Raw genomic sequence first — 72,089 nt, 5'->3', positions numbered from 1 at the left:
CAAAACAGCAGCTTGATTCACAGCAAGTCAACGGTTCTGAGAGAAGACGAAAGATAGTATAGAATGATATCTTCAAGTGCTGGTTAAAGTCAGATCTAGAATTTCACATACTTCTCAACTATTTTCCAAGAATGAGCATAAAATTAAGGTAATTTCTGATAGCCCAAAAGAATTTACAGGTAACTTATGTGTGCTGAGAAAAACTACGCTGAATACACCACTTTCGTAAGGAGGATATTGAATGCTATGGAAACAGTGAAGAAGCAATGTTTCAAATAATAATTAAAATTGAAAAATGAAAGCAGGAAGGAGCAACTGCCCAAATGCAATACTCTTCTTATAATAATTTCCACTTATTCTCTATGGTCAGCTCTTCATGTCATTGAATTGAGATATCCACGTTGTCATTATTATTACTATTTTTTGTGTGAGAAAAGTCAGGCTCAGAGGAGTTAAGTGTCTCCCCAGCAGGCACAGTGCTAATGCCCAGGTCTGCCAGGCTCCGGTTCTACTTTTTACATTATACTGTGTCACCATATTTAAAAACCAAAATGTAGACAGTGACAAAATTACCTGTAATAACACCTAGAAACAACAACTATTTACATTGGCCTATTTCCTTCTGGTTTTTCTCCCATACATATATTTTATACAATTGGGATTTCTTTCATTTCATAAATACTTGCCAAAACCTTATTTTTTTTTCTTTTTTAAATTCCACATTTACCTTTGGGTTTTTCAAGTTTGGTGGTTGATGAATCTTTCCACTCTGTTGTCTAGAAATAACTTAACCAGAACTCTTTGGTCTGACTGATACATATAATGTATTTTCTTTATGTTCCTATTATGTGGTGCTGCTTTGAGCCAAAGTTAGGACAACTGACAGTCTTTACAATGTAAGTATTGTAGATCTTTTGAGAAGGACAGTGTGCAAAAAGGATCTCTGGTTGGCTTTCAGAAACCCGGTAGAAGTATTTGTTATCTTGGCTTGACTGATTTTCCCCTTTCCAGCCTTCACTTTTTTTTTTTTTTTAAGATTATTTATTTAGTTTTTTGAGAGAGAGAGAGAGAGAGAGCATGAACTGGGGGAATGGCAGGCAGAGGGAGAAGACAGGGTCTCCACTGAGCAGGGAACAGATTGCAGGACTCGATCCCAGGACCCTGGCAGACTCTTAACTGACTGAGCCACGTAGATCCCCCTCCCACCTTCACTCTTACTTCACCCATCAGCACTGACAGCAATAAAGGGTATTCCATGCATGGTTTCATGTCCCTTAGAACATGAGAAGAAAGAGTTACAGAGAGGACAGATGTCCTTTCCCAGGTCTAGGCCCCTTTCTTCAATTGGCTGGTGGCTTTTCCCTTTTGCCCCCATATCATTTCATACAAAGTGCTTCATAGATCCTGTCCTATAATAAGTACCTAATAGATGTTATCAATTTTAAAAATCATTCTGATTTTATAACTTCTGAGTTCCACTAGAAATGCCAGATGGTCTGGGGGGAGATTGGTTGTAAGGGTGAGAAGGAGAGGCTTAGGAAAGCTGTTTCCCAGTGTGAGTTCATTGTGCAAAAACATATATATTAAATATAACCAAATGATAAGCAAGAAAGATGGACAGATTTCTTAGAACAAAGGCATAGATGATGATGCAGCTGTGGAAGAGACAGAGCACACAACCAGGGAACCTAGAAGAAGGAGGCAAAGCATTTATCCAGTACAAACAATGTAGGGCATTTAGGGGAAACAAAGTGTAAGAGTAAGAGGTAGAGGTCGAATTTTTCCTTTTTGCAATTCAATATTCAATTCTTGTTCAAAGGCATGTCTACCATCTTTAAGGAGGTCTACACAGGCTCCTAACTGAAAGTATATAGGCCTACTTAGGGAGGTTATACTTTAAGTCATCACCCCTAATTTATGATTTTTTTGTAATGATATTATTTCTGCCAACTCTTGTGTAAGGCAATGGGGGAACACAGGTGACGAAAACTTCCATATTTTTCTTGATAAGGAGACGTCAGTGTTTAATGTAATCAAACTCTGGGATATTAAGAGAAGAACATGAAATATACATAGGGTAATGGTATGTGTGGTGGAAAGAGGCGGTGGAGGGTGGAGGATGAATGGAACCGTACCGCAGCGTGGGCCAAACTGGCTGGGAGATGAGGTGGGAATGTGTGCACCTCAGAGCGTGCCAGCGGAGCAGCTGAGAAGAGCTGAGCAGAAGACAGATCCCACCACATCAAAGTAGCGGTTGTCTCCGGTTACCATGTGTGCGCAAATTCCATTGCTTCCCTCCGTACTTCGAAATTACTGCAGATGCCGCCTGCAGCTAGAGACTATGCTGGATATCTAGGAAGTAAGTGGAAGAAAAACACCTGCATTCAAATCTACATGTCTTCAGAATACTTAGAATTGACCATGATTCAGTTTTCTGCCATCATATAGAATGGGGCTAGAAATAGAAACTAAGGTATCAACAAGAAAGCAATTCTATTTTTCAGGCCCCTGAATTGGAGGATTTAAAACTTCATACAACCAATACCTCCTTTAGAAATGATATTTCAGGGGCACCTGGGAAGCTCACTTGGTTAAGTGTCTTTGACTCAGGTCATCATCTAGGGGTCCTGAGATTGAGTCCTAGTGTCTGGCTCAGCGCTCAGCAGGGAACCTGCATTTCCCTCTCCCACTGCCCCTCCCCCTGCTTGTGGTCTCTCTCTAAAGTAAATAAATCCTTTTTTTTTTTTTTTAAAGAATTGGCTCACATGTTATGAAGGCTGGCAAATTCAAAATATGCAGGTTAGGCAGCAGGCTGGAGACCCAGGGAAGAGCCAATGACATAACTTGTATCTGAAGGCAGTCTGCTAGACAAATTTCCTCTTTCTTGGGGGTCTTTGGTCTGTTTTCTCTTAAAACTTTTTAACTGATTAGGTGAGGCCCACCCGTTCCATGAGAATAATCTTTATTCACCATCTACTGATTTAAAATGTTAATCTCATCTGAAAAATAACTTTATAGTAACCCCCAGGTGGTTCCAACCATATATCAGACACTGTGGCCTAGCCACTTTGGCACATAAAATTAACCATCACACCAAGCTTTGGGACCTGGTCAAAGTAAAGACCCCACAGGCCTATTCCCACAGTATAAAAGTGAAGTTGGGAGGGTGGAAAAGAATCACAGCTCTTCGGAGCACCCTGGGGATTGGAAGAAAACTAACCTGTTCAAGATGTTAGTATTATCAAGCACAAAATATAAAGTAGTTATGTTAGATACATAGAGGAAAGCTTAAGTATGAACAGGGAACATCTCCACAGCCACTAGGATGGTATAATTAACAAAGGTGGACAATACCCAGTGTGGGCAAAGATGTGGATAAATTGGGGCTTTTACACTGCTGGTGGAAATTGAAAATGATGCAGCCACTTGAAAAACAGTTCGGCAGTTCCTCGAAAAAGTAAAATAGTTACCATATGAGCCAATAATTCCACTCCTAAAGATATACTCAAGACACCTGAAAACACATCTGCACAAAATCTTGTACATGAATGTTCATAGCATTATTCATAATGGCCCTGAAGTGGAAGGGACCCAAATGTCAATCAACTGATAGATACAGAAAATGTGGTCTGTCCACATCGTGGAAGACTATTTAGCCATTAAAAGGAATGAAGTTGGGATATAAGCTACAACATGGATGAACCTTTAAAGCAGAGTGCTGTGTAAGCAGACACAAGAGGCCACGTGTTACAGGATTCCATTTATACGTAATACCCAGAATAAGCACATCAATAGTGACAAAATAGATTAGTGATTGCCAGGGACTGGGGGCTGGAGAAAAGGAGAGTGACTGCTTATGGGTACTAGGTTCCTTTGGTGTGATGAATGTGTTCATGGTCATACAACTCTCTGAAGATCTTAAAGTCCACTGAATTGCACCTTTTAAAAAGGATGAATTTTGTGCTAGGAAATTATATTTCAATAAATCTTATAAAAAATGAGCAGAGAACTAATAAATATATTATACATATACATATATAGATATATATTTTGTAAGTAGGCTCCATGCCTAGTGTGAGGCTTGAACTCACGATCCTGAGATCAGGACATGAGCTGAGATCAAGAGTCAGATGCTTAATGGGCTGAGCCACACAGGCACCCTGAGAAATTATTTCAAAAGCAAACTTCTTTTTTTTTTTTTTTTTAAAGATTTTATTTATTTATTTGACAGAGAGAGATCACAAGTAGACAGAGAGGCAGGCAGAGAGAGAGAGAGGGAAGCAGGCTCCCTGCTGAGCAGAGAGCCCGATGCGGGACTCGATCCCAGGACCCTGAGACCATGACCTGAGCCGAAGGCAGCAGCCCAACCCACTGAGCCACCCAGGCGCCCTCAAAAGCAAACTTCTAAAAATGAAAACTTGAAATGAGAAAACAGTGGTTGAGTTTAATGGCTGATTAGACATAGCTGAGAGAGAATTAGTGAATTGGAAAAAATTCTCCAGAATACAGTATAGAAAAACAAAGACAGGATGCATGAGAGAAAGGTTAGTGCCACTGAAGGAAAGGAGAACTAGCACATGTAATAATTGCAGAAGGAGAAGAGGGAGAAAATAGGGTAGAATTAATATCTGAAAAGAAATTTGCTGGAAATTTTCTAGAAAGGACAGAAGAACCATCTACAGATTCAAGAAACCTAACAACTCTGAAGCAGAAACAATACACAGTAAGTTTTCTAGGAAGAGCTGTACACATATTTGTTTACTTTTCGAGATTATTGAATAATCAAGCTAAAATGTCCAGAACAATCAGCAAGAGAATATATAAATTACATATATTCAGACCAGCAGAGAAAAAAAATAGAAGTCAAGAAAATATAGAAAAAGAAACAGAAGTAGACCAAAAATTAGCACAAAATAAGATGGTAGATCTAATTCCTGCTTTCCTCGTCCCTTATAGGAGTTCCTAGAACCAGGTCCCCCACCATGAACTTCCTACACAGGAATATTCAAATCTGTTTCCAGAGCAACCTGATTTGTGAAACTGGTACAATTGCTCTGGAAAAGGACTGAGTATTACCTAGTTAAGTTGGACTTGTGTGCGTCCTATATCACAACAATTTTACCATTAGAAAAAACCTCTAGAGATAATCTTGCATACATAGGCCAAGGGATATGTGTAATGGTTAACAGTAGACTGGATGAATAAATCATGTTATGGGCATCCTATGGAATCTTTAAAAAAGATTTTATTTATTTATTTGACAGAGAGGGAGCAAGTAGGCAGAGTGGCAGGCAGAGGGAGAGGGAGAAGCAGACTCCCCGCTAAGCAAGGAGCCTAATGCAGGGCTCGATCCCAGGACCCTGAGATCATGACTTGAGTTGAAGGCAGATGCTAAACTGAGCCACCCAGGGGCCTCGCATCCAATAGAATTTTTTTTTTTTTAAAGATTTTATTTATTTATTTGACAGAGAGAGATCACAAGTAGACAGAGAGGCAGGCAGAGAGAGAGAGAGAGAGAGAGAGGGAAGCAGGCTCCCCGCTGAGCAGAGAGCCCGATGCGGGCCTCGATCCCAGGACCCTGAGATCATGACCTGAGCTGAAGGCAGCGGCTCAACCCACTGAGCCACCCAGGCACCCCCAATAGAATTTTATAAAACATCAGCAAAAGGTCACAGCTATATGCATCAATATGGGTGCATTGCAAAACGTTAACAGCAAAAAAAGCAAGTCACGGAAGAATACAAGAAAATGAATCTAAAGTTCAAAAACAGACAAAATCGGGGGCGCCTGGGTGGCTCAGTGGGTTAAGCCACTGCCTTCGGTTCGGGTCATGATCTCAGGGTCCTGGGATCGAGTCCACATCCGGCTCTCTGCTCAGCAGGAAGCCTGCTTCCCTCTCTCTCTCTCTGCCTTCCTCTCTGTCTACTTGTGATCTCTCTCAAATAAATAAATAAAATCTTAAAAAAAAAAAAAACAGACAAAATCATATACTATGTCATTTTATGTATACATATGTATACCCACACACATATATATACACATATATGTACACACACATATACACGTATCTCTTTGGAGTCATACATAACTATAAAAATACAAAGGAAAAATTAATACAAAATTCAGAACAAGGATTTGCATGTGGCAATTGGGAAAGGGAGAAACACACAACAGAGGTTTCCAAAAGCACCAGTCATATTCCATTTATGAGTGGCGAGTCCCTGGATGTTCAAACTTATTTCCTTCAAATTATACACATCCTTGATATAATATTAATGTGTGGTATGTTCTACAATGATAAAAATTCATTTAAAATAAATTACTCAACAAAATTCATTCAAAGGAGGCTCTGGGGTACCTTAAAGATAGTTTCTAAAAATGTTGAAAAAAAACTTTGAAGAAAAATATGTGAGCACAAACTGAGGATTAAGGAAAAAAAACAACACTTTTCTGTGCTTCCTGAAATGCCCACCTTCCTGCCTCCTCGCCCCGAGAAGGTATACATTACCTGGGTTTTCTGTCTGCCTGCCTTTGAAAGTTGGGGTGGGTCGGGGTGAGGGAGGAGACAGCTGTCCATGGAGGCAATCAAAGGGAAGCTATTACCATTGCCTGTCTCATCTCTGGGTCTGTCTTGGATCTCCCAGACTGTATTCCTACATGGGGATTCCCAGCCCATCTCCTAACAGAAGCTTCATCATCTACACTTGCAGAGGGACTGGATCAGAGGAAGAGGCTGGAGGGAGGTGGTCAGAGGAGGCAAGGATGCTTTAAACCAGAGTCTTTAGCAGGAGTCCATCTGGGGGGAAAGGGAAGGACGCCGGTTAGTCAGGGGGATGTTGCAAAGGGTAGAGCTGCAGCACGGCCGGCCATTGTGGTCCCCAGCCATGAATGGGAAAATGCTAGCCTCCTGGGACACTGCCCTGTGAATCAGCCTGAAGAAATAGGACCTGCAACACTTGAAACAGGACCACAGCACTGCAGTGGTCTAAGGCGGTCATCCTTGGTCCCCAGGCACCCCACAAGCCGACTGGACTGGTCAGAGAGCTGCAGGGCTGGACGCAGTGCCCTTCCACAGAGGATAACATAACACAGCCTCTCCCACGGGGTTCACAACAGGGCAGTGCTCAAAACCAGCCAGGGGCATACAGCGTTGTATGACAATGAGAGGGAGCCTTTGCAAAGGGACTTCAGGAGCTCAGACTCACAGATGATCCACTCTGCTCTCTTAAAGCTGCAGTGTTCCTTTGAGCCTCAAGGTGGTACAGCAGCACAGTCTACGGCGGGTGAAAATCTGAAGTTAAGCTTTGCGAAAAGCTTCCTTGGGCACAATTAGCCTGACTGCTTGAACCATCTCTCAGTCTTGCAGGCATTCCTTGTTTCAGCTGGCCTGGCTCCTAATCTAGCCTCACTCGCAAGGTCTTTTCTTGCTGGTCCATCCTCTTAGAACTCCAGCCAGAACCTGGATCATTTTCTCAATTCTTAGGTCACTTCTGCTCAGGTTTGCCCCCCAGTTTCAGGTCAGAATGGCTGCCCTGTGTTCCTGGGGCCTGTCCTCCCAACCCATACCGTGCCAGGCACATAGGAGACATGTGTCCATGGGGCTCGCCAGACAGTCATATCCTGCTCGGCTGGGCAGACTGCAGACGCTCACCACCAGCGGTCCTTGTGTGCTCAGGCCACCCCCTTCTTCTCTTACCCATTCCCACCCACCTCGGTCACTCCTCATGACCTTTTAGGGAACTTTCTATTAGCATTTCATCATGTCTACGCCATTTAAAATTAGAGTTCATTCTAGGTGTACTCTAAAAACCACTCCCGATACAGTCTCTGTTCAAAATGGCACCTGCCATCACTTCTTATCCCCTTACATTCTATTATTGCATATCACTCGATTTTTCTTCTCAGCCCTTTTTCCATCTGAGAGAAGCAAGTATTTATCACCTGTTGGGCCCCCAGAGTGTAAGCTCCCTTAGAGCCTGGACTTCACCAGTTTTGTCTTCTCCTGTGCCCTCAGACCTAGAACCGTATCTGGCCTGCAGTGGGCACTCAACCAATGTTTGCTGAATGAATGGGTAGATGGGTGGATGGATGGGCAGGGGTTAGCCCTTCCCAATAAGTCAGTGGCAAAAGCGGTGTATTGGGAGTTTGCAGTCTAGAGTTGAGTCACGAGTCACTTGCAGGACTTGGAGCAAGTTGCTTGATCTCCCAGTGTGGCCTGTTTCCTAATCTGTAAAAAGACTTCATGATCAGACGTGCTCTCCGGTCTTGATAGTTTTGGTTTTATGAAAACGCTTTCAAAGGAGCCAAGGCCATAAACTAGGTGGCAAGCGTCATGCATTCTCGGTAGGAAACTATTGCAAATACTAACCTAGTATCAATGCATCAAAAGATGCATTTATATATGTGCATAAACACATAATTGTTTCATAATCTTAAAGTCTTTAAAAGATAATTTTCCTAAGAAAATCTTGTATGTATTGGTCTTTGTCTATATTCCCATTTTGGTCTCTGGCTCCACGTGTTAAGGATTCTGATTTTTCTGACAAAGCTTCTTTTTCCAAATTTTCATTCCCCATTTGGGATTTTACTATGTTATTTCTTCTCATTAGTAATTTCCAATTATCTAGAGTTGAGAATATCCTATAGTAGACACACCTATAGGTTCCAGATTTTGGAAAATTAGTAACATTACTTAGGGAAGGATGGCATGCTCTTAGTGTGCTTCCAACATGGTAAGTACATTTTAAATAATATTATTATTATTATTAATAAATAAGAATAAATAATATTGATACTAATAATATTAAGAGCCCTTTGGAAAAAGAACTATTACCTTATACCATGATTTTCCTCTTAGTACTTGGCTGTGGTTGTTTGGTAGAATTGCCACATCTAGAAAACCTTAAAATACTTTTTGAATGAGTGGTCAGTGACATGTGAGAGAAAATATTCATATCTTGAGGGTAGAACTTCATGAAAGTGGTTCTTATTCAAGGGAGGAACTCTAAATGAGCTGGAGGACAAAAGGCAGTGCCTTTCCAGTACCTTGATGGGTTCTCCAAGTCCCCAACTTTCAATGTCTATTCTTCTCTCTTTATAATAAAAAACAAAAACAAAAACAAAAAAAGTGATAACCAAAATAGGCAAAACAATGGCCTTCCCAAATATATCCAAGTCCCTATCCTCAGAACCTGAGAATATTTTACCTTACATGGCAAAAGGGACTTTGTAGATCTGATAAAGTTAAGGACCTTGAGATAGGGAGATTACCTTGATTTATCCAGGTGGGTCCAATCTAATCTTCTGAAGGTGGGAGACTCTTTTCTAGCTGTAATCAGAGGAAGATGTGAGTGAAGAGGAAGAGTCAGAGAAGGACCACATAGCTGGTTTTGAGGATGGAAGAAGGGGCCAAGAGCCCACAAGAGAGCAGCAGGCAGCCTCCAGCAGCTGGAAAAGGCAAGGAAATGGATTCTCCCTTGGAGTCTTTCAAAGGGACGTGGTCCTGAAGACACTGAGGTTAGCCCGGTGAGACCCCTGTCAGAATTCTGATCTACAGAGTTGTAAGATTATGAAATCTGTGTTGTGTTATACCACTAAACATGTAGTAATTTGTTACAGCAGCAATAGGAAACCGATACGTTACCTTCTTGTTTGAACGAAAACTTTGAGCTCCCTGGAGGAAAAGAAGAGAGGCCAGGCCTGGTGTCTAGAGCTGAGCCACCACCACATGGGGCCATGGAGCACTTGAAATGTGACTAGTTCAAGTTGAGGTGTGCTCTAAGTGTAGAGTCACATAGATTTCAAAGATGTAGCATGGAAAAAAAAAAACCCTCATTCATAATTTATTCATTCAATTACATGTTGGAATGCATGATTTTAGATATATTTATTTAAATGAAATATTATTTACCTGTTCTTTTTTAACTTCTAAAAATATGACCATTAAAAAATTTCAACTACACCACATGTATCTGTGGCCCACGTTATACTCTGATTGGCCAGCACTGCTATGAAGCATCACTGAAGGGCAGAGGGGGCTGATTTCAGGGTAGAGAGTTCTCCAGCCAAGTGGTGAGCTGTGATGAGAATCACCGGGGAGAGGCTTCCAAGAGGAAAGGTCAAGTTTTCTTGTGTCTTCCATCCTGTCCTGGACTGAAAGAGAGTCTGTCCTATGGGTCTTTATATACTCGGCACCAAGCAGAGTGACCAGCAGAGGCTCCATATTTGTTTGCTGAGCACACATTTAGGAGGTGTTCTGACGAGGCACAGCAAGACGATATGCTTGTCCTGAACAATAGTCCTGACAGAACTAGAAACTATGGTCTCACAGGAAACAAGATGCAATGAACAGCTTTTCCCATTTTGGCCAGTCTTTGTTGCCCAGCCTTACCTCTGGACAGAGCTAGTTAACATCTGCAGGGAAGAAAGACATCAAAAGGCTTAGAAACCAAACGGCAGCCTCAGCTTCTGAGCCCAAAAATCAAGAAGCATTCCATGGAGTGATTTCTGTCCAACGTATTTCTTATCTCGGTGGCAATTTTTCAGTAATGCAGAGATAAATGGCGTAAGCTTGGAATCAGGAGACAAATTCTTCCTCTGAACTTCTGGGTCTTCTCTGATTTGCCGCATGATCAACTTAGCTTCCCTGTGGTTTCCTCCATCGTGCCTGCGTGAAGAGGTACGTGCTAGTATTTATCAGTACAGAGCCCTGGGAGGATAATTTAGTGGCTCTAATTAGAAGTAATATTTTTTTAAATACCACGAATAATTTGCCTCAGAGACAAATGACCCTGGCACAGGATTTGGGATGCTGATCTGTTGCTTGGCTGCAGCCCTGACTTTGACATTTGCAGGATCATTCGTGGTTCAACAGTTATCACAGGCCCCACCTACCATATTTTGAGTGTCCAGCATGGTTATATGCAGTAAATGTTGCGGGTTATTTTTCCCGGTATGATGTCATTCGCTTAACTGAAATGAACTTTGTGCCATTAAAAATGGGGAAATACAATTGATTTCAATGCCATTTGAGTCTGTTTTGAGGTATTGTGGACGGAAATATCCTGGTTACTGGGTTGGGATGATTCATGTAGCAGAACAGTCTGGGGAATAAACTTTATCTTGTCCTTGTCTTTATTTTTGTTTTCTATATGGAAACTAATAATTTGAGGTTGGCAACGTGGATCTGGGCTGAATTTCCTCAATGAATTTTTTTCCATGGTTCTCTACTTCAGACCAACAATCTCCATCCCTATGCTGTTCTCCAAAGGCAGGCCTACACATGGGCCGTCTGCAGGACGACAAGCCTGTCAGCCACCACAGTCAGCCCTTCTCCAAGGTGGGTGAGGCTCAGAATTCACTGCATTTTCATCAAAAACATAGTGTCACAATTTATTTCCAGGAGCCCGAATGCGAGTTAGTCATGACAGTGTTGTCAGTGGAGACTGTTGCCTGGTACACAGGCTGAGCTCATTAGTCTGACCCCCATGCTGGGCCATGGGGTGTGTGACCAGTGAGAAAGTACCAACAGTCTGGCAATTGAAGACAGCCTGTGCTCATGTTCACAGCCCTGCTCACAGAGCTGTCTTCAGCAGACAGCAGGGCTGGTTGGTTGCACCCATGCACACACACACTCACAGAGGCAGAATTATGTTTTTCCTGATGCTTCAAGAAAGTCTGTAAGTTAAGACAAATGATATTGCCTGACAGTGACTGACCATCCAGTTATTGGGAAAACGCACAGGCATAGGAAATTAATAATATGGCGGCCAAAAAAACAGCCTATATTCATGAAGAGGTCAAGGCTTGGAGAAAATAATAAAGACACAATCCAACTATTTCCTAATAACCTATAACCACCTATTCTAATGCGATGGGTAAGATTGATAATACCCATCTATGTTTATCCTCTTCAACTAAACCATTTTAATGGTCCCAAGGCTCTGGTTTGAAACTGAAGACCACTCATTAGTTACAACTATGTTTCTTTTAGTTCACTAAATACAGAATAAACGTCTTAGAGTTCTGAAGAATACCAGCAGCCCATGTACTATGACTAAGCACGGTTGGATCCAGCTTTGAAGATGTGCATGTCACATCCCCTCCCCTGCTCCCCACATGGTGAGTGAATAGCTTTTGTCCATGTAATGTCATGTTCCGTTGAAGAGCCACTGGAAGCCGTGTCTTTTATTCCCCTTTTATTTCCTTTATTTTGCTAGCTTGCAGAGGCCATGGCACGGTCCGTTATCATCATCACTGTTTAAAGCTTATCTTTGTGGATGCGATTGTACTTGGGGTTGTCAAAACCTGAGGAAATGTGGCCTTTGGTGAATGGCCACGGAATAATATGACATTTTCAGATCGGCCCAGCACCGGGAATGCTACTCGCGGGCTGGGCAGATACGAAGTAGTTCTTTTTGTCCTGGAAGCCACCGACATTCCAGTGTAGAGGGAGGTAGATGGTTCAGGGGCCATCCATTTTTCTGCTTAAACAGATGTTTCTGGATTGTAGCCTTTTAACAAACCGTGTAGGCACCTGCTGTGGAATCATCTGCTTCACCTGCTATCCTGGTTGATAGACCTGTTGGATCATAGCTTCTGGGGATGGGGCAGCCAGCCAGCAATCCCAACTGCTTTATTTGTTTGTTTGTTTGTTATTATAGTTGTTGTTTTTAGAGAGAGAGCACACTAGAGTGATAACAGGGGAAGAGGGGCAGAGAGAGAGAGTGAATCTTAAGCAGGCTCCATGCCCAGCACGGAGCCAGACTTGGGGCTCTATTTCATGATCTTGAGATCATGACCTGACCCGAAATCAGGAGTCGGACACTTAACCAACTGCCCCACCAGGCACCCTGCCCCCTGGCTTCCTCCAATTGCTTTTTTTTTTTCCCTTTCTTTAAAAAAAAAAAAGATTTTATTTATTATTTGACACAGAGAGAGAGATCACAAGTAGGCAGAGAGGCAGACTGGGGTGTGGGGGAAGCAGGCTCCCGGCTGAGCAGAGAGCCCGATGCAGGGCTTGATCCCAGGACCCTGAGACCATGACCTGAGCCAAAGGCAGAGACTTAACCCACTGAGCCACCCAGGCACCCCTCCCAATTGCTTTAAATGAACTTTTCATTTTAGAATAGTTTTAGATTTACAAAAAGTTGCGAAGATAATACAGAGAGGTCCCATTCATAACACACCCAGTTTTCTTCATCAGTATCTTGTAGGAGTCTGGTACATTTGTTGTAATTATGAACCAGCACCAACACATTAGGAACTAAAGTCCACACTTTATTCGCATTGTGCCCTTTTTCTATTACAAGGTCCTATCCAGGGTCCCACATTATGTCGAATTGTCATATAGATATCACCTCAGACTTCTCTTTGCTGTGACAGTTTCTCAGACTTTCCTTGTTTTTTATGACCTTTGAGGGTTTTGAGGAGTTCAAGAGAGTTGTTTTTTTTTTTTTTTTTTTTTTAGAATGTTTCTCAATTGGGATTTGTTTGATGTTTTTCTCCTGGTGAGACTGGGGTTCTGGGTTTCTGGAAGGAAGACCACAGAGGTAAAGTGCCCTTCTTGTCACATCACCTCATGGGTTTGTACTATCAACATGACTCACTTTTGATGGTAACCTTGAGCCCCTGACAGAGATGGTTTTGACAGATTTGTCCACTGTAAAGTTGCTCTCTTTTCCCTTCTTTGTGCACTGTACTCTTTGCAAGGAAGTCATTGTGGGTAACCCACACTAAAGGAGTGGGGAGTTATTGTCCACCCTGAGGGGGAGAGGAGCTGCAGAACCGTTCGGAATTCTTCCACATGGGAGATTTGTCGATTTGATCATTTGTTTACCTCAGTATGGACTCAAGGATACTGGGTTATAAACCAATACTACTTTTGATCAAATTACTCCAGCTTAGTCCATGGGGAACTCTTTCAGTTGGCTCCTGTATCCCTTAGTACTCACTGTATCCCTTTGTTATATCCCCATTGTTGTGGGGGTATTTTCTGGCACTCTGGGACTTTCTGCACCTGAAAGACGCACCAAGAATTTACATCTTCACCAGGCTCCAACACATTCTAAAATTCAAGATTTATTGTTTTCAGCCATCAAAACCAGAAGTTTCCAAATGGCCTGGTTATTGGTGGATGTGGGACAAAGTCATTTTTAAAAAACAAATAGGATTACTTGTATCGTCAACATCTCTCTCAATTTATTCTATAACGTCTATAACCAAGGCATATACAAAGAAGCCGTTATTCAAACCCAGTCAAGAGTCAAGGACTCATCTGGGGAGAATCAGCCATAAAGAGTTTCCTGGGAGCTGCAGGGCTCCTCAGCCACAGGCACAAATCTGGGTGAGGGCAGCCGTTGCCCTGAGCTAGCCCAGTCCCTGTAAGAGAGGATCTGGAACCATCTCGGCTGCTTCTTTGGGACTTTCTGGTGACTTCCATGAGAGGGAAGGTCAGAACAGACCTGTGGACAGCAAACCCAGTGGCTGGCTATAGACTGGGGCAGAGTCACCCTTCAGGGAGGGGTTGTGTGAGGGAACAGTGGGGCTATGGGTGAGTCCGTGCTGTTGGAATGGGAAGAAAGGGACTCTGTTTGCCTAGGGCATCAAAAGTGTGTGTGTGTGTGTGTGTCCATGTGGACTTGCACACATGTAGGGAAACATTTCTTCCACCTACCTTCGTCACTATCATCTGACCTTTTAACCCTGGATTAGACTGAAAGCCAGTTGCTGCAGAATGTGTATGCTGTGTGGACACATCGAATATTTGGATGTACATCTAGTATTCACTTTATCTTTTTTAAAAAAGATTTTGTTTAGGGACACCTGGGTGGCTCAGTTGGTTAAGCAGCTGCCTTCAGCTCAGGTCATGATTCCAGCGTCCTGGGATCGAGTCCCGCATCGGGCTCCTTGCTCAGCAGGAGCCTGCTTCTCCCTCTGCCTCTGCCTGCCATTCTGTCTGCCTGTGCTTGCTCTCTCTCCCTCTCTCTCTGACAAAATAAATAAAATCTTTAAAAAAAAAATAAAATAAAAAAGATTTTGCTTATTTGTTTGAGAGAGAGAGAGCACGAGCAGGAGGAGGGGCAGAGGGAGAGAGAGAATGATTGACCAGACTTCCAACTGAGCGAGGAGCCCAACGTTGGTCTCCATCTCAGGACTGACCTGAGCTGAAGGCAGATGCTTCATGGACTGAGCCACCCAGATGCCCTGAGTACTCACTTCAGACTTTTTTTTTTAAAGATTTTACTTTTTTATCTGACAGAGAGAGACAGTGAGAGGGGAATACAAGTGGGGAGAGGGAGAAGCAGGCCCCCAGTCAAGCACGGAGCTAGATGCGGGGCTCGATCCCAGGACCCTGGGATCATAACCTGAGCCGAAGGCAGACGCTCAACGACTGAACCACCCAGGCGCCCCTTGCTTCAAATTCTTGTTAATCTGCCACAGTGATGACCAAAACGCAGCCTTGGCACCCAGAACCATCGCAGCAGGAAGGTAACCAGCCCCTGCTTTTCTTGGCTCTTCCTTGGTTTCCATATTTGCCTTGGCTCCTCTGCAGTGGCTGAACATCTGTTCACCTTCACAGAATGCTGCCGGTAGTGTTTCTAATCGGCGGTAACAACATACGACATGGAGTCCTTGACAGGAGGGCATTCTAAACGGCTGAATGCCCGATGTCACGGCTGGGAGTTGCTGACCTGTTGCTATTACACATACCCCCATATTGTCCATTTTGATTCTTCTTCCCCCTCTTTACCCAAATGCCGCTGCTTCTGCCCCCCCTCCTCCTGCGCACATCTTCACCCGGTGCTGTGGAGGACAAGTCAGGACTTCCTCCTCCAGCAGGCTACACCTCCGGCAACAGCCACCCTCCAGGTATGATTCTTGGCACACTTCTACCGCATTCTGGAAACACTTGCGGGCATTAGTGCTGCTGCCGCTATTGATTATTTTTATTGGGGATTGGGGATGTTGTATATTGTCTCGCAGGGCTTTTCCCCCATCTGTTGCTGGGCTCGAGTTTTTGGCAGAGATTCACTGGAAATGGGATGCGGTCTTTTTTTATTTTTTTTTTCCCATTTGAGGCAGGAATGCAGATGGGCTGTCTTTTTAATTCTTTTGCTGCCACCTGGGAGGAATGTGTCATTTCATTCCTGAAGTAAAGAGGAAAAAGAACCACATCTGAAATGATCTAATGTAAGTGCGTGCCCACACACTTCAGCTACTCCCCACAACCTGGCGGCTCTAGTGACACCCATAATGTGTGTGATTCTCTGTGCCTTAGGCTCTGCTGGTAAGAAGCTTTCCCTTTGAGCTTCCACTCAAGGTCTGGAACAATGATGATATAAGTCATGTCAACCACAACAGTAAGGTAACTTACATCAGTTGAATGGGTCTAGCTGCAAAAAATCCTTCCACATAACTCAGTTTTCACAATGACACGATGGGGTAGACGTACATCCCCACTGTACAGCTGAGGAAACTGATGATAAGGGTTTTCTTGTTTTTCTCCTTCAAACTCATGAAACTCCTAATGGTGTTCCACGATTCTTTCACTGGAGAAGCCACGTGAATAAACCAACAGTCGAATTACAAGAGGGCTAGTATCCCATGGGTGGAAACACAAAGCAAAAAAGGATCTTGGTGTATCTTTGTGGATTTGCAAAGCGCTAGGTGGAGCTCGGGGTCTTGTCTCTAGGATGGCGACCCAGGGTTCCTGCCTGGGATCTGCCTCCCCACCTCTTTCTCCTGGGCCCTCTCTTCTGGCCCCAGGCTGTGCTGCACTTCCCCTAGCCAGTTCCTCTCCAGGCCTGTCCCCCACTGAGAAGGTACTTTCCTGTCTGTTCCCCGAGGATTCTCATCTGGGCTCCCAGCCACCCAGAACTGACCTTGCAGTGACCTCCTTCATTCCCTTCCTCTGGGAGGTCTCAGTGGGATTCTGCGCTAACCCCTTCCCCATTTCTTCTTCCCAAACTGTTAGAGAGCATCTAGAATGCTACTGAATACTAAGGAAGGTTCTAGTTTTCCCTGAAGCCTGGCTTTTAAGCAATGAAATGTTGAGAACTGGCTATTGGGTCCTACCCCTCGATGACTGTCACAACTCATAGGCTGGCGTGGTCCATCATCAAAAGGGTCCCATCTTCCTTGTGACTAACCGGGAGCACACCAAGAGGCTGAAGGTGGTTCAGGCATGTCTCTGGGGGCTCGTCTTGGGTTTCCTATGGACAAGGGAAGCCGACACTGCACAGGCTTCCAGAAGTTCCTCTTCCTCTTGGCATTTTGTCCATTTTCCCTTTCCATCTCTCCCTTCAGGGTTCTGCCTCCTCCTGCAATGAGGATAGTTTCTCTTCTTGTTTGAGTGTGGACAACCTCCATTAACTCTGGATCCCTGAGATTCTTCCAAGCCAAGTATACACGAGATTTAAACCTTGCTAATATCAAAGTTGATGCGTCTTATGCCACTACCTTCCCACCCTAAATCCACACAACACACAAACTGGGGGTGAGGCTGGGAGAGTGAGTGTGAGCAGAGGCTCATCTTCCTCCATTGGCAATTCCTCAGTGGCCTTGAGGCCACTCTCTCTCTAGTTTTAGAGCCAGCGTTATGTAGGTTTCTCTAAAGCAGGATGCCTGTGCCCTCGGTTGCTTTCAAAACATGCCCTTCCTTTGGCAACAAGTTCCTGCTTCTCATGAGAGGGACACCTTCATCTCGTTAGAGCAGGAGTAACTAACATCCCAGAGCCCCGTGGTGACTGCTCAGACTTCCCGCGTTTCCATCTGCCCGGGTTTTCTGGATGACTCATGCCATTCCCTGTGTTCCATTTCTTGCAGACCTTCATTGAATAGTTAGTCAAATATTGTGCCAGACAGTGTGAGGGTGGTAGTGCAAATAATGGAAAGATTTAGTTCTTGCTCTCCCGAGACCCACAGTGCAAGGGGCAGGTATCTGCTGGATATACTTTTTCATAATTTACTTTTCCTTTGCATTAGTTATCTGTGCTTGTATTTCCAATGAGTGGAGCATTAAGACAGGTCCAGATGAAGGAGAGGTGGGCTTTCAGGTAGGGGATCAGGAGAGTCTTCTCGCGGGAGGTGGATTTGACCGTGACCTTGGAAGATGTCTACGTCTCTGGCTGATAGGAATATACATTGAAAGAACGGCTCAGGCAGAACAGAGCATAGGCATAGGGCATGTCCCCGGGGCCCCTCGCATAACTAGTTGGCACTTGGGGAGAAATGTGGGAGGAGGAATGGGAGGGGATACGGGAGTGAGGCTGTTGGGGGCTTCCACAGTAGAGGAGCGTTTTTCCTGTGATAATATCCTGTGATAATAATACAATATCACAATCCTGTGATAATAATACAAAATGTACTTGCTATGTACATTAAAGATATCCGGCATAATTCTCTGCAGGGGGAAGGCAGCTATACCTACCAGCACACTCTTGCCTCCGATTTTGAGCTTTTTAGAAGACGTGGAAAACAGTATGTACCGGTATTCTTGTACCTGTGTGGAACTTTTTTTGCCCCCACGTGAATAATTTATTTGTTTGAATCTGTTTTGACTTTGTAAATGGCTTTATGCCTTTTATTTTTGTTTTGTGCTCATAGCCTGTATATTTTGGGGCCAAAGAATGCAGGCTGGGCGGCCCGATCTGGGTTTCGATCTCAGCCCTGCTGCTTCCCAGAGGTTTGATGGCGGGCCAGGTACTTGACTCCCCTGTTTCTTTGTTTCTTTTTCCGTAGAATGGAGATAAAAGTATGCAGCTTTCGGGATTATTGTAAGGAATCAAGGAAATTATACCTGGAAAACCCTCACTGCCTGGCACAGAGTACATAATAAGTTTTTGCTGTTGTTATTATGCTTTTAGAAATTAAACCGATTATTCACATGGTTAGGGAAAGAACTGAAAGCATAATACATAGCCGTGGTGAAGCGACAACCACTACCACTGCTCTCTGTGAGCACAAGTGAGCAGTAAATGAAACTCCCCTGGCTCCAGGCTTCCCACCATTCCCCAGCCTGAGGCTGTCGCTGTTGTATTCTACAGGTATCCTTCTAGAATCCTTTGGAGTTTCTAGAAGCTAATATGTGTGTGTGCCTCCCTCTCTTTCTGAATCTGAAATACGTGTGTGCATGCATCTTTACACATACACACTTACATGTATCCCTTTATACCTTATAGTTTCACTTTATAATGTATCCTTGTGATTGTTCCATATCTACAACACGGACTACATAACTGTTTTAAATGACAGCACAGTATTTCATTTCATATATATAAAGCCAGGTTTTTTGTTATTGTTGTTAAGATTTTATTTATTTATTTGACACACAAAGAGAGAGATCACAAGCAAGCAGAACAGCAGGCAGAGAGAGAGGGGAAAGCAGGCTCCTTGCTGAGCAGAGAGCCCAATGTGGGGCTCGATCCCGGAACCCTGAGATCATGACCTGAGCCGAAGGCAGAGGCTTAACCCACTGAGCCACCCAGGCGCCCCTAAACCCAGACTTTTATAAATGGAATAGTGCATTGTCTGTGTTACAGACAAGGTACCAATGGTCATTTGAATATATTTTCATCTTGGTGGATAGTAACTCAGGAAGTACATTCTTCCCTTCTTTCCAGAAACTCTTCAGTGTGGTATACTTTCCGCTTATGGTTTGTGAGATGGATTCACTTTGGGGGATGTGATATGAAGTGTTGTATGCACCTTCGAGGTGGTAGAGAAAAACCAGAGGTGGCTCAGATGTGAGGTATAAGGAGAATTTTTTTTCATTAAAAGAAATATCTCTGATGGAGTATTTTTACCTTTAAAATGTTTCTTTTGAAAGAATTTTGTTATATGTAGCACAAAAAACAGAATACACCTACACCATTTATCAGTTCTTATGGCATCTGTTGCTTCCTCAATACACCTTAAATCCATGAGTTTAAAAAAAAAAAAGACAAGGAAGGGACATCTGTGTATGAGTTGGTGACTATTTTAAATTTTCCATTAATTTGAAAAAATTTTCATAGTTCTTTAAGTTTTATAGAATGAGCCTGTGTTATTTTCATAATTGAAAATAGGAAATAGGGCATACTTCCATTTTTTTTTTATAAAAGATTTATTTATTTGAGAGAGAGAGAGAGAGCATGAGCAGGAGGGGCAGAAGGAGGGAGAGGGAGAATCTCAAGCAGACTCCACACTGAGCGTGGGGCCCAATGCAGCACTTGAACTCATGACCCTGAAATTAAGACCTGAGCTGAAAACAAGAGTTGGACAATTAACCAACTGTACCACCCAGGCACCCAGGGAGGTAGAGAATCTCAAAAAAAATTTTTTTTAATTAACATATAATTTATTATTTGGCCTAGGGGTATAGGTCTGTGAATCATTTGCAGTCTTACACAATTCACGGCACTCACCATAGCACATACCATCCCCAACGTCCATAACCCAAGCACCCTACCCTCTCCCTCCAGCAACCCTCGATTTGTTTCCTAGGATTAAGAGTCTCTTATGGTTTGCCTCCCTCCCCCGTCCCATCTTGTTTCATTTTTTCTGGGAGGTAGAAAGTCTTCAGCAGGCTCCATACCCAACATGGAGCCTGATAAGGGGCTGATTCTGAGATCATGACCTGAGCCAAAATCAAGAGTCGGAGGTTTAACCGACTTAGTCTCCTAGGTGCTCCAAGACATATTTTTAAATAAGTATCAAATTAAAAGGGGAAAAAGACTGCTGGAAGAAGGCATACTGATAATTGCGAGAAAAGGGGACCAGAAGTGAAGAGGGTCGCATAAGAATTAAGAAAGCATAGCAGCTGGGTCTACAGAAGAAACCTAGGGACTCCAGTCAATCCTGTGGACTCATTGTATTACCCAAGAAATGTTTAACATTTGAAGTTCTTGAGTCATTGAATACAAGGGCTTAGGAAAGGCATAACAGATTGGCACAAGGAATCTAGCGAGGAAGTGTGTAGTACATATTAAAATAAGCTTCATCAAGGGGAAATCAGCTGCTATTTGGAAAATGCACGTATACTGGCAAACTCATTGCTTAGCAATGCTGGATGAATGAGGCCTTGCTGTATTTAGTCTGCTTAAATGCTTTAAAAAATTCTATCTTAAGACAGATCTGTTTGCTTATTGCTCCATTAACTGTCTTGGATTAGATCGTTCCCTCTTCATTCAAGTTGTTTAAGAAACTTCACTGTAAAATACTGACAGTGGCCATAGCAAGACTCAGATAAATGACCCACAGGTCTGATTCTTTTCCAAAGAATTCAAGGGACTTTCCAAATTAATTTATTTGAATTCCACAGGGAATTTGCAGTTCAGAAAGGGGCTGATAGAAGCTTATGTTTTTACCATGTTTAAGATAAGGTTTACAAAGTGAATGATTTAGGTTGAATTTTCTGGAAACAAACCTCTGAAGAGTCATTGAGTTTTGGTACAGGTGTCTGCTCACAAACAAATGGTGGGTGGTATCCAACATTACTGATTCAGCTAATCTTTTTATTTAACTTCCAAGGGCTTTACTTGACAACAGTCTATTAGTCTACTTGAAATGGTCACATTTGCTTTGTTTTTCAAAGTCAGATTTTTTAACTTCCTTAAGTTAGAACTTAAATGGGTCTGGATTATTGAGGTTAATACCTTATTTTAAGACTTTTCTGAATTTATTGTAGCAAATATTCTTGAAATGATGGGTCTTGACTTTCAGTCCTTTTTTTTTTTTTTTTTTTAATGTGGGAACTTTTTCACAATAGTTCCACCTTTGATCTAGATGGAGTAAGCAGCCATTTTGTACAGATTTCCAGCATGTTCTTACCCCAATGTTAGTGAGCATTCTGCAAAGCCTTACCACACTGCTGTTTCCCCCATTTTTTCTAACACCAAGTGCATAAACTACTCAAGAAAAGAAACCACGGTTTGTCTCTCATAGACGTATGATGATATACTTCTTACCACCTTCCAGGGAATGCCCAACAATGCCACCAGGGTCTGGCCCTTATGATTCCACTTGTTCTTTCAGATTAGGGCAGTCCATTTCTGCCCGAACTAGCTGACCAGTCCATCCTAGAGCTTCCAGAGCCTTCTCTGCTAGATGACTCCATTCCCGACTTTAAGCCGTGCTTAAAAAACTTTGAGCTGGATATTGGGACTCCTGGATATTTTTCCAGCTCTTGTCCCTGGGAGGTCATCTTACCTCTCTGGTCTTCCAATCTGCCAAGTTTGGTATAAGAAGGTGATAATTTAGGAGATCTTTTCCGGCTCTGAAATTCTATGATTCCTTTTTTTTTTTTTCAAGAAAAACAAAGAGAAGATCACAGCATAAGTCGGCATATATTTTTAAGCCTTGTTCTTGCTTATCATGACTTCCCAGATCTCTCTTTTCCTTCCTCCATCTTCCAGGGTTCACCTCGCCTTCCACTGTGTTCCCACAGGGCTTTGTCCTTAAGGCTCCCCATTGAGAGTTTGTCATGGGATATTATAATTATTTATTTATAATACCTGTCTCCTTCATGGGACCATGACCCCCTAGGGGGCAGAAACTATCTCCCTCATCTTTATAAATCTCTAGCCCCAAACTCAGAATCTGTCACATCAGGTACCCAGGAATGACTATTGAATAACCATCCATCTCTCAGAGTCAAAAGCAACAACTTTGAGATCCTGAGAGCATTTTCTTTATAAGAGCACTAGACAGTCACTCAAGAACCCCTGGTGTGGCAACAGACCAGCACTGGGCCCTTGGATTCCTCGCTTAACCTATTATTTGCCAAAATCACTGGGTTGTTCTAAGGATCAAACGATATTATGCACAAGAAAATACCTTGAAGAATAAAGTATTATTAATAGTCACCATTTCTTGAATCCATGCTAAACCCATTATTACCAGATCCATTTTATTGGTGAGGAAATAAGACTCAGAGAGGACTTGTGTCAAACACTAGAGTTGGCAGGTGGATGGTTTGGGATTTGAGGCTCACCCTCTTTCCCCTACACCATACAGTGTCTTACCATGCAGTGCATATTGGTAAGATGATGGATGTATCAATATCTGGTGAAGACAGGCTGTGTGCAAGGTGCTGTGTGCATATGCATTATTGGTGGCAATGAGGTTAGAAGTCTCTCATACTTAGAGGCCACATTTATAACCAATGGGGGATTGTTAGCCCTCATCCTATTTAATCTCTCACAGCCATTTGACCCTGCTGAGCACTTCCTTCTTGAAACATACTCTTCCCTTGCCCTTGGTAATGCAGCCCGCTCTTTGTGGCTACTCCTTTTAGGCTTTAAAAAAAAAAAAATTCCCTTTTTATCCAGCCATTCAGTGTTGGTGTTTTTTCTTTCTTTCTTTCTTTCTTTCTTTCTTTCTTTCTTTCTTTCTTTCTTTCTTTCTTTTTTTTAAAGATTTTATTTATTTATTTGACAGACAGAGATCAAAAGTAGGCAGAGAGGCAGGCAGAGAGAGAGGGGGAAGCAGGCTCCCTGCTGAGCAGAGAGCCCGATGCAGGGCTCGATCCCAGGACCCTGAGATCATGACCCGAGCTGAAGGCAGAGGCTTTAACCCACTGAGCCACCCAGGCACCCCAGTGTTGGTGTTTCTTAAGGTTTTGTCCTAGACTCCCAGTCGGGAGATTATTCCAGATTATCTGGATGAGCCCTAACTATAATCACTGGAGGGAGGCTGAGAGGGATTTGACACAAACAGCAGAAGGCAACGTGATGATGGAAGCAGGGACTGGTTTGAACATGCTATGATCTGGCCATGAAGATGGAGGAAGGTGGCCACAGACAGGGAATGCAGCACCAGAAGCTGGGAAAGGTGAACAAACAGATTCTCCTCTAGCACTTGGGCAAGAGCAACTGATTTGGGTCCTTTTCCTAAGAGTGGTGCAAATCCAGTGGGGGTGGGGAGAAGAATGCATCTGAATTTGATGGTGCTGCCAGCCTTTGCCCCAGCTATAGAAATGGGTGCGTGACCCAGATCTGGCCATTGGGTACCTATCCCCAAGGCCAAGGTAATGGGCCAATGGTCTAGTACTTGAGTCAAAACAATCAGGGGCTTCTCCAGGGATTTTACATGAACATGGAAATCATAAACTCTCTGTGTCCTCCAGAGTTGCTGAGCTGGGATTGTGCAAGATTGGAACTATCTGTGACCCGGCATGGCCCTTCTCCCTCCACCGGGGAGAAGTGCACCGACAGTGCACTGACACACAGGGAGAGGCAGAGCTGGGATTAGTGGGGCGGGTACAGAGCAATGGAATGACCTGATTACATTTTTGGAGTCTTCAGTGTCTCTTAGGCTGGTTTTATTCCTGAGATCAGAGGGGTAAAAAATCTCAAAGAGCTGGGTTTGCAGGAGACCATCTTTGCCACTCTGTGAAGTGAGCTTGCCAAGAATGAAGCCAGCAGGGAGGAAGGCAGAGCTGAAAGATGGGGAAAAGGAGCTGGCAGCCTGAAGGCAGCTCGTGAACTTCGGGGATCCAACGTGCATGACGCTAGTGTGACCCCCTAGATGCAAGCAAATGCATTCCCCTTTCCTCCCTAAATATTTTGAGTTAAGGTTCTTTCACTTGACCATTAGAGTATGATTCATGCAGCAAGATTAATTACTGTGCATTATTTGAAATAGATTTTTAAAAATTTATATTTGCACAGTGCAGAGAAAAAGAACTTATCCAGAGGTTCTTGAAGGAGGATTAGGCAATAGGAGCAGTAACCTGTTTTATAAAGCCTTGTAAAGGCTGCAGTAGATCACCTGCCTCCTCATTAAGTTTCTTTCCACCCGGAAAACCCCAGCCCCAGCCCCTTTCCCCAACCCCTAGCCTCCAGGCCCCGCCCATCTTCCCCAGCACCCCAACCCCCAGCTATTTGGTGGGAAGAGTTGTGAGGCCAAAGGAGGCAGAGTCCATGGTCCCAGCGCTTTCGTCTCTGTGTTATTGGTGGTGAATTGGAAAGTATTAAAATATAAGACCTACAAGGCAAGGATTTGGGGCTCTTTTGTACTCTGTTGTGTCTTCAGTGCAGAGCAGTGTCTTGCTCATAAGTGCTCAAAAGATATATATATATATATTTAAGATTTTATTTTATTTGACAGAGATCTCAAGTAGGCAGAGAGGCAGGCAGAGAGAGAGAGGGAAGCAGGCTCCCCGCCGAGCAGAGAGCCTGATGCAGGGCTCAATCCCAGGACCCTGAGATCATGACCTGAGCTGAAGGCAGAGGCTTAACCCACTGAGCCACCCAGGCGCCCCATCAAAAATATTTTTGATGAATAAGTGAATGACAGCACATTTACCTTGTACCTATTAGGTTAAGTACATTAAGAAAAGCATGCCGATTGCAGTTTGGAATGGTTTCCCGCCCTCAAAGAAGGCACAAATTAGTCTTTATTCTAATTCTTTCTTTCTTAATTTACAATAAGCCTATGAACTAAAAAAAATAATCGAATTTGCTTTCTTACAATTTGCAAAATAGGCTTAAAAAAAATCAACCTTCTTAGAGATTCTCACATTATCTGGTCCTGGCATTTCCTTGGGTGCTACAAACGTATCCAGATCAAATGCTTGAGAATTACGTACTCCTTGGAAGCTCCAGGCTTATCTGATGAGATAAAACCAACTTTTTGTTTTTAAAGTTAGGATATAGATAGTTGAAAGAGTAGGAAGATTTATTTCCACATCTGGGGTAAAAACATGGCAGTGCATTCTGCGTTACTCAAGGAGCAAATATAAGCCATTCAAGCAAGCCACGGAAATTGTGAATAAATGACCATAACAACTTCGAGATGGTGGTTTTCTGAATGCCACCAGTCAGTCCACAATGGGAGATCTGCCAGAGTCCCCTCCTCCGTAGCCCTGCTTCTGAACAGGGCTTGAATCCCAGCCAATGTGCTGTCATTCCCTGACCTGACTGCCAGCACTTTTTAGGGTAATCCACGTGGCCCCCGGGCCCTGCTCGGCCAATGCCCTGAGCACATGCACGGAGCAAGGGTAGCCTCCTGTTCTGTCCCCCTCAGTGAATACTGCCCATAGGTCTGGGCAGGGGTGCGGTGGATGTTTCACTACCCTCACCCCGTGCACAAAGTCAACGGTCTATAAAGCAGCCCACGGGGTCAGTCTGCCAGGGTCCTCCCAGGGAGAGGGTATTCACATGCGCTCAGCATCAGGCATTGGGTGCTGTTTATTTCTGTCAAGTTAAGGAATGATTATTAGCCAGAAAGGAACTATGACATCAGTTTGGTCTTTGTGGATTTCTTGATTCAGTGTTTACGAAAGAGACACACTCTCTATGGTCTAGGATATCTGGTGATGTATCTGGCCCAATCTGTATCATATAATAGTCATTTTTTAATTTTCCCCTGCTTGGGAGATTTGAATGGGCTCTCCTCTGTCTTGCCGTGGAAATAATACTGTGGAGGAGGATGGAGGGAGGTGGTGCCTTTTTCAGTCTTTCTTTCCCTTGGACCGACAGGGTGGGGTTAAAAAAAAAAAGCCCTCGGGCAGAGTCCGCTTGGAGAATCCTTATTGCCTTCTGATCCTGCCTGATAACAACAAAAGCTATAGTTTAAGTGTCCTCTGTGATGTGGTGGCACCCAGCCCTGAGGCAGGTGCGTTTCCAGGGTCTGAGTACTGGGCAGCTCTGGGAAGGGCCTGCACAGGAGGTCTGGGGTCCCGCTGGCCTCCTTTCCCAGCCCGTGAGGGAAGATCAGAGCCCTGAGCCCCACCGATGATCAAGGGGCCTAATAGCACCTGGGAGGCTCTTGGGCCTTTGAAGGCAGGTGCTGTGAGAATGTGAGATAAAAGTTTCTGGAGATGAAATGATGGTCAGGAGGTCGTTTGAAGGCTGACAGCATCAGTACACCTGATCTTCCTGTGTCTTGCCAAGCCCTCGGGCATTCGGTGTGTTGTAATGTAAGGAGTTAGTTCGGGGGTGGTGGGGAAGGTACTATCATCACCTGTAACGTCTGGGAGAGAAGAAGGGATGGAAAAGAGGGAAGGTCAGAGGGGACGGCCAAGGGATGGTTTTGATACTGATCTCTTTTTCAGAGCCCAGAAAGCGGAGAGAGCTCTGAAAGGGCCTAGACCACCTGGCGGTTAACACTTTGCAGGATGCTTCTGCTTCTTCGAGCCTCGATGCAGTTGTGGTTCTCCCAGCGGGGCCTCCCTTATCTCCTTCCTCATCCGGGAACCCCTGGAGCTTTCGTTGGTATTGGGGCCTGGTGGTTAGCCAGGCCTCCTTGACCCTTGCTGTCAACACTGATCCAGCACTCGGTGTTATTCTCCACCATTTGTGTCTGTCTCTCTCACTAGCCTGAATGACTTTTAAGGCCAGGAGCCAAGCTTTATCCATTGGACACCGCCAAGTGCTCAGAACCTGCCCAATAGTGAAGACTGATGGTTCAAGAAGAATGCCCCCGCCTCATGTCAAGTCCAGGGGAGTACCCGTCCTCTAGAATCTGAAAGTCCTTCTCACATGGCCATGCCACCAAGAGAGCTGAAATGTGACAATTTTGAAATATGAAGCAGGTTAATTGCCTATGCAGCCCTCATTTTTCCACATGTGTGTTCTGTACCACATCTGTGCCATGAACAGACATGCAATCTCATGCGTATGTATAAATTTTGTGCTTCCCAACACCTCTCTCCTGTTTAGCATAACACTCTGTACTTAGTAGGTGTTTCAAAATGTTTCTGTAATCTAAATTCCTTCAGCTTAAATAAACCTGGGTAATTGAGGTAGGTGGATTGATGGCTCCCCAATATGTTCACATTCTAATCCCTGGAATTTGTAAATATCACCTCTATATGGCAAGAGGAACTGGCAGATGTGACTGAGTTAAGAATGTTGAGATTAGCTGGGTGGATCTTGATTTGGCTCCTGATCTCAAGGTTGTGAGATGGAGCCCTGTCAGGCTCCGTGCTGGGTGTGGAACCTACTTAAGATTCTCTATCCCCCAGGGAGACAAACCATAAGAGACTTTTTTTTTTTTTTTAAGATTTTATTTATTTGACAGAGAGACAGCGAGAGAGGGAACACAAGAAGTGGCAGTGTGAGAGGAGAAGCAGCCTTCCCGCCTAGCAGGGAGCCCAATGTGGGGCTGGATCCCAGGACCCTGGGATCATGACCTGAGCCGAAGGCAGATGCTTAATGATTGAGCCACCCAGGCGCCCAAGAGACTCTTAATCATAGGAAACAACTGTGGGTTGCTGGAGGGAAGGGAGGTGGGGTAATGCGGTAACTGGGTGATAGGCATTAAGGAGGGCATGGGATGTAATGAGCACTGGGTGTTATATAGGATTGATGAATTACTGAATTCCACCTCTGAAATTAATAACACACTATATGTTAATTAACTGAATTAAAAAAAATTCTCTCCCTTTCCCCCCAACTCAAAAAAAGAATCTGGAGATGAGGAGATTATCCTGGATTATCTAGCGGCCAGATGGAATCACAACAGTCCCTATAACAGGCACACAGGAGGATTCTGTAAGAGGAGGAGGTGATGTAGCCACAGAGGCAGAGGTCAAATGTACTCTGAAGATAGAAGGGAGAGCGAGAAGCTGAAAACGTCAAGGAAATGGATTTTCCCTTGGAGTCCCCAAAAAGGAACTAACCCTACTGACACCTTGGCCTGTTAGCCTGGTGAAACTGGTTTAGGATTTCTGACTTCTCTCCAGAACTATAAGAGAATTTCTGTTCTTGTAAGGCATGAAGTTTGTGGTAAGCTGTGGCAGCAGCAATTGGAAACTAGATAGTGGTATACCTCTCCCCCGTGTGACCTCAGGGCAATGCAGAAGCCAAGGGACTAAGGAGTCAGGAAACGGGTGTAGACCCACTTGTTGACTTCCAGCCTTCCTTCTCAGCTTTGTGCCTCCCTAAGGATTTCAATGTCAAATTCTGGCTGGAGTAGTTGTGTGGTGAAGCAGCTGCAAATGGGAGAGAGCAGCCATGCTTCTATGGTGTCTGGGGCTCCCTGCGGGGGCCCCATGCCTCTTCCCCTTAAATTCACCCACAGTGACACAAACTAGGGCTTTTGGCTCTTCCCCAAAACACATTCCCTGAAAAAGGACCTCTTATCCCCAGGGGAAATGAGCGCTGAGTCACTGTAACTGCCTTAAAGACAAGTCAGACAGCATCCGCCATCCTGAACTCTCTCTGACACATTAGCATGTAATTAAATGCACCTGGAGAGAGAAGGGGGCACTGCAAAACAAGACCACAGAGTAAAAAAGAACAAAATGGAAGCAGGTATGAAAAACTGACTAGTTGAGATCAACATCGTGAAGGGATAGACACTGGGAAGGATACCGAGATTAAGTTTAGGAGTTAGAGTGTCAGATGAGGAGCTCTCCTTGAAGGAGAGGGTCAAGAGATAGAAAATTTAAAAGAAAAGCCAAACCCAAGGACCCAGAAGATAGAAGGATAAGTGCCATTATTCATCTGATAGGAATCCCTTCAAGAGAAAAATGTCAAAAAAAGGAAAGAGAAGAAGAAATGTTTGGAGAAACCAGGGAGATTAACTTCCTAGAATTACAGATGAAAAAAATAGGTTAAAAAGACCCATATCAAAATATAGAGAGAACCATACGTAGACACATTAGAAGAGGGACACCGGAGAAGTTCCACAAAGACAACAGACCATCTATGAAGCCATCAAGAAAGCTGTCAGAAATACCGAAGGATGAGTAACGTACAGACTGTGTTCTACATTTATGAAACGATATGAGCCCATTTCTTTTTTTTTTTATGTGAAACAATCATCTTCATATTTTATTTGTTTATTTACTTTTATTTCAAGTTTTTATTTAAACTCCTTAGGTAACATATGATGTAACGTTAGTTTCTGGTCATCTGTTACAGTGGAGGTAAGAAACAAAGACACCCACCCATACCCTTGGAGTAAGATTTAAACTTCATTTTTTATCTACATCTAATTTAGTTGGGAGGCTCTGAGTAAGTTGTATAACCGTCTGGACTGTTTCCTCAGCTATAAAATGGGAGTGTTTGGCTACCTGCTCCCCATGTTCCCCCAAATCTACTTGTCCAGCCCAATTATTGATCCCCGTCTTCATTGGTAAATATATCCTCAGAGTTTGGGCCATTTGGTCCATTGGTTATTTTGTGTCCAGGCTATCAGTCCTGGATGGCTGTGGGAAGAAGAGATACGTGTAATTTAAACCTTGTAGACATTTTAGGTTCTTGCAGAATTTCTCTTCTAAATATATAGCAATCCTTTCAGGTTTGTTTCAATTAGTCTTGTCTCTTGTGACAACACTGAGTTTTGGCTAATCCAACACCATTCCTAACCCTTCTCCCTTGGGCGCTTCCACTGACAGATGGTAAAAGTTAAATACTTGCCTTCTTAGCCAGACCTCTCTTGTTTGCTATTGTTGCTGGGGGGAGACAATGTACTCAAAGGAAGTACTCAAATGGAAGTCAGGGGGCCTGGCAGAATTTTTGCTTTCTGATACAAGCACAAACGTTGTGCCCATGCACACTAAAGAACCCTTTTCTAAAATTTTAAAGAGAAAGGAAAGGGTTTTATTCCAACCCAAGTTAGGACAACTGCCCTGGTTACACAGTCTTGCAAAAGAGAGTGCTCAGGAGAAGCAATGTTTGTTGCAAGGCTATCTATACTTTTTATATAAAGAATTACAGATCAACATGATGAAGGACATCCCAGAAGGTTACAGACTTTATCTTATGTTATAGTATGTACAAGGGTGTATGACTTTTACCTTATGGGAACCAGAGGGGGTTTATTTTCATATCTTTATGTTTGGAATGCTCCTCTTTGGGTATTTATTTATTTTTTTTAATGAAGCAGACATACAGTGTGTGCTTGGGCAGAAATAGAGCCCATGCTTTGAGGTTTTGCTGAGTCATTCTGACCTTGGTAAATGTTAAAGCACAGCTTCCCTGGGAGCCCAGGAGCGGGGCCCGCAAACATTAACAGTTGAACATTTCCTTTCTTGATTTCTAGAACAATTCTCCCACTCCTTTCCTCTTTGAATTTGGACATGGTGCTGCTGCAGGGGTTTTTTCATCTGTTGTTCATGTATACAACAATTATTTATTGAGCACCTACTAGTAGCTATGACCAAAACAGTCCCTACTTCATGGAATTTTCATTATGAAGTGGGGGAAGGGAAGACAGAAACTTTAAAAAAATACACACACACACACATATATATATGTCTGTGTCTGTGTCTGTGTCTGTGTCTATGTCTATAAAACGTATCTGATCTTGTTGCTAAGTTCTGGGAGGAAAATTAGTCAGGATAAGGGGATAGGGAGGGACGGAAGGAGATTTGTGTGTGCACACATGCTATTTTAGGTACAGTGGTCGTGGCGGGCTTTCTGATAAGAAGACATTTCTGCCCACACTGGAGGAAGGAAAGAAGCTGGCTCTGTGCATATGTTGGGAAGAAGGTTCCATACAGGGGAAGAGGAAGTATGAAGACCCCAGGCAGGAGTGTGGCTGGCATGGTCTGGGAATAGCAAGGGAGTAATCATGACGGGAGCAGAGGGACTGAGCGGTCGGTAGGTGGGAGGAGGTGAGGTCTGGTGCTTCTCAATCAGACCTACACAGCTCTGTCATCTGTGTAACTTCTAACATGTAATGATGCCTAGACCTGATGGCTAGAGATTTGGATTCAGGGGTTAAGGTGAGATATTACAAATCCCATGGGCATGGAGAAGCCCATTGAGGTGGAATTTATTTGCTTATCTGTTGGTTTCTCCCCACAGTGGTGTGGAGCCAAGGTTCTGGAGAAGATCTCCTGTGTTTGAATCCTGGCTCTGCCACTGGGCTGTGGAGTCCTCTGAAGTAAATCTCTCCACCTTATCTGTGGAACAGATAATAATAGCACTTAGCTATAAGTTGCAATGACTAGATAAGTAATATATGTAAAGCCCTTAGAACAATGCCTAGGAAGTATTCAATCCGTGTGAACTATTATTTCTGTTAACAAAAGTGTAGAACAGGGACTAAGTTGTTTATTCTTAGAATTCCAAGGCATAGTGACTTCGCCTGCCTTATTTAGTAAATATTTGAGGAATTGAACTGAAAATTAGAATCTATGTGAGAAGAATATTGACAGACAGGATGGGGGTAACTTTAGGCCCCTAACTTCCTGCTTTATCAGAAAGACTTAGTGGAATAATAAGTCCGCAGCCCATCCAGCTGTTGTCCGAATGTGAGCACCAGCGGATGGACGTGGCGTGAAAACAGCTCAGGTACAGAAAATGGGTAGGGATCTTGCTATGTTTTTCTTCCCACTCGAAATTGTGTTTTAGTTTTCCAATATCTTTCTTAAATAGATCATCTTTCCTTATTGATTATATTTTTTACTTATTTTTTTAAAAGGTTTTATTTATTTATTTGAGAAAGAGACCATGAGAGAGAGAGCATGAGAGAGGAGAAGGTCAGAGGGAGAAGCAAACTCCCCGTGGAGCAGGGAACCCCACGTGGGACTCGATCTTGGGACTCCAGGATCATGACCTGAGCTGAAGGCAGTCGCTTAACCAACTGAGCCACCCAGACATCCTTCCCTATTAATTTTAAATGTGATCTTTATTTTCTATACATATCTGGAGTTATTAGACTGTTTAATGTTTCCATTCTATTTATCAGTTTATCCATTCCTGTGATAGTGACTCACATAAATTTACTATTATATGTGTATTTATTTATTTATTTATTTATCAGAGAGAGAGTGTGTGCACAAGCAGGCAGAGGCGGAGTGAGAAGCAGGCTCCCTGCTGAGCAAGGAGCCCGATGTGGGACTCGGTCCCAGGACCCTGGGATCATGACCTGAGCTGAAGACAGCGGCTTAACTGACTGAGCTACCCAGGGGTCCCTATATGTGTTTTTAAATTTAATATTATATGTGTTATTATATGTGTTTTTACTATTACACATGCTTTTAAATGGTGGGGACAAACTCTGTATTGTTAATCCCACCTCCAATTTCTCTTATTTTTCAGATTTGATATGTTTTTTTGTCTATCTATTAGATAATCTTTTAGAAGCATTCTTGAATGACTATAATTTTGATTTGGATTGCACAAAATTTATAGACTAATTTAGAGCTGATGTCTTCATAATATTGGTTCTTTTTGTCCATCAATACCTCTTATTTATTCATCTTTTCTTTATATCTTTCAGTAATGTTTTATGTTTCAGATTTTTTTTTACATATAAATCCAATGTATTGGTGATGGAGTTTATTTCTGGCCGTTCGGCAAACTGTAGCGTTTTGTTCTCTCTCAGGGTAGCTAATTAAGACCTACGTTTCTGAGAATTCCTTCCCCTGTTGACCCAGGTTAGGACTGGCCACAAGAGAAATCTGCATGAGGTTTGGGAGTCCGAGATGAATCAGCGGCTATTGTGTTCCGAAGGTCATCTTTGGTGAGAGACCAAGGTGCTGGTGGGTTCCATTTTGTCCTTGCTTCTCCCAACACCACATGGTGTTTCTCATTGCTGACAACTGACTAAGGGTAACTCCACGTGCACTACCAGATTCCTTGTTGCAACTCACACAGATGGCAGCCACGAGGAGCCACAGACCTTCCATGAATGTCTCCAATGGTCCCAGCCTTCCTGCAGCTGGGTGTGCCTACCTTCCTGCCAGCACTGACTCAGTTACCCACTCCCGGGCTAGTTAGTGAGTTTTCTCTGACCCTTTCCAGAACTTTACTTTCCTAGTTCACCTCACAACTATCCAAGGTCTAATCGGAGTAATAAGTTCCTTATCCTTAACATTCACAGAAGTTCTGCTACCCTGACCAAATCCTAACCAGTACATAAAGGGCTTAGAGAAGGATGTTGGGACAGGCTCCCATGAATCTGTGAGGAAGGCTTTGGATGCGGGACTGGTGGGATGTCCATAGATCTGCAGACAAGAGCAGGATGTACTGGAGTTTGAGCACCAGGAGAGGGACCCCCATCTTCCACTGCATTCTTTGTTCATAGAGGAGTTAGGAAGGGCAGGCTCCTTTGGTCAAGGAGTGGAACCTGATTTTTGCCAGAAAAATTGCGGCCTTGCTGGTGTGAGAAATATTAACTAGATTGTTCAATATTAAATATAAATGTTGATCAAGGACACCTTTCTAGTTCCTAATTTAGAATATGTCTAGATTACACAAACACACACAGGGTGGGGTGGTATGGGGTGAGAGATAAGCATTGCGATAATGAGTATCCATCTAGTTCTACTTTACTATTTTGATCAGTAGGAATAGTTACCAAAAGTCTTTGGAATTCATAGAAATGTTCATTATATACATAATATATATATTGTATATATATAACATGTAAAATAGAATATAAAGTATAATGACCATTTCTATCAATGGACTGAATGTTTATGTTCCTCCAAAATTCATATTTTGAATCCTAACCCCCAAGGTGGTGGTATTTGGAGTTGGGGCCTTTGGGAGGTGATGAGGTCATGAGGGTGGGTCTCTCACAAATGGTATTAGTGCCTTTATAAAAGAGACCCCGGAGAACCTCTTCACCTCTGCCCTGCCTCTTCTGTCAAGTGAGAACACAGCGAAAAGAAAGCCATACGGCAGGAAGTGGACCCTTACCAAACACCAAACCTCCTGGCACTTAATCTTGGAGTTCCCAGCCTCCAGAATTGTGAGGATTGAATTTCTGTTGTTTATAAACCACCCACTTTCTGGTATTTTGTTAGAGCAGCCCGAAAAAGGTCTAAGACACTTTTGTAAATAGATTTCCTCAGTTAGTTCTCTTTGTAGTCCTGGTCAGATTTTGGGATCACAGCCATGCAAGTCTAGAGAAATGGAAATCTTCCAGACTTTTTGTTTGTTTGGAACCAATAGGTACCAGAGGTATTACTTGTTCCTTGAAGGCTTGCTGTAACTTATCTATAAAACTAATCAGATCCTATCTACTTTCTAGAGATACATCTTTAACTGTTTCCAATTAAAAAAATAGGTTTTTTGGGGGGGTAAATTCTGTTAATTTCAGTTTCTCTAGAAAACTGTTATGACAATTATAAATTTTTACAGTGTTTCTGGACAAAAATTTTGATCTGTACTTATTATTTTTAAACTGGTAAAATTTTTTTGCTAGTATTACAGAGTTGTGCTTTCTCTCTCATAGGTTAGTTTTCTTTGCATCTGTTCACAGATAAATCTTATTTATTCTGATGCTTTTATTTTCTTTCCAAATCATTTCTTTTTTTTTTTTTTTAAAGATTTTATTTATTTATTTTTCAGAGTGAGAGAGCACAAGCAAGGGGAACAGTAGGCAGAGGGAGAAGCAGGCTCCTTGCTGAGCAGATAGCCCAGTGCGGGACTCCATCACAGGGTTCTGGGATCATGATCTGAGCCGAAGACAGAGGCTTAACCAACTGAGCCACCCAGGCGTCCCAAATCACTTATTTCTGATTTAATACTTGTCCCTTATCTACTCTTACTATTTTTGATTTGTTATGCTTTTTTAAACTTCTTAAGTTGAATGGTTTTTTACATTTAATTGAAATTTTTCTTATGAATTAGTAATAATGTCTAAGGTTATGGATTTTCTATTGAAAATGACATTGGCTGTATTTCTTGAGTTTTCTATGGAGTATTTATATTGTCACTAATTCTTTTTTTTAAGTGAATCAATCTTAGATTTAATACAAATAAGATTGTAATGAAACTCCATGACAGTTTTCAGAATAAAAAATGTCTGACAGAACTATTCCAGAAATTACTTCATGTTTCACTTTTTTGGCAGGATCATAGTCTTTTTTTATTCCCCACATACTTTTTTAAACTAATATTTGAATTTCATCAATTTTCCAGGGGCCTTTCTTAATCTTGAATTTATTTATTTATTTATTTATGTATTTATTTCTAGTTTTTAATTCCAGTTAGTTAACATATAGTGTTATATTAGTTTCAGGTGTACAATATAGTGATTCAACACTTAATAGGACGGACACCCTGTGCTCATCACAGCAGGTGCACTCCTAATCCACATCACCTATTTCTCCCATCACCCTTCCCACCCAGGCCCATCTCCCCTCCGATAACCATCAGTTTGTTCTCTATAGTGAAGAGTCTGTGTCTTGTTTCATCTCTCTCTCTCACTCTTTTCCTTTTGCTTGTTTCTTTTGCATTTCTATTGTCATCAATCCTTAAATAATGTGTAATACAAGTTTTAGTTTCCCTTTGACCGAAGAATTATTTATAGATCAAGTTTTCCTTTTCAAGAAGATATTTTTTAGATCTCCTTTTATTGTCAGTTTATGCTATTGTGTTGCAGTCAGAAAATTACCAGGTGTCTCCTTGGTTGGTGAAAAGAAAGTATACCATTTGCTTTGATGTGTGTTGTCAGGGGTTGAAGGGGGAGGGATGAACAAGTGAAGAAGAGGGGATTTTCGGGTGGTGAAAGTATTCTGTATGACACTATAGTGATGGATACAAGACATGCATGGGTCAAAACCCATAGAACTATATGACCCCTAGAGCAGACCTTAATGTAAACTCTGAACTTAGGTAATTACAACACATCAATACTGGATCATTAATTGTAACAACCGTACCACACCAGTGCAAGATGTTTGTAATGAATGGGAGAAGCTGTGTGTGTGTGTAGTGGGGAGGTGATGGGCAATATAGGAGAATTCTCTATGTTATCTGCTCAGGTTTTCTGGAAATCTGAAACTGTTCTAAGAAATGTAAAGCCTATTAATTTGGCCCACTCGTTTTTTTGACCAAATGTTGCTTTCTATAGAGGGAACAGGGTGCAGGAAGATACAGACTGGGCTGAACTGGCAGCAGACAAGATGAACTCTCTTATCCTGCTATGACCTGGGCGCCTTTTATAACCTTTCCTCTAAGCTAACCCTTAGCATATATTGTTCCAGGTTTTGTCTTTACAATGAGAATGCTCAAGCCTTTTTGTTCTTATGCAATAAAATATTTGGCAATAGAGTAATCTATCTTCTTTATATAAAATGTTCAAAAATACTTATTGCATTGGACATATTTTGCCATATAAAGAAAAAGGTAACAGGGCTAAAAACCAAGTCAGAGTCTCCTTCTGGCATTGCTATAATTCTCTGACCTATTTTCAAACACTCTCGCTTTTAAATTAATCTGTGGCAAGCACATGGGTCTACTTGATAAAAGGTTTTGAAAAGAAGCTTTGAATTGCTGGGGCTCTAGACCTTTTGATCTTAGTAAGCGGGGTTGGTGACATGTAACCCTCTTCTTCCCTCTGGATTGCCTTTGTGGAGCTTGCTGAAATCAGATAGGCTAACTTATCTCGCTAGCCATCTGCCAGAGGTAATCTGGAGAAAGAAGGTCAGAAAATGCTTTTACCTTTAAGGACCAAAGAAAATTGGTTATGGGATTTTTTTTTTTTTTCCCCCTAACAGTAGCTGCTGTGGCCACTTACAAAAGATACTTCTGTGATTTTATCTATCTATCTATTTATTTATTTATTTATTATTTTTGTTTTATCTTTTAATTCCCATTAGTGAACATACAGTGTTATATTAGTTTCAGGTATACAATGTAGTGATTCAATAATTCCATACATCACCCGGTGCTGAAACCTCTATGATCTTCATGGTACAGAAGGCTGGCTCTGTAATCAGGACATATTAAATACATCACTGTATATACTTCAGCTCATAGTCACTGGTGCAGCTAATTGAAATCAAGGGACATTAAAACCCTAAATCTGGGGTGCTTGGCTGGCTCAGTGGGTTAAAGCTTCAGCCTTCGGCTCAGGTCATGATCTCAGAGTCTTGGGATCGAGGACTCTGGGATCATGACCCTGCTCGAGGACTCGAGGGATCGATCCCTGCTAGCAGGGAACCTGCTTCTCCCTCTTCCTCTGACCTTCTCTGCTTGTGCTCACACTCTCTCTCTCTGTCTCAAATAAATAAATAAAATCTTAAAACAACAACAACAAATCCTAAATCTTCCACCTAGGTTGGGTGTGCTAGCGTCTTCCCTCAACAGTTTTTTTTTGGGGGGGGGTGGTGTCCTGATACCCTTTCGGTTGGACTGCAAGGGAAAAACTATTTTCATAATATTTTAAGGACACCATTTGCCCATTTCACTAGATTGATGTTTGCACTGATGGTGGATAAAATTGGTCAAGCCTTAGGACCAGTCCGGGCAGTGACGCCGAGCTGTACCAGTAGTCACGGTGTTCTTCCCTATCAGGCACCGGCAGCGTAATTCTGATTACCATTATGTCCTGTCCTGACCTATCTGTCACCGCCTTTCCCCAATTATTAAAAAATTGTTTTACAAACCAGAAATTTACATTTTAGATGAATAAATGCAGGCTTTTGAGGAACTTGAGCACTTTTCCGACCGAGTTGCCAGCTAGCAACTAGCAACACCAGATTTCTCAGAGTGATCGACAGCCTGATGTCCTTGGCTGCCACTTTTCTCAAAAATGAGGAACTTGAGTCTGACCCTTCAAGGGAATCAACTGGCAGTACTTATTGTCAACGATAAAATTTGAGCTTTTTTTTTTTTTAAAGATATTATTCATTTATTTGACAGATCACAAGTAGGCAGAGAGGCAGGCAGAGATAGAGAGAGGAGGAAGCAGGCTCCCTGGTGAGCAGAGAGCCCGATGTGGGGCTTGATCCCAGGACCCTGAGATCATGACCTGAGCCGAAGGCAGAGGCCTAACCCACTGAGCCACCCAGGCGTCCCTAAAATTTGAGCTTTTAAATGAAAATTAGTTCAACAATTAATGAGTTCAACGGCTTCTAAGTACTTAAAGACTTTTCCAGTGAGATCAGTAGCGGTATGAGCAAATGTTCGTGTTTTGCTTTGTATAACTGAAGTGTTGACATTTCAAAGATCTGCTGCTATTTTTCAAAAGACCAATTCACGGTGTTACAAAATTTGAATTGCAATAAAGATGATGGGCTTTCATGGCATGGTTTTAGATTTCACATTGAAGTGAACTTTTGAGAAACTGTCACTTCTTAATGTTTGATATAGTAGCAAAGAAGAACAGCCACAGTGATCTAAAGTGGCCATTAAAATGCTTCCCTTTTTGCTATTACACATCTCTGCGAGGCCGAGTTTTTTTTTTTTAAAGATTTTATTCATTTATTTGAGAGAGAGACAGTGAGAGAGAGCATGAGCAAGGAGAAGGTCAGAGGGAGAAGCAGACTCCCCATGGAGCCGGGAGCCCGATGCGGGACTTGATCCCGGGACTCCAGGATCACGACCTGAGCCGAAGGCAGTCGTCAAACCAACTGAGCCACCCAGGCGTCCCCCGAGTTTTCTTTATACACCTCAACCAAAAGCACTGGAACAGATTGAATACACAGGTGGGTCTGACAACCCAACTCTTCTCTATGAAGCCAGACATAAAAGAGGTGTGCAAAAAATGTGAAACAATGTCACTTTTTTTCCCTACTGATGTTTTTTCCTTGAAAAATAGTTATATTTCTTAAGAACATGTTATTTATATTAATATGCAACGGGGTTGTTTTATTATTTTAAAAGAATTCACATATATTAAAGAATTTTTTAGTTTTTATTTTTTTAAAGATTTTTATTTATTTATTTGACAGAGATGACAAGTAAGCAGAGAGGCAGGCATAGGTGAGAGGGAGGGAGGTAGGCTCCCTGCTGAGCAGAGAGCCCGATGCAGGGCTCAATCCCAGGACCCTGGGATCATGACCTGAGCCAAAGGCAAACGCTTTAACCCACTGATCCACCCAGGTTCCCAATTTTTTAGTTTTTAATTCCTAATTTGGTATTAACTGATAGATAAAGATTTTTGGGGTCCTCAATAATTTTCAAGAGTGTAAAGGGGTCCTAAGTTGAAAAGTTAGAAAGCCACACAAAGCAAGACTATATACACCATTAATTTGGGGACTGATTACCTTGAATTGTTAGTAACCATTTATTCATAGAATTTTATTTTATTTTTTTTCCTCTTTCTCCTAGCGCCCAAGGTAGTGCTGGGGTTAGCAGGTGTTCAATAAGTACGAATAATGTCCGTGCGCACTTCTTCACCAGCTTCATAAGCTGCACATGGCCAGAGTGGACCCTGAATATAGGGGCACAAATCCCTGATTCAGGAGATGTAGTCTTCAAAAACTGTGTGCGATTGGAAATATAAAACATCTAAATACTTGCCTTTGTTAGTATTTTATTGCTTCAAATCATGTTCAGTTTGCTTATCAATTCAGGTGATGACTAACATGTTTGCTTTGGTTTCTGTTTCTTTATATCAAAGTTAGTGATCAAACATCCAACCTGAAAAAGAAGCTTCACAGTCACTGCTAGAAAAAAAAAAACGAAGTCCTTCCCTTCAAGGAATTGACACATTAAGTTGATTATTCTTTTTATTTTTTTTATTTTTTTTTTAAGATTTTATTTATTTATTTGACAGAGAGAAATCACAAGTAGGCAGAGAGGCAGGCAGAGAGAGAGGAGGAAGCAGGCTCCCTGCTGAGCAGAAAGCCCAATGTGGGGCTCGAACCCAGGACCTGGGATCATGACCTGAGCCGAAGGCAGCGGCTTAACCCACTGAGCCACCCAGGCGCCCCGATTATTCTTTTTAGAAAGATTTGTGGGCATTTACAGGGGCTGTGGTAGGGTGTCTTATAAGACACAGTGTCTTGGGGCACCTGGGTGGCTCAGTAGGTTAAGAGTCTGCCTTCAGCTCAGGTCATGATCGCAGGGACCTGGCTACAGGCTCCTTGCTTGGCAGGGAGCCTGCTTCTCTCTCTTCCTCTGCCTCCTGCTCTGCTTGGTTAGGCTCTCTCTCTCTCTCTCTGTCAAATAAATAAATATAAAATCTATTAAAAAAAAAAGACACAGTGTCTTATAAGATGGAGACCCTACCCTCCAAAGTCCCCTTGTGTGGGTGGAGATTGACCGTATGTCATTTGTCATATGATGAATGGACGTTGAAGCATGAACTTTTAGAGGCAGATCCTGTCAGGGGTACTATTATCTGGTTAGTGCCTGTTATTAGGGCGAGCTCCTGTAGGAGGGGAGCAAAACTGTAACAGCCATTTCAACAATTAAAAACTTCTGTGGGGGGGGTGCCTGGGTGGCTCAGTGGGTTAAAGCCTCTGCCCTCGGCTCGGGTCGTGATCCCAGGGTCCTGGATCGAGCCCACATCGGGCTCTCTGTTCAGCGGGGAGCCTGCTTCCCTTCCTTTCTCTGCCTGCCTCTCTGCTTACCTGTGATCTCTGTCTGTCAAATGAATAAATAAAATCTTAAAAAAAAATAAAATAAAATCTTAAAGAAAAAAAACTTCTGTGGGTTAAAAAAATTTTTTTTTACAATAAAGACATGGAGTGACAGGATTCAGATAAATAACAACCACTACCACTAATGGTGATAAAAACTAACAAAACTGGACAAGTTTATTTTAAATTCAGCTCTATCCAAAATGATTAACAATAAGTATTACTTATGACTATATTATGTCTTCACCTGGCCATGTGTCATGATTTTCTAAAAACTATTAACACAGTTTATAGGCAGAAGCTTACATTTTAGTTGACTGAATGCAGGCTCTTGCAATAAAAACAATTTTTCAGCAAGAAGATCTTTATTTCTATTTAATGGAAGTCAGTCATAACAGAAAAATCTGCCATTCTACCTTTGTAGGCACCATCGTCTCAGTTTTTCAATCAGCCAAGCAAATTTCTTTGCTAAATTTACTAGTTATAAATCTAATTGTTTCAAATCCAGGAAGCTGGGGCATCTGGGTGGCTAATTTGGTTAAGTATCTGCCTTTGCTCAGCTCATGGTCCCTGGAGTCCTGGGATCGAGTCCGGCATCAGACTCCCTGCTTGTGTTCCCTCTCTCACTGTCTTTCTCTCTCTGTCAAATAAATAAATAAATAAAATCTTTAAAAAAATAAAAATAAAAATAATAAAATTGAGGAAGCAGAGTAAGACTTTCAAGTGACCTGCCTGGTCAAGGCAGTCTCCTGCTTACGAGCCAATCACAACTATTTATCAGGCTTTACTGAGCACTAGTCACAGAAGATACACTGTGCTGGGTATAGAAGGAATCCAGAAATGACACAGAATCTCTCTTCATGGCAAATTTGATTCAAATTTTCTTCCTTTAAATGGTTCTCTCTCTCTCTCTCTCTCTCTCTCTCTTTTTTTTTTTCACTTTTGGGTATTTGAGGACATAAGGACAGACCATTCTGATGAAAATCATGATTCTCTACTTTGGATGAACTTGGGGGATCTGAATTAAAAGTCAGCTGCTGATAGCCACACATGCCATCCCAGCATTTCTGCCCAGCTTGGCTGCCACCCACTTCTACCATGTGTGATGCGTTCCAGAAGTTAGTGCCCCATGGTCAGATTTATTTTAGAGAGCCACAGCACTGGTAGACTTGTTAGTATGCTCAGACAATGTGAGTGGCTGCATACAGCAAGCTGAAGCTGTGGCTGGGACTCACTGCCTTCTGTCTGATAATAGAAATCTCCTTCTGTGAGGTCCCACTCAAGGATGCCATGGGGATGAATTCTGCTTCCCTGTGCTTAGAACGTGGTCTGCCACAGAAGAAGCACTCAAGGTATGTTAGTTATTACCTTCAGCATCACAAGCACAGGCTGAGCTAAGAATATTGCCCATTGTATTTACTTTGCAATATTATTGCAACAATTGTTAAGACAGAGAGTACATTAAGAGTAATTAGCATAGGGGCGCCTGGGTGGCTCAGTCGGTTGAGCGACCAACTCTCGATTTCAGATCAGGTCATGATCTCAGGGTGGTGAGATAGAGTCCTGATGGGGCTCTGTGCTCAGTGGGGAGGCTGCTTGAGATTTGTTCTCTCCTTCTCCCTGTGCCCTTCCCCCCCACCCCCAATTCACACACACTCTCTCGAAAATAAATAAATAAACAAACAAAGAAATAAAATCTTTTAAAAAGTAATTAATAGACTGGCCAATAAGTAGCAGAACTAAAGAAATCATAGCTACTATCATTGTTGTTATTATTGTTTGTGTTATTACTACTTTTGAGGCTGGAAGGGTATTGCCTTCTGATAAGCCTTCCACTCAGTAGGACACATCATTGCCAATGGACCAGAGCAGTTACTGCTCCCAGGCATTGACATTTTCTGAACAGATAAGACATCTTATCAACTATCAGCTACTGCCTTGATAATTTGGCATTGACATCATTATATATTTATTCCATAGGCACCCCAAACATCTTTTATTTTCCTTTACGTGGTCAAAGTTTTCTCTGCCAACAACGAGTCATGCATTCATCAAAAACAATGAACTACTTAAAGGAATATTGACATTCTACGGAAAATCATCCTCCTTGTATTTTCATAATTGTCATGGAAAATTAAGATCCAATCAGAGACACAGCCTACGGCATAGGAAACATATGATTCAGAAAACAGTACAGGATATTTTTCTTGTTGTCACCAGATACTCTGAACCATAGCTACTCACCAAACATTGCAGAACGGCTTTGGACTTGAAAGGACTCTTGGGCCAAAGATTTCTTCACTTTATGATCACCAGAGTCACTGAATGAATTTGATTGTGCTACAGGAAAATAACAAAGACATTATGTGGTACCATTCTCTTGTGTTTGACAGAAAATGTCATGCTTTTAATTGATTCAATTAAAGATCAATTTAATTGATCTTTGGAAAAACGGAAGTGATAGGCAAAACAAAACAAAAAAAAAACAAAAAGAAAAAAACAAAAACAAACCAGCAACAGAGGAGGATGCCAGAGATGGACACTGCCACACAAAATCTTGGCTTTGTTGATGATTTGTAAACTGTGTTCTACTCCGCCATCCTCTTTTGTTAAAAGGTACTGGAAAATAACCCAATTCTTTAGTTTCATTAAGATTTGATGCATGGCACAGTCCCCTAATTATATTCATTTCCCCTTCGTCCTGTCAATAATAGACTCTCCCATGTTCTGCTAAGCATGCAGACCCCATTGCCTTGGCTCCCTGGAAGCTAGGTATGTCATTAAATTCTAGTCGGTGGGACGTGAGCTGCCCTCTAGAAAGAAGGTGCAGTCTGTGCTCTTTTTTGCTTTCCTATTGCAGATGAGAGCAATGCTTTGGGAACAGTGGACCCATAAGGTAGGAGGGTACACTTAAAAACTGAATTGGACTCTCGGTAAATTAGACCTTCATAGAAAAAAAAAATAGAAAAGACCCAGAAGAGCTTGGATTCCTGAAAGATCCCATCGAGCAGAGTCAGTTTCCTGCCCCGCCCTGCCCACAACCTCCGCACTCCTCCATGAGAGGGAAACACGCTTGTGTTCAGCTCAAGGGGCCTCTTGGTTCTAGAAGTGGCTGTCCTTCAGCACCTTGGGCTATGCCTTCATTAGGAGGGGTGTTCTAAATTTTCCACGCCTGGCTATTTTCCAATTGGATGAAAGCTGTGAGACACAGCAGGCATTAAAAGGGAAAAAAGAAGAGTCCTTTAACGCTCTTTCCCCTCTTTTCCGAGGTGGCGGGTGTAGCTCCACCTCCTGTCACCGGTGCTTGTCGCCTATTAGGTGTCCTCAGCATTTGTAACAGCCTTCATTTCATTTTTTTCCTGTTGTTTGCGGAAAGAAATGAAAATGATTGTGCCATGGCTTTGATGACCTAGCCTAGAAGGGGTAAATCTACAGTAAGCACCAAGTAAAGTGGCCATCGTTGACCTCTCTTTCTAGCCAAGTTGGACCATAGGAAATAACTCCATGGAAGAACGACTTTTGCATTGGGAATTCTGCGCGCCCTGGAAATTGGCATCAGGGACGATGCACACTGTAGAGGTAAATAAATACGCGTGGCTTGTACTAAGACTATGGTTGATGGCAGCCAGGCTTACCCTTCCCTAAAAAGATGTACTCCCTTGTGTTTATCTAGCCCCCCAGCTGCATCCCACAGACAGACCCCTGTGCATCAGGCTGCTAACTGAAAGGGAATGGAGAAGCTGTGGGGATGCCTCTGAAATTCCCTCTGACTTATTTAGCCTGTGGGTTGTGGATATTCACTCAAACTCCAGATATATGGGCTCCCTTCATTCAAATCAGAAGATTTGCATCTATCACCCAGGGTGGGGTGGAGGGAAAGGGAGCAGGTGCGACAGACTTCAAGACGGACTTCCTTTTAAGTCAACTGCAGGTTCGTTTTTGTCTCACCCATCCACTTGGTACACCTGGGATGGTAAACAGCTCAGGGAGTCATTCAGAAAGTGGAAATAGAAAAGGTTGCTGGGTCTGCTATTGGGATTCACATAAAAAATTGCTTCCTTGCTTTCTTCTCCTCTCTAAGTAGCTTTTTACTGTCTCTTGGTATAGTTATTTAAATAAGTGTATTGCTGGGAATTCTAGTAGCACAGGGATTGCAGGGACTTCCTGTGCTCTGAGTTAACCGTGTCTTAAATACCATCTGTGGTTCACCTAGTGATATCAAACAAAACGGTGATGATTCCAGAAATAATGTAGATTCCTTCATTTTGGCACAAGAGGTCTTTAATAGTCTCCAAGGCTGCCTTGTTTCTAGCCTCTGTCCTCTGCTGCCCTGGGATATGATCTCAGATGGTAAAGGTCCTGGAACCATCAGGGTAGGTTTTTGGAGCATGATCCATTGTTCCTTCAGATTCTTAATAAATAAGATGGATCTCGTGACCCTCCCCACCAAAATTTTATTTTTATACTCATGAGAGCCTCCGATGGGGTCCAGAGGACAATGCTGAGACACTGAGATGGTTCTCCAGGAAGGAGGTGATTTAGGAAGTAAGAGAGCTCTCTGTTCACTTCCCGCTGCAGCCCCCGCGTGCCAGGCCAGCTTCAGAGGAGAGACCGCATTCTGGGGCCCCAGCCCTTTTAGCTGCCGCCTTCTTTCCTAAGCTCGTTAACAAGCATGCTGATTAGTGGCAATTTCTCTGGTGGTTGTTGTGATGTGGGGATTTGTCCACTAAGAAATGGCCTGGAACCGCAAGTTCATTTAAAATAGTCAATCCTACTGCAGATAGAAATAACTCCCTGTCTATGTTGATCCTAGCTAGTGACCAGCAACCAGGAGGTAAAATCTTGGGAATGGAGGGCTGGGCTTCTGACTCAGCAAAAACCACCATCTGACATTTTTAGCCTCTTCTTTGGTCCTGTCCTACTGCAGGGACTTCCTACAGGCCGAATCTAACAAAACATCTTTACCAGCCCATATTCTGAGATGCGCCAGCTGTCCCCCACTGCTCTTCCCGCCCTTCCCCCATCTACCAATAAGCTTGGGCCCATTTCTTGTTATCCTTCTGATTCATAGCATGTTTCTCTAGGGAATTCCAAGATTTGGATAGTACAACAAAATACCCAAGAAGAGGAGAAAGATAGTTTCACAATAGATCTATAGTTCTCAACCAGGAGTGTATTGAATCCTAGGGGACATTTGACAATATCTGGAGACATTTTTGGTTGTCACAACATGGGAAGCATGTGTGCCACCAGCATCTAGTGGGTAGAGACCAGGGATCCTGCTGAAGACCCACAGTGCACAGGATAGCACTCCACAGCTAAGAATCATCTAGTCCCAAATGTCAGTAAGGCTAAGGTTGAAAACACTGGGAACAGATGAAGACAAAGAAATATCCTCATATATTCTGTGGTTGAGGAAATGGCTTCTAGATTTTTGCTGACCATCGATTACATATAGAAATGGCACTGGGTTCTACAAGAGAGTCTGAGAATAAAAGTCCTATTCATTGACATCAAGTCTCCAATTTACTTGGAAATAGTACATACACAGTGAAAAGTTGTGTTATTTATTAGCGCAATAGTTCACTTGCAAGGGAGATTGTACTTATATTAGTTTGCTAGGCCTGTTGTAACAAAATGCCACAGACTGGGTAGCTTAAACAACAGAAATTTATTTTCTCACAGTTCTGGAGGCAAGAAGTTCAAGATCAAGTTGTCAGCAAGGTTGATTTCTTCTGAGGCCTCTCTCTTTGTCTTGTAGATGGATGTTTTCTCCTTGTGCTTTCAAATGCTCTTCCTTCTGTGTCTTTGCCTTAACCTCCTGTTTTTATAAGGACACCACTCATGTTGAATGAATTAGGGCTCACCCTATTGACCTCACTTAAATGGAATGACCTCTTTAAAGATACTGTCTCCATATACAGTCATGTTCTGATGTACTGGGAGTTAGGACTTCAGCATATGAATTTGGGAGAGGACATAATTTAGCCCTAACAGTACTCTTTTGTTATAACTTGATAAGTAGAAATATAAGAAACATGGAAAGTCATTCCAAGGCATAATATAAAGGCTATCAGACTAAAAAAGATTATTGAAATGCTAACTAAAATAGAGGAAAATGAGCCCAATACACATTAAATTGTTTTTCAGTAAGAAGTAAGAAATGTGGTTGATCTGAATAGTGGTGATATTTTAGGAAATTCTCCAGGAAAAAGGCCAGGTTACTTCCTATCCCAACATGTTTATTAAATACAGATTTATTGAGCTCCTGGTACATTTTTGGGCTTTGCTAGTCTTCTGGACAAAGAATGATTTCTTCCTTTTGGAAGCTCATAGATACATTTGTGTGTGTTTGTGGGTGTGAGTGCAGTAGGGAGTGCAGAATTGGTATTGCATAAGGCAGGAGACTCCTCTATGGAAAAGATAAAAGGACAACGATATTTGTGTGGAACAAGTGCCGAAGAGCCCCACGGACAGAGTGACTAACTCTGACCAGGGTTGTGGGAGGGCAGAAATTTAGCTTGGACATATGGTAGACTGGTAGCTCACAGCTGGTGTCCATTATGATTGCTAAACTAGTTGCTAAGTATTTTGAATGTCACCCCTGGGGACTTGTGGAAGGTGGAAGAAGAGGTAAGACTGTGAACCAGATCTTGTGGGTTAGTAGGAGTTTGCCTGGCTGGGAATAGGTTGGGGAGGAAGAGCGGGGAATTACGGATATAGGGCATTCCTTTGAGATAATAAGGGTTTGGTTCCAGAACTACTGCTGGATAGTCCCACGAATTTTTTGTTCCCTAGTGCATATGAAAATTATGTTTACATGATACCATAGTCTATTAAGTGCAATAGCATTATGTCTAAAAAACAAATTGCATACCTTGATTAAAAAATACCTTTTTGTTAAAAAGTGTTAACCATCATCTGAGCTTTCAGTCAGTTGCAATCTTTTTGCTGGTGGAGGGTCTTGCCTTGTTGATGGCTGCTGACTGCTTCAGCTGGTGCTCACTGAAGACTGGGGTGGTTGTGGGAGTTTCCTAAAATAAGACAACAATGAAGTTGGCTGCGTTGACTGACTCCTCCTTTCACTTAAACACTTAGAAGACATTGTAGATTTACTCACTGACTTAATTTCAATATTTTTGTGTCTCAGGGACTAGGGATGCCCAAGGAGAGGGGGAGACACAGGGGAAAAGCTGGTCAGTGGAGCAGTTAGAACACACGCAATGCTTAAGTTTGCTATCATATATGGGCGTGGTTGGTGAAGCCCCAAAATAATCACAATAGTAACATCAAAGATCTTTGATCACAGAGCATCATAACAAATATAATAGTAATAAAAATGTTGGAAATACTGCTAGAATCACCAAAGCATGGCACAGAGACAAGAAGTGAGCAAAGTTGTGGGGAAAATGGCATCAACAGACTTACTTGGTGCAGAATTGCCACAAACCTTCACTTCATTAAAAAATGCAATATTTGCAAAGTGCAAGAAACCAAAGTACAATAAAATGTTCTTATGGAGGGGACTGCATAGAGTCATGAAAAGGACGAGGCTGTGGGTTAACATGAGGCAAGGACTGCATCTGTCTTGTTAATTCAGTGCTACCAGCTGACACATAGTAGGTTTTTGATAAATGGTAATTGAATAGGTAAATAAATGAAAGGGCACAGCATGGAGAAAGGAGAAAGGGGTATGAGGAGGGTTTGGAGAAGAAATCTGGGCCATGTGCCCAGGGCTGCCCAGAAGTCAAGAGACACAGTGTTTCCCAATCCTAGCATCCCAGGAAGCTCTCCAGGGAGAGATATCTCCAGGGAGATGTGAGAGAAGAGATATTTGGGGATGGGATAGGAAGGAGAGGCTTCCAGCTGCCCTCCACACAGTCACTCAGAAAGGGTAGTTTTAGGGGTTAGATAGCTCTGGATCTCATTCCATGAGACACAATCTCTGACTGTATGGTTTGGTCATTGTAAGTGACCAAGTGTCAGTATTCTCATCTATAAAACTGGAACAACTATCATCTCACTGATTGAGAATTAAGTTAGTAAATGCATCCCAAGCATCACAGGAGTGCCATGTAGTAAGTGCTCCACAAAATGCAAATTAATTTTAGTTCAGGATGTCCACCAATAGAATAGATCACTTTCAGGGTAGACTTATAAATAATTTATTAACTCTACTGATGTTTGAAATTTTTTTAAAGGGGAAGAAAGCTGTCTACATATAGAGTTAAGTGACTTCAAGTACAGATAATAATGGCTTCAAAGATGAACATCTGGCTGAGGTCTCCAGCGAGTGTGACCCAATATCAGTCAAGGTGTAAGTAGACAACCAGCAACTGTGAATGAGTAGCTACAATATCTTGATGGTCTGGTAGGATGATGGAGGAAGTTTCTGGGTATGTACCAGGAGAGTGGAAGTGGGAAGCTGAGGAGAAGGGAAATGATTCAGGAAAGAAGCTGGGACCAGAGGCAAACAGTTGATTTCAGGTCGTTGACTTAGTCTTTGGGTCCTACAGGACATGGAATGCAATGCAGCTGCAGGTGGAGACCTGCTACCCCGGGGATTCGGGGAGGCTTTTCCAACAGAGCTGGTGAGCCACAGTGGTTCCCAAAGATGCAGTGAGCACTCAGAGGAGGGAGAAAGCCCAGGGGCTGGAGTGGTTAGGGAAACCTTCCTGAAGAAGTGGATGGCAACAGGATCTGGAAGACTAGGGGTGTTTGGATGGGAAAAAGTTTGGGTGTTGGAAGAGTTCTTAGGGTTTGTGTCGTATTTGATGGTCTTGGCTCAAGGGACCCAGAGTCATGACTCTTGTCTGGATGTTGCACTCTTCCTCCTGAGGAGGTTCCTGATAGAAATATATGCTCAGGGAAAAGTGACAAATGGGAAATTACAATAAGACAAAAACCTTAAAATCACTGAGTGCTAACTATGTGTCAGGCACTCTTCTAAGCTATTTACACACGTCATTTAATCCTCTTTTTACAGCTCTGTGAAGTAGTATGTAGTAGGCATGATTTAACCCTCACTCTGAAGCAAAGTGTGGTCTGAGAGGTTAAGCAATTTTGCCAGAATGCGTATAGCAAGTTAGTGATGGAACTTCTTTCTAGTTGACTTTCATCCTATCCTCAATGAATTGACTAGAATTCAACTATTTGGTAAAAGAAAACAGAGAAAGGGAGATGGGGAGAAAGGGGTGTGGAGACAAAGAGAGAGAGAGAGAAAGAGCTTCGCCTGTTCTGCTGAATATGATAGGTCCTGAGCATCAAGCCTAAAACAGTCAAGAGTTGCTGGAAAATCCAAAGAAATAATGTGTATTTAAAAAATAAAGGAATACACACACACACACACACACACACACACACACACACACGACTGAAGTATAATATGTACATAGAAAAGTGCGCCAATCACAAGGCCTCAGGCTGATTAATTATGATACAATTAACACACCGGAGAACCTCAGAGGCTCCCCTTGTGCCCTGATCTCCCCCGCCCTAATTTTCCCTTTTCCTTCTTAAAATGCTTTTTTAATGATTTTCCAGCCCCCGACCAAGAAAGGAAGCACTTTGCTCGGGAGGATTGGCTGAGGGTGATGACAGAGGGTTTGGAACCCTCAATGAATAAATTGGAGGATTAATTGAAGGTCATCGAGAAGCAGGGACCAACAAAGAATTGGGAGGATGGACACAGGATTGTATACAGAGCCTCCTATTCCAGGCATTATTCTAGCAACAGTTTAAGTAAGCTTCAAGTGTAATTTTGACTATCTGTAATTCTTGCTGTAGTGCTGACCTAAGCTTTACAATCATTCCCTGTCATCTGAAATCAGGCTGTTTTGATTATCTGCGGGTGTTCTCTGGTCCTCCAAGCAGCGGACCTGCTTTGGCTCACAGCCTAAATGAAATTGATCCTTCTCCTATACAGGAGAGAGGACAGAGGAAAGAGAGATGGTTGGGTTGGACTAGCTCTGTTTACCCTTGCTGTCTCAGAGGTGAGAGATGAACGAAGCCCTTGGCCTGCAAGTTTGGGACTTAGCTGCCCCAGAGAAGCAGCTCCAGATACTGCAAATGGCTTCAGCCAATGGGAAGCCACAGCACCAGAGACTAGGCCCAGGACCACAGACCACTGGCCCCTAGATCAGGCATCGCAAATATAACCCAATCAGCTCAGCAGCCCCACCTCTTGGCGGGGAGCTAAGCGGGGTTTGTGTCCCAGTTGAAGAGAGGGTTAGAAGTCATGGGGGAAGCCCTGTTTGCTCTTGCTTCAGGGCTGGCGATGGGTTGGTTTGGTTGGTTTGGGCTGAACTGGGGAATGGGGGTGCCGGGCAGGGAGGGGAGGTGGGATTGAGTTCATGCTGAGAAGTGGTGGGAGCTAATGGTGGAAAAGAGGTTGCAGCCCATAGCTGAAGGCTTTGCATCTTGGGAAGAGAATTTTAATGGTATTGGGTGGGTTATGAGAAAACCGTTGTTGGATTTTGAGCAGAGCAGTGATGCGGTTGTATTAGATGATGATCGATCATAGAGTCAGTCGGTGGGTGCTGGGGGCCGTGGAGGATTGCAGGGAGAGAATGTTGCGGCATGAGGACAGGAGACCACTGAAGGACCCCGGTGATGTTCGGTGGGACTAGGGTGTGGGAGCGGGCAGTAGGAAGGTGGCTGGTGATGGATTCTAGAGACACTGGAGGAAACTGGTTGGAACTGAGAGAAATATAGTCCTAGAGTCAATCTCCAGAGAAAAGCCGGATAGGAAAGGCTGACAGGTAAAGCCCTGGGAAAACCTTTGTCCTCCTGAACTCAGTGAGTAAAGAGTGACTCCTTCTCTTCTGTTTATAAGCTGCCGTCGTCCCTGGTTCTGGTGGTGCCCTCCTTCACTTTGTGACTTGTCTACTCACCATCCCCCACCCCCAGCTTTACTGGGATTTAGTTGACAGAAAACATTGTGTAAGTTTAAGGTATACAAGTGATGATTTGATACATGTAGGTATTGTGCAGTGTTACAATGAGGTTAGTTAACAGTCCATCTCCTCACATAATTTTTTGTTGCTTTGTGTGTGTGTGTGTGTGTGTGTGGGTGTGTGTGGTAGGAAGATTTAAGATCTACTCTCTTAGCAACTTTCAAGGATATGATAAGATATTGTTAACTATAGTCACCATGTTGTACATTAGATTTGCCAGATTTTTTTGATTTTATAACTGGGAATTTGTACTCTTTGACCAACTTTCTCTCCCCACCCCCAAACCCATGGTAACCACCGGTCTACTCTCTGTTTCTATGAGTTTGTCTTTTTTAGATTCCACATATAAGTGAGAATATACAGTATGTTTTCTTTTTTAAAAAAATATTTTATTTATTTATTTGACAGAGAAAGAGCAAGAGAGGGAACAGAAGCAGGGGGAGAGGGAGAAGCAGGCTTCCTGCCAAGCAGGGAGCCCGATGTGGGGCTCAATCCCAGCACTCCAGGATCATGACCCGAGCCAAAGGCACACACTTAACTAACTGAGCCACCCGGGTGCCCCAACAGTATATTTTCTTTACTGTCTGACTTACCACTTAGCATAATGCTTCAAGGTTCATCCATTTTGTCACAAGTGGTGGGAGGTCTTTCTTTTTTATGGCTGAATAATATTGGATTGTATATCCTACCACACCTTCTTTATCCATTCATTCATCAATGATGCTTCCGTATCTTAGCTTTTGTCAATAATGCTGCCATTAACATGGGGGTGCAGGTACCGCTTTTTTAAATCTCGATTTCATTTCCTTCTGATATTTACTGATGAGTAGGGTTGCTTTACTCTTTTCTTTTTATCCCCATTTGCTAATCTTCTTTCCTTCTCTCTATAAAACCACTCTAATTTTATATCCCTTTGCTTGCAAGTGTTCTTACAAAATGTTTGTTTTTTTGTCTGCATGTAATTTTTTTAAATAAAGATTTTATTTATTTGGGATAGAGAGAGAGGGTACATGAGTGGGGGACAGAGGCAGAGGGAGAAGCCGACTCCCCGCTGAGCAGGGAACCCAATGCAGGATTCGATCCCAGGACTCTGGGATCGCGATGTGATCTGAAGATAGACGCTTAACCGACTGAGCCACTGAGGTGCCCCTGCATGTACTTTTTAAAACTTTTTGTTTATGGGGAATTTGAGGTGAAAGAGTAAAATAAACTTTCTGAGCCCATTATTCATCTTCAGCCACCATCAGTCCATGGCCAATCTGTCCCTATCCACACCCCATCCACCTCCCTCCTTCCAGGCTTCGAATCATTTCATCCATAGATACTTCTGTGTGTTTCTCTGCAAGGTAATAGAACCACAATATCCTTATCAATAACTTAAAAAATCTCATTTCCTTAATCTCATTGACTAGCCAGTGCTCAAATTTTCATCTCTCATAAATTTTATTTGTTTTCAGTTTATTTATATGACTCAGGATTCAAATAAGTGAACACATAAGTATACCTACATAGTGATTGATCGTTATTCCTTTAAGTTTCTTTTAATCAATAGGTTTCCCACTGAAGTGGGTTTTTCCCCTTGTAATTTATTTGTTGACAATCCCAGGTTGTTTGTCCATAGGATTTACCGTAGTGTGATTCTGCTGATGGCTTCATTGTGGTGGTATGACTTCTGTTTTCTTGTAGTCTCTTTGATCTAGTTAGCTGAATTGAAGGACTTGATCAGATGTTTAATTTTTTGGACCAGACTGTTTCATGGTTTCTCTAGTGTCCTTCCATCAGGTTGCCCATAATATATGGTTGTCTCTTTTTTGTGTGTGATATTAGTGGCCATTGATGACCCAAGCCTCGGATCCTGTCAGCTTCTTAGTATATTAGTCAGCTATCAGTGTGTGACAATACTGACACACATGTTCTCTTAGAAATCCAGGCATGGGTTAGCTGTGGCCTTACATTCAGGGTCTCTCAGAAGTCTGAAAACAAGGGGTTGGTTAGGGTTGAAATCATTTCAGGCTCAACTGGGAAAAGATCTACTTCCAAGCACATGTGGTTATTGAGCAGATTGGGTCCTTGAGCTTGTCTGACAGGGTCTCTGTTCCTTGTTGATTGTTGGTTGGAGGCCATCCTCAGTTCCTGGGCACCTGGGTCTCTCCATATTGCAGCTTACTTCCTGGAAACCAGCAAGAGAGACAGTCAGTCGTGGTCTGCTGGCAAAACGGAAGTATAGTTTTATGTAACGTAATCATGGAGGAGATAGCCCATCACTGTACTGCCTCTCATGGATTAGAAGCAGTCCCAGGTCCCATCCAGCATCCAGGGGGATGGGATTATCCAAGGGCATGAATACCAGGGATAAATGGGCTGCCTTAGAGTCAGCCACAATTAGATGTTGCAAAATGGTGATGTTCTAATTCTAGCATTCCTTCTTTGTTTGCTAGCCAGAACACTCCTAGAACAAGAAACTTCCCTTGATATATTATTTGGTTATCCATGGTATAATTCATAGAGGAAAGTCGGACTACATGCTTGATTCTTTCCTCTCATCTACCAGTTTTCAAAATGAACATGTTGATTTCCTTGAATCATCCAGTGGCGACCAATTCTGTGGGCAGGCATTGTTAATTATGTAAATGGTAGTGCTAAGTATTGCATTCTGTTTATTCCTTTTTCAGTGCTGTTTTTCAGATCTCTTAATGCTGCTGCATGCACATCTATCCTTATCTTTTCTTGTTACATAGTATACTTGGATGTGTACCGTTTATTTTATCCATCTGTTCACCCAGTGGATACCAAGACTGCTTTCAAATCTCTGTCACGGTGACCATTCTCATACTTAACACCCTTGTATCTGCCCTGGAGCTGCTGGATGATAGAGTATAATGAGTCACTTTGCTTAAGTGCTGTCAATTGCTTTCCAGATGGCTGCACAAACTTACTTTCTCATGGAAATTATTTATTAACATATGTAGCTCAGCTTAATGAGAGAGTGAACGCCTCAGTGTCCTCATTAATTTTATGCCTTTCACTAAGCTGCATTTCTTTTTGAAAAAGATTTTATTTATTTATTTGAGAGAGGGAGAGAAAGTACAAGCTTAGAGATAGAACCTTCTACTAGATTTTTCCAGCCTGAACTGTTGTAATCTGGTAAATTATCCAAATTCTATTCCAAAAACGAGGAAGAAATTATCCAAATTATCCAAATTCTATTCCAGAAATGAGGGAGAAGTGGGAGGGGAGAAGAAGGAGAGGACAAGGGGAGAACTGGGGAAGAGGCAGGGAAAATTACTTCACATATTTAGGAAGGGGCAAGAGGGAACCTTGCCTTATCCTTCACCCAATCAGCATCTCATTTTATAGACATGGAGACTGGGACTCGGGGTAAAGCCATTTCTCCAAGGGTGACTTTGTGCATGTAAGATGTTAGGCTAGTCTGTTGGCTCCCAGGTGAGGTCTGGGAGGGTCAGGGGTAGGGGACAGGGACTAAGGGTAGAGAGGGATGAGCAGGCAGCTGAAGACTGAGGCGGCTTGGGGGAAATCATTACTTAGGAACCAGCAAAGGAGACACAATTGGGAGGTGGGGAACATCGGCCTTTTGTCATCTCATGGAGACGTGCTCCTTCGCAAACACTTTACAAGCAGCTGATGTAATCTTCATCACCACTCTAAGGAAGGAGTGATTTTCATCCCTCCTTCAGAGATGTAGGAACAGAGACTCACAGTTATTAAGTAACTTCCTCAATGTCTGGCGGTTAGAAAGTGCCAGATGGCAACTCACAATCAACCCAATTTGTTGATGCAAAACCTTTGCTCTTACACAGGCACACAAAGAGAGTGTTTCAAGGAGGGTGTGATTAATGGAGCCTCATGCCAAAGAAAGGTCAAGGAGAATGAGGAGAGGAAGTGGTTTCAGAGCTTGTGGTCTTAGGTGGAAAAAGCCTTTCCCCAGTTTCCTTCGGCTGCTGCTGTGGGGCAGTGGGAGGTCATATCTACTGATTTGGGGAGCCTTGAAGATGAGGAGAAACACTGAAATCATTTTGGACCACAGGCAAGTGGAAATACATGGTTGGATCTTGAAGCCTTAAATTATAGGCAGCTTCAAACCGAATTTTTCTGGCTTAATCACAGAGTTAAGGAAACCATAAGTAACCAGTATGAAAGTGGCTTTTGCTTAAGCCCATAAAATTAGAATAGACAATAAAATAGGGAATATTCAAATGATGTCGATGACAGAACTGCCAGGAGCGAGGGCAGAGAGATTCCGTGAAAGTGTCCTTTGTGAGTGCCTGTGTCAGCAGAACCTAACAGAGTGGGAAGTTTGTCTGACTTGCAAGTCCACTGAAAAATTAACGTGTTGGGTAGCAAGGAGAAATTGATGATCGATGAGCTTCTCTACCTGCATTCTCTTCTTTGGAGAAGAGATTTCAATTTGGGCATCTTAACCAAGAAAGAGGTTTTTTTTTTTTTTTTTCTTTTTTTCCCCTTTCTCAAACAGCATGTTAATGAGTGGGGCAGAAATAAATCCATTGCTTCCAAAAAATACAGAGATTGTAGTTCAAGTGGCAGAGTGCCAGGCAAGTTGCATTTTGGGTTTTAAAAAACCCAGCATTTCATGACCATGGTAAAGACGGAGGCAGGGTTGACAGGAGGAGCTCTTTATTAAAGCCAGGTGTGAGCTGTCTCCTCTTCCTGGCCCGGACGCTGCCTGGGCCCCGAGGACAATTTCCTGTGGTGGTTGTGCCTTCTTGGCCTAAGTCCCTGGTGCACCAGAATCTTTTCTGTTGCTCCCACGATCTCTCTCTCTTTTTTTTTTTTGTCCCTTTCTCCCCTTTATTTTCCTTCCTTCCTTCCTTCCTTCCTCCCTCCCTTCCTTCCTTCTTTTCTTTTCTTTCCTTTCTTTCTTCCTCTTTCCTTCCTGCTACAGACTGCGTGTTTGTATTCTGCCAAAATTCCTGTATTGAGGCCCTGACCCCCATGGGGTGGTGGTTTGGAGATGGGGTCTTTGGGAGGTAATTAGATTTGGATGAGGTCATGGGGGCAGAACTGCCATGATGACATGGGTGTCCATAGAAGGTGGTAAAGAGACCAGAGCTCTCTGTTGGCCATCTGAGGACACAGTGAGAAGGTGGCTGTCTACAAGCCAGGAACTGGATCCTTACTGGAACTGGACCAGGCTGGCATCCTGATCTTGGACTCTCATTCTCCAGAACTGTGACCAATGTTTGTTGGTTAAGCCCCCCAGGCTATGGTATTTTGTTACAGCAGCCTGAGCAAATTAGACACCTCTCTTGCAAAGCCTACTTCCTTGAGCAGTTTCACTACCATCGCTAATATCAAAGATGTTTAAAAATTATTCATAATTCCCACATTTGGCTCATGGCATTGGACCAATAGGATGTTATCTGTGTTCAACATGACAGTAGTAGAACTTCTTTGACCCAGGAATGAGCATTCCTGTTTACCCTTAGCTGAGGAGAGGCAGCATTTGTACCTTTTGCTGGATAACTTCTTCTGCAAAATAAGGTGATACCGCTTGCCTCACCATAGACGTGGTGTGAATGAATGGTCAGAAGTGAATTAAAAATGTGAAAGTGCCTAGCTCAGTGCCTGGCGTGTGGAAGCTACTTGGTAAATTCTGGTTGCCCTGAATATAAAAGAAGGATGGCTGATCCATTCCACCTTCCAAAGGAAAGGGGGATCTGTCCCTTCCTTGAAGGAAAAGAAGTGAGAAAGTCCTGAAAAGGGAAGAGAGAAGTCAGGGAATGGAACTTGATGATCTGTGCTCTGAGCCAGCTGCTTTGTAGGAGATGGAAGGTATTGGGAAACTTGTAGAATTTGAAGAAACCTGGAGAGAAGACAGCATCATCCTGGGTACTGGATGGCGACATTTTATTACGGGCATTAAACTGGTTAACACCTGAGGTCACCTAGAGAAACCCTGTGGGATCACTGTTCATGTTCAAGCTGACGCTTCCTTCCAACCCATGAGGTTAATGAGGGCAAAGCTCTCAAGCGATCTCCACAGTGTCAAATCCAACATGTGTTTTTTGGTTCTGGCTTTCTTTGACCTCTGGAAAGTATCTGATATTAGGGACATCCCCCTCCAAAGTCTTCTTTTCCAGTGGCTATGTGACAAAATCGATCTAATCTGTCTTAGGATCCTTCTTTGGGTTCTCTTCCTCTGTGTGTCCTTCAAGAACTGGTGTTGCCAAGGTTTCGATGCTTCTCTTTCTCCCATCCTTTTAGGTAATTTTATTTCTTCACTTTTAACCCCCACCTACATATAGACGACACCCAGCATACAATTGCTGATCTTCCTCATGAAGTCCTTCTAATTCAGCTTGCTCTAGCCAGCTGCCACACCCATCAGATCTCCCTCTTGCATGTCCCTGCACCCCCTCAGCCCTCCAGCCCCATCCCAGAGCTGCTTTAGGCGAGGCCCCTGCTTCTCGTCTGGAAGAGCTATGACTTTCTACCATGCCCTGACATCTGGTTTTGCTCTCTCATCCCTTTTGGCAGGAAAGTGAACTTTCTAAAACACATAAGCTTTAAAAAAAAATTCAACCTGATAGTTTGTCTTTTAATAAATAAACTTAATATGTTGCTACTGATTGTGATATTGTCGTAATTGGACATATTGCTACTATCTTAAAAATATGTATTTTTATTTCTCCACAACTCCTCTTTCTCTCCATTGTTTTGGAAACTGTACATTTAATTTTTTTGTTAAGTCATCCGTATGTTTTTCGTATACATGGATGTCCTAACTACGTCTAAAATGATCCAGCAGGTCTATCCTCATCCTTAACAGGACATATATCACTGAATGTTTCAAATATCACTGCTGTGCTTGGGGTAGAGTTGGAAAGTTCTCAACTTGAGCTCACAACAGCATCTTGCCAAGTGCGCCCTTCAGGTTTGTCTTTGTTCTCCCATACTTGTTCCATAGCAGGCAATCCCCAAATTTTGATGGTTGGCCACTACTGAGATGTGGCCCTCCTGGAGACACAGAGGCCAGAAGGTAAGAAAACTCAAGTCAGGGAAAGTTCTGCATGTTGAACTGGGCTTCACATACTCCACTGGGCATTTGAGATCTTCCTTTTCTGAACAGAAAGTCTACCTCAGAAATCCCGACTTCCTGGCGGACCATAAGGGTGTTCAAGGGTCCTCAATACCGGAGACAGTCCCGATCTTCTTAGTGTAGAGAAGCCGTCCTCACCCACTTAAGAGACTTCAGTGTCAGTGTTTAAAGAATGATGTCCTGTAAGCTGACCTGTCCTTCATCAGATGATTTGTAGCCTTAAATTGGAGTCTTTGGATCCGTGGGTCAGTGTTTGTCTTCAGCGGGCAACTCCGTGGTGGAGACGGGAGTTGCTGATGGCTGATGGGATAGCAGCTTGTGTGAAAAGCTGATCTCAGATAATCCTTAGAGCAGATAACCTGCTTTAGGCTAATCAGGTACCTTCTGTGGAGAAAAATAAGTCAGTAATATACTCTCAGCAGGAAATTTTGTCAGTGGGTTGTCAGAACTCAAGGGTGTGATTACAATCTAACTTCAGTGTAACTTTGACTCCTCTGTGTATTTTTCTCATTTATCTTGTGAGTCATAGAAATATTTTGATGATGGCAGCAAAGCCGATGGCTATTTGTATTTGATTTTCCCCAAGCTGGAAGAGTCTTATCCAACTACAGGAAAAAAAAAAAAAAAGAGTGCCACATTGTTATGGTTCTATATTTCTAGCACATGACCTCAGCTCTTCGCCCTTATTGGAAATATATGAAGTTTAGAAGACTGAGCCCTGGGTGCATTGGGCATCCGGGTTTGCTGCAAGTTTCTGCAGTCTGGGCTCCTAGCCGGTTGCAGGTGATATAGGAGATATAGCATGTTTTTGCTTGTCCAACATCCATTTCTATCCTTCTAAGAACTGAATGCTTTTCTCTTATGGAGAACATATTCCATAATGTGAGACAGGTCTCCCCTGCCACAGAAGAAGCCACATGATCCAAGAATAATTTGGGAGTGGATATGTGACCCAGGACATTTTTGCTGGAATAATTGGAAAATACTCTCATTCCACCAGAGCTCTGTGCTGGTAACCATCTTCAACCTTTTGGAGAACACTTGTCCAACAGGTGGAGATAGGCACTGCTCTCTCTAGAGACATCTATATTTTGGGGTGCGTGGGTTGCTCAGACTGTTAAGCATCGGAATCTTGGTTTTGGCTCAAGTCATGATCTTGGGGTTGTGAGATCGAGTCCCATGTCAAGCTCAATGGGACGTCTGCTTGAGGGTTCACTCTCTCTCCCTATGCCCCCCCCTGCATGCTCTCTCACTCTCTTAAAAAAATAAAAACGTTAAAAAAAGACATTTACATTTTTATTTCAAATTTATTTATAATAAAATTTGAATATATTTAAGATGTACAACATACAATGTGATGACTTTATACATATAGTAAAATGACTACTACAGTCAAGCTAATTAACATGTCATCTCCTTATATAGTTACGTTCCTCTTCCTTCTTCTTCTATTTCTTCTTTTTTGTGGTGAGAGTACCTGAAATCCATTTTTTTTTAGCAAATTTCCAATATTTAATACAGTATTGTTAACCCATAAATATACTGCGTATTAGATCTCTAGAATTTTTCATTCTACATAAATGCAACTTCATACCCTTTGACAAAAATCCCCCCACCCCACAACCCCTGTTCTACTCTCTGCTTCTACGTATTTGTCATTTTTAGATTCCACATGTAAATAAGATCATGCAGTACTTTTTTTTATTGTGGCTGGCTTGTTTCACTTAGGTAATGTCCTCTAGGTTCATCCATGTGGTTGGGAATAACAGGATCTCTTTTTTCTCAGGCTAAATAATATTCCACTGTATGTTTGTTTGTGTGTGTGTGTGTGTGTGTGTGTGTGTGTGTGTATGACACACATTTCTTTATCCATTCATCTGTTGATGGACACTTAGTTTGTTTCTATGTCCCAGCTATTGTGAATAATGTTGCAATGAACATGAAGGTGGGGGTATATTTTGGAGGTATTGATTTCATTTCTTTTGGGTATACACCAGAATAGGGATTGCTGGATCCCCTGGTAGCTCTATTTTTAATTTGGGGAGTGGGGATGACTTCCATATTGTTTTCCATAATAGCTGCACCAATCTACCTTCCTACCAACACCTCATCCAACCACATTCCTGTATCCCAACCACATCCCCACCAACAGCTGTCATTGTTTACCTTTTGGGATAACAACTCTGATGACATTATTGCAGACCTCATATCCAGCTTTGCCTGAAGTCAAATGCACCCAAGTTTGTAAACCCCTGGATTTCTTTCTTGGCTCTTGCTAATTTGAGTTGAATATCTGTCCCTTGAGATTGAAAGTGTCCTCATCCTTATCCATAGAAGTTGGGAGTGGGAGTCATTCATCAGAAATCTTGATGAGAAGCTCATGTATGCATTTCACCCAGTCTGGGCCCAAGCTATTGATGCTGTGTGCTTCATTACCGGGCCCACCCAGGGTGTCAGTTCATGAGGCTTACTGGGCAAGCATTGATTTGCCCAAGAAGTCAACTTATTTGATTAACTGAAGCAGGAGGAGCCAAAGTCAAAACTGGGGACAGGGAGAAGAGGAATAGGACCATGTAATAGGGCATCTGCTTGTCCTTGGAACCAGACAGAAACCAGAAGTATTGTGTGCCAACCTGCAAGAAGGGCCAGCAACTGAGGATGTCCCTCTCTGGACACTCGAGCTGCTTTCTGTCCGCTCACCCAAGGCTGCTGAAACACCAGTTTATCCAGAGAGTCAAAGTCATTTTCCCCAGTCTGCAAGGTCTCCCAATTTCTAGGAAACTTCTCCAGTCATCAGACCACACTTCTTCCCTACCTTGGGGAAAAGATAAGCAGCAGTTAGAACGAGTCAGTGGGCACAAGATTGTACAAACAACAAGGGAAAATGTCCCATAGATGAATGAGACGTGTGTGCTCTGTGTAACTAGAAGCCTCTGCAGAACAAGTAGATGTTCTAGAAATTCAAGGTGAGGAGGACAGGACGGGGAACCTCAGAGCTTGCCACCTCCTGACAGAAGCTGTGGAGCTTCTGACTCAGGCCCACACAATCCAACCGTAGTGAGTCTCTGTGGGGTGGGAGGGGTGGCAGGGGAAGAAGGAACAGAAATGAGTGTGTAAGGCAAAGCAGATGTGAGGAGGAGGGCTGATTCAAGATTAGGATCTTGTTCTTTCCTTCTGTGCATCATGTTATGAAGGGACCCCTGAATCTTAATATGGACTGGAACAGAAACAAACTGTCTTTGGGGGCAAAGCACGGGGGTGGTTCAGGAGGATGGAACAGGAGAGGAAGTGGTTTTGTAGGAGGATGAAAAAGAGGTGAGTGAACACTGTTTCTTAACCAGAAGCTGCCCTCGAGGTATGCAAGGAAGGCAAGGAATTCTGGACTTCTAGGGAGACCCCAGACCTCAGGTCCTGACCCATGTAGAGCACAGAGGGCTGGGACCAGAAGAAGCCTGCTGAGGAAGTGGGATTTGCTGCCACAGGAAGGTCTCCTGCGCTGACCAGTCCTAGCCACGACTGACATTTAAACAGGAAAGCGCGCACACAGAACAAGGGAACATGCTCTACCCCCTCCGTCTAGACACCTTGGGCTGGGAGACTGGTCCCTTCTGTCAGTCTCCTCATGGTGTATAATCCATTACCTCAACCTTCCTGGCCTTTCATCCACAAACTCCGCTGTGTATCATTCATTCACTGCCTACGTGCCACATGACATGTCCTGTCAGTGCCAGGACAAAAGAGTGAAGGGACACATGTGGTTTCTGCCTTCACCTTTCTGCCTTCTCCATGTCTGTCAAACCCCTCCATCCAATTGCCCTTTTCAAGGGCTGATGACTGAGGTGTGCACACAGTCTGTGTTCCTAACCAAGGAAAAACCTCCGAGCTGTCTGTGGTGCGTCAGCATCCTCCCCCTGTCTCCTGTTCCCAGCCTCTGCCCTGCCAGTTGTGGTTCCTCAGGCTGATCGTGGGCAGGAAGCCTCGGCTGGCCTCCACACCATCAAGGTCTTCCCTCTGCTTCTCCAGCCCTGCCCCTAAACAGGGAGACTCTGGGGAGGCCAAAATCTAATCATTCACTCCACTGATTTAATGTGTAACAAGAATGGGAGATATTGCCCTAGGAAAGAGCTTCCTAACACATCTGAAATCCTTGCAGCGGTGTCAGAGATGGAACTAGGTAGACAGCACACATTAGACATTATTATTTCTATTCCATTCATTCCCATTTAACAGTGGGTTCCTCATGTGAAACCCAGCTCAGAAATAGTCAAATGACCTGTTACAGTCACCACTGTACAGCGTGTCCTGAAGAGAATTAAAAATGCATGGAGAAAAGCTGGTCAATTCAGTTGCTGTCTAGAAACCTTGAGCCCAAGTCTATCCTGGGCCTCTTCCAGGGTTCTAGAACACACACTGACATTAGATGGGAGCTTTCAACTCTGGGCCCTCAGGTATTGACAGGATGTGACTTGCTCATGGGTTCATGGTGGGAGAGTGAAGTGTGTGAAGGCAGGTGACCAAAACTGGACGTGGTCCAAGGGATGAGAGCTTTACCTGAGGTAGGAGTGTTTTACTGGTTGCTCTACTTGGTACTAGAACAAATCTGACAAATTCTAGTCCGCACGGAAACCTCTTGCAGAGCACCCCGGTCTTGTCAGCAACTCTCCCTACATGGTGCTATCCCCAGCTTGGGTTCGCCATGGAGAGACTTCCTTTTGGGTACCTGGGGCAGACGTGGCCACAACCACAGGAGTCCTGGGCTGAGTCTTCCTTGTGGTGAGGAGACAGGGTTGGCTGACATGATGGAGCCAGTACTCCAGGATCATGCTGGTTCACCAAGTTGGTCAGTTGAAAAATTCCTTAAAATACCCCAGGGGCATGTTTTTATTTTGTATTGTTTTTTAAGGACTAAATATTCCAAGACCCTGATGCCAGAAAAGAGAGCTCTATGACTCTTATACAACTGGCCATGTTGCAAGTTTAAAAAAATTAGTTAAAAGACTAGAAATTATGGTTACAAAAATATCTCTGCTAATAGTTTACTGTCTGGCTTGAGTGAGTTTGACTTTAAGGTGTGGTGGCTCTGGAAATTTATCGTGAGTCACTCCATAATAACAGGCTGCACTATCAGGCATCAGCCCACACACAATTTTCCAGCCCTGAACTTTGAATGTTTCTTACAAAATGAAAATAATACAGTCTTATGCTTTATTCTAGGGATGAGGTGGTTGATACCACTTTAGACTTTGCTGAAGACTTGTGAATTTGATGTTTCCTATGAAATCAAAATGTTTGGAGGAAACCTTTTGTTTTCCGTTGGCAGACACAAATCTTTAAGAGAAAAACCATGCACATACAGTCTGTTGTCTATAGGTTGATTGCCTCCTTGTGCGTTATTTGCTTGATCTGGACTATCGTCTCTCCAAGTGGCCATCTCAGCCCTTGGAATCATAATTACACATTCGAAGGAAGACTAAACTAGCAAACACAGATGGTTATCTCTCTGCTTGCTTTATTTTCTCCTGTCTTTTTCTTGTCTTTGTTCTCTTCCTGTGTTTGGAAAACCATAGATATGCTTTCTCCTGTACTGAATCAGCATCATGGAGGAGACAGTAAGTAGATACCTTTTTTTCTTTATACATGGGGCTTGGTCTAGAGTTTTAATGGTTATTCTAGTGCAACTGGGCTCTTGGAAGACCAACTTTTATTGTGTCAACTCATGAAAGCCTGAAAGTCTTTCTCCGTCTGGGACCTCTTCTTGACTCATCGAAGTCTTCCTCAGCATTCATGGTGCTGCTAAAATCCTTCTTTCTGCAGGTTTCCTGCTTGTCCTTGTCTCTTATTCAAGATTCCCATGGCAAACACCACGTACATCCATTTTGGATGCTTGGTTGCTGTGTTTAACTCATCTTTGCCTACTCATCTCCTCAACTGGTCTGTAATTTCCTTGAGGGGGAAAAATATTTTGTTCGTTTCTGTCATCCTCATTGTTTAGTGCACAGAAGGCACCCCAGAAATGCTGATTCATTTGTAAAGGTAGTTTGTATGTACATTAACTCTCATTTAGGGCAAAACTGTGTGACAGATGCCCTAGGAGGCTTTTTCACCTCCACTGTCTTGTTGAATCTTCCTAAGGACCCAAGGAGATAAATATCATCATAATTTTTTAGGTGGTGGAACTAAGACACTAAGAGCATCCCTGGCGTCTCCCAAGCCAGGAAATGGCATTCCATCTGTACAGCGAGAATAGGATTATCAAGGCTAAGTGGCAGGGATGCTTCCTTGTCCAGAGAGGGAAGCCTGCTTAGGAAGTTGGCTTGAGGAGCCCTGGAACCTGCTGGATGTACTTCAGGGAATAACTGTGCAAGCTGCTGGCCCGCTCCCCCACACTGGCCTGGACCCACGGCCCCAGCTGGGGCTGGAGACCTGCCACTCGAGTGTCTCTCTAAAGTCCTCCGTTCGTTCTTCTGATTATATCCTTGTTATGCTAACTGACATCACAGGATCCTGATGACCGTGGGCAGGGAGATCGCCTCTACAAGCTCTGTCTTTTATTTTCCCTGGATTGTGCTTTTTTTTTTCTTCTCTATTTGATGGACTTGTGTCCTTTGCACCATCTCCCAGACTGCTTCCTTGGCAAGTTTTCTTTCAGAGTCTGCTCTGGGCAGAAAGGATAAAGGAGAGCATCTGGCCCAGAGGATAAGGAAGCTACTCTGCAGGAACTGCTCTAAAGTCCCTTGAACCCATGGTGGGTGAGGGGGCTCGCTGCAATCTGCGTGTCTGTGCTCACAGAGCAACATGGCTGCACCGTGCACTGGGCTGCTCGCCCCCCCCCCCCCCGCAGTGAACTCGAACCAGCTTCCCTGGATGAGAGTCTGCCTGACTATAGTGAGGAACGATTCCGGTGCCTAGCAAAAGAGCATTACAACAAAAAGAGAAGACTTGGCCAACGTACTCCAGTGGTTTTATATGATTTTCTTATGTTAGTCAATAAACCAGTCTTGGTGGGGGAGGGCTGTGAAAAGTTTCACCCGAACACGGCAGTTTCTCAGTGTCAAATGTCTGTCACAAATTTTGCTTGTGGTCACCTCCGAAGCCTACAATTTAAAAAAAAAAAAAAAAAAAAAAACACACACACAGCAATTATCTCAACCAAAGTGCTATTGAGTGCACTTTCCAGTGGTTGGTCCTCAGGCTCCTTTCCCAACAATGTTTTCCTCGTGCAAAAAAGCCCAAAGGAGCGTGTGCGTGGCTCCTGAAGCCGAGAAGTCAACTCTGCGGAAAATTTGCATGCCGTAATTGAGTTGCCGGGAATACTCAAGACATAATTCTTCAGGCTTGCAATGATGATCACAGGTCCCTGCAACCTTCCAGGCTGGCAGTGGAAATGGCCACCAGACACTTCCAGTCCCCTGTCATCTGGGTATTAGATCGAAACCTCATAACCCAGCTCAGATCGCCTGGTTTTTAGGAGGTGATAGCTGGTGAACCCTCAGCTTTCCTCACCCTTAAGCTCCTGCAGGAGGTTAGGATTTTATAACTCCTTTGCCAAGTATTATGTTGGACTGAACAATTTAATACAGAGACATCTCACAACCCTGGCTATAGGGTGTGCTCTTGGAGGGAAAGCCTGTAGTAGATGCAGAGTACTTTTGAATGAATGAACCAAGAGATGAATTTTGCACTTTTTGGAATTTTGGGAGTGATTTGACCCCGTGCACATACATGACATGGAAGTGTGCCTGGGCTTGAGGAAGTCCCTGGGCTGAAGTTGAGGAAGAAGCCCCAGTAGAATCCCTGTGGATAATTTTCAAGAAAATTACTTGGCCAATCATTCCTGGATGCTGGGCTGAATTTAACATAGGGGTTATGAATCTGCAGAAATTCCTTGTCTGCCCTAATGCGCAAACATACAATACGAGATGAGTATGAGTATTTTTTGTGTTTGCGTATGTGTGTGTGGGGGGGTGATAAATTGGATCCTGTCACTATTCTGCAATGAAGCAGCAGACACAACTGACTTAAAGGAAGCTTCCCTCACTCCATCATTCTGCCAGGTTATACCCTGGGATCACCTCTTGTGTGTGTATTCGGGCACCCTTTCCTCTGAGTCTGGATCTTGAATCATAAAATGCTTCCATGGTGGAAGCTTTAGACATCCAGAGTCCAAGAAAGCTCAGACAGTAAACCTTAATGTGCAGATATGGAGAAGTGTTGGGAGGATGTTTCTTGGTATTATCTAGGTTGAAGGCAGGTGAAAACTTTCTTCTGGAGGTTTTGGATGGCTGTCTCTATGGTCCTGAATTCCCAGGGCCAAACAGAGGCAAAACTGCCAAATGAAATCTATCTCTGGAAGTTTCTCATCTCCCTTCCCCTCTATTGTCTGCTCTTTCCCAAGATAATGGTGCATTTCTGAAAGGTAATGAGTTTGCAATGGTGTCCAAACCCGTTGCACAGATGGCTTTTTCCTTGGCCTCTTATCAAATGCTGGGTCCAAGATGATACTCCTTTGGATACTTGATACTTGAGATGACTCTGAGTTCAACTGGAACCTCCAGTGAAGGCTAGTGCTAATAATGACATGTGCTCTGCTGGGCAGCATTTACAGAAGTGAGTACCGATTGAAGAGGTAATGGTTCTAGGGTGTTCTGCACTGGTCAGATCATGTGTATTCTGTTCTCGGAGTCGTCCTTTAAGAGGAACATTGGTAAATAGGGACACATTCAGAAAAGGGTGAGAAAATATGAGGACATGTTGTGGGAGGAATGAGGGAAGATTTGGGTATTTGCAACTTGACTAAAAAGGCCAGAAAGATCCTAGAATCTGACCTAGTTTGAACACCTGTCTGGTGTTTGAATTCATCTTCTATGTATCTCTACTAGATTAATTGACTACACTTGGTCTGAATATCTGTTATGACTTAAAACTAGAACCAAAAGTTCTGTTCCTTTCTGCTGTGGACTCTGGGCAGCCAGGGTTGGTGAAGGATCTCAAGACGGCTGGGTGAAAACTTGCTCTAAAAACCATTGACTGGGTAGCTTTTGGGGAGATCATACCCTGAAACCAGAAGGTCATTGCTAACTCCCTGAAATCTTGGAATTAGACACTTATTTCCCAGTTGACTACTCTCCCTGAGAAACCCCCTGTTACCGACTGGGCTTACTACAAGGCCAATGTGGTGAAGGCTGGCTTGGTAGATGACCTTGAGAAGAAGTTCAGTGCCTTGAAGATTCCTGTGCCAGAGGATAAATACACTGTTCAGGTGGATGCTGAAGGAAAAGAAGATGTGAAAAGTTGTGCTGAGTTTTTGTCTGTCTCAAAGGCCAGGATTGTGGAATATGCAAAACAGCTGGAGAAGCTAAGGAACATCATTCCGTTTGATCAGATGACCGTTGAGGACATGAATGTAGCCTTCCCAGAAACCAAATTAGACAAGAAGAAGTATCTCTATTGGCCTCACAAGCCAACCGAAAATTTATAAACTTGAGGTGGGGAGAGAGCTCTGGCCCTTGTATTATAAACGCTGGACATTAAAAATAATGGATACGGTAAAAAAAAAAAAAAATACTAGAACAAAAAACCTAAAACTCCAGAACATGGCAGCCTCCTTTAAATATGTTAAGCAGAATGGTGTAAAACCTCTGGAAGGCAGGACCTTTGCCAGTGTGAAGAAATGAGAGGAAGGCATTTTTCTCCTTCAATATGGCCCAAAGATCCTTGGAGGAAGTGTGAGGATTTAAGAGTAGGCACTGGCACTAGATGTAAGTTCCCCACCAGTGTCAAGATCTGCTACATTTATTTATACCTAGTCAAGTTAAGTTAAGTTAAGTTTCTTTGGTGACAAGGAATATAAAACTCCAGGAGCCAAACTTAAGTAAAAAGAAGCTATAGCATGGGGCACTGGGATGGCTCAGGCGGTTAAGCATCCCACTCCTGAGTTCAACTCAGCTAAAGTCTTGATCTCAGAGTCGTGAGTTCAAGCCCCATTTTGGGCTCCATGCTGGGCATGGAGCCTACTTAAGGAAAAAAAAAAAAAATAAAAAGATGTAGGGAAGAATTCAGTGGTGCATCTCATCAACCAGAAACAAAGTATTGACCAATCACTGAAGCTAAGCCTGTAAATTCCAGCACTATAATTATTAGGGCACATGGTCTTTTCCTCTACTTGTCTTTATTGCTCTACTCTTTTTCAGATGGCTCCCCCCCACCCTACTTACAACTTCTCCCCCATAGTTTTGGCCTGGTTATATCACCGTCTCTCACCACCTGGGAATCTCTGACCACCAGAGAATCCTGGCTCTGCCTGAATTTATCTCTCAACTCCCTCCTGAAGAATTAGCTTCTCTGTGCCTCTTAGTCCTATAAGTCTAGAGGAAAAGATTCAGTTTGGCTCAACTCAGCCTTTGGAACCACTCTCCTTGGATCACATGTACAGCCCTGCTCCAATCAGCTACAGTTTAGGCACACAAAGTCACATGAGTAGGTAGAGATGGGTCCTTTAAGAAGTACGTGAGGAATGGCAAAGAAAGCAATAATATCTAGGGTGAGATATCAGTTCTACAGAAAGGCAAGGGTCCTTTAAATCTAACCTCATAGATTCCTATCTGCTGTCCTTAGTTTTGCTCTGGAATTATTCTCTTTTTTTGTTGTCATATAGAACCCTTCCCTTTTCTCATCTGATTTTGCTTTGCTTGAACAAATTTGTATTCTTTTTGTCCATGAAATTTGGCAGTGGTCTTTCTTCTCTTTATACTTGTTTGTCCTCAGAACATTGAGTGGTAAGATTTCAAAAAACTGCCCCCCATAGCCTCTGTCTTCTGCAATATATATACGTGTATTTTTTAAACAGGAAAAATCAGAATTAGTTTCCAGTGTCATATCCTATCTTTGAGGCTGCCTCTTCTTTCAACACAGAGTACAGAGCATGATGACAAATGAGAAACAATCATTTCACACATCCTGGTAAAATAAATCTTCCCTGTCAGAACAGCAGGTGATTAGATCTTCATTTTGATGTAGACTACAGCATCTTCAGAAATGAATCAGTAAGGCCTGATTTGAAAGAGAATGCAAATTTCCAGCCAAGGAATCTGTTGAAAAGACTATATGCCTGTGTAAAGCAGTGTAGAAGTGAATCCATTCGGTCAGGTGGTCTCACACCGGTGCATTCTGTAGCCTAGACCCGAGGCTACACCCACGTTGTAGACCATGGGTGTGGTGGAAGCACTTGGTACCTTATTTAATATTTATCTCTACTCATTGTGGCGTTATTATTAGCTATGAAGTTTGTTGAAGCATCAATATGCCTGAGTCATTTCCCAGGTGGAGCTGAGGTTTGAGTCCTATAAATTATTAATCTTGGGGAAGAAAAGCTTTATTCAAAAATTAATTTGAGTGAACGTTGCTCATTTATGGAGTAACTTATGTAAATGGAGCATCAAGTTATCATCTGATGTGAATGAGAATTAACAGAAATTGCCTCTCTGGAAAGTGTTTCCCTCTGTCTCTCTCAGCACAGTGTTCCTTTCTGGGAGGAGGGGCAGAATCTTCCGGACTAAGAGCACGGCGCCGTGAGCCAGGTGGCTTCCAGTTTGAAACAAAGCCTGCATTCACCAGCATTGTGACTTTGGGCAAAGAACTCAACCAACCACTCTGTGCCCCAGCTTCCTAATCTGTAAAATGGGTATGATGATAACAGTGCCTAATTTGTAGGATCACTATCGGGCATAACTATATTTTTATTTGTATAGGTGAGAAAACCAAGACTCACAGAGTTATGTATCTCTTCCAAGTTCACAGAGCTGGTGAGTGGACGAGACGGGATCTAAACTTTAGCCTGTGAGCCTTTAGTTCATACCCTTCTCCACTAATCCCTCCCCAAATTGTCTATCATAAGGATCATCTGGGGATGCTTCTTAAAAACACAGATTTCCAGCCTTCAATGTAGAGACTGGGAGTTCATAGCATTAAGAAGTGTCCCATGTGGTAAGACTTAGAAATGATACACCAGAGCACCCCCACCTCCATGGACCTTCTGAGCTTTTGCAGCTGGATGAATGGCTTTGTGTGTGGAGCTGTTTTGTCCTCCTCTTCTCTCCCAGGCTCCCCTTTCACCAGACTTTTCTCTCCCCACAACCCTGTCTCCTCCACTGGGACTTTGAGAGTGCTGGTTACTTAAATCACCTTCTCTCTGAGATTTCCCAGGCTCTTGGTGTGCTGGTCATTTCATGCAAGCTTTCTTCCCGATGACCCAGACTTTGCCTTTGAATTCCTTTATATCCCTGTTCCTTGTTCATTCCTTTTTACCATTTTTCCTTTCCTTTATGTTCCTCAGGACCACTGAGAAGAGCCCAGATGGCCTATCTGCATGCCATATTGTAATGAAAACTGAACTATAGTATGAATTGCTTTCAGAGTGTGTCATAATAAAACCCAATGTTATATTAAATATATACAGATATATTACAGATAAAATAATGACTGCCATGTATCTGACTGAAAATGATTGCATTTTCATCTAGAGAGCCAAAGTGAGTGCAGTGAGCCTTATTAATAGCTGGTCTTGCTGTGTAATTTGTAAAGGGCCCCTCATTGACATTCTGCTTCGGGGCCTACGTTGTCTTCTTTGGGCGATGACTGAATTTGGAGCTCTGGGTCATGGCATAACTCTAGATCCCAGTCAATCTCCTACAAGGCCAAATGACGGTTCAAGAAGCACTATTTCACTGGAAAAAGCCCTCGATTTCTGCAATTGTGTAGGTCAAAGTCAAATGCACTCATATCTGATGTGACGACAAATTGATTCAAGGACTTTGGCCCACATGCTGCCACTCGAGGAGCCAAGCCTAAATTA

At 43.0% G+C, this 72,089-nt stretch overlaps 1 pseudogene; it reads left to right on the top strand.

The window, feature by feature from the left end:
* Window positions 1-15,755: 15,755 nt before the first annotated feature.
* On the top strand, window positions 15,756-68,801 carry LOC125095632 (ATP synthase subunit d, mitochondrial-like; annotated as a pseudogene).
* Window positions 68,802-72,089: the final 3,288 nt, after the last annotated feature.

The sequence above is a fragment of the Lutra lutra genome, chromosome 3, assembly GCF_902655055.1.
Source record: "Lutra lutra chromosome 3, mLutLut1.2, whole genome shotgun sequence".
NCBI lineage: Eukaryota > Metazoa > Chordata > Mammalia > Carnivora > Mustelidae > Lutra > Lutra lutra.
Note: the sequence above shows the minus strand (reverse complement) of the source record. Positions and strands in the feature narration are given on the sequence as shown.